The sequence below is a fragment of the Perca flavescens genome, chromosome 6 (genome assembly GCF_004354835.1).
Source record: "Perca flavescens isolate YP-PL-M2 chromosome 6, PFLA_1.0, whole genome shotgun sequence".
NCBI lineage: Eukaryota > Metazoa > Chordata > Actinopteri > Perciformes > Percidae > Perca > Perca flavescens.
Window position 1 is genome coordinate 26273283 of NC_041336.1, and position 71018 is coordinate 26344300.

At 39.5% G+C, this 71018-nt stretch overlaps 8 protein-coding genes across 16 annotated transcripts in view; 2 read left to right on the forward strand and 6 right to left on the reverse strand.

Annotated features, from left to right (window-relative positions):
- LOC114557370 (uncharacterized) overlaps positions 1 to 1222 on the forward strand; it is a 5157-nt gene extending 3935 nt beyond the window's left edge. The window contains exons 5-6 of the mRNA XM_028580801.1: positions 28 to 369; positions 1172 to 1222. Coding sequence (XP_028436602.1) covers positions 28 to 369; positions 1172 to 1222 — 393 coding nt within the window. The remainder of the gene's footprint in view (positions 1 to 27; positions 370 to 1171) is intronic.
- A 5761-nt stretch (positions 1223 to 6983) lies between these two features.
- Positions 6984 to 7923, reverse strand: LOC114557371 (C-C chemokine receptor type 3-like). The gene has a single exon (XM_028580802.1). It carries the CDS (start codon positions 7818 to 7820, stop codon positions 6984 to 6986), a length of 837 nt encoding a protein of 278 aa, XP_028436603.1. The 5' UTR covers positions 7821 to 7923.
- Positions 7924 to 19174: 11251 nt separating this feature from the next.
- On the reverse strand, positions 19175 to 30436 carry LOC114557891 (C-C chemokine receptor type 5-like). 2 transcript variants are annotated; one of them, XM_028581595.1, is made up of 3 exons: positions 30327 to 30436; positions 23280 to 23354; positions 19175 to 22868 (listed from the first exon to the last, which is right to left on the reverse strand). In XM_028581595.1, exons 2-3 carry the CDS (start codon positions 23342 to 23344, stop codon positions 21758 to 21760), a joined length of 1176 nt encoding a protein of 391 aa, XP_028437396.1. In that variant the 5' UTR covers positions 23345 to 23354; positions 30327 to 30436; the 3' UTR covers positions 19175 to 21757. The 2 variants fall into 2 exon arrangements, with proteins under 2 accessions (XP_028437396.1, XP_028437397.1); XM_028581596.1 differs by lacking the exon at positions 30327 to 30436 and adding an exon at positions 23445 to 23497.
- Positions 30437 to 33831: 3395 nt separating this feature from the next.
- LOC114557767 (C-C chemokine receptor type 1-like) lies at positions 33832 to 35774 on the reverse strand. The gene is made up of 3 exons (XM_028581423.1): positions 35709 to 35774; positions 35469 to 35546; positions 33832 to 35016 (listed from the first exon to the last, which is right to left on the reverse strand). The coding sequence occupies exons 2-3, from the start codon at positions 35534 to 35536 to the stop codon at positions 33906 to 33908; spliced, it is 1179 nt and encodes a 392-aa protein (XP_028437224.1). The 5' UTR covers positions 35537 to 35546; positions 35709 to 35774; the 3' UTR covers positions 33832 to 33905.
- An 8971-nt stretch (positions 35775 to 44745) lies between these two features.
- Positions 44746 to 45771, reverse strand: LOC114557790 (C-C chemokine receptor type 3-like). Its single transcript, XM_028581444.1, has one exon. It carries the CDS (start codon positions 45754 to 45756, stop codon positions 44746 to 44748), a length of 1011 nt encoding a protein of 336 aa, XP_028437245.1. The 5' UTR covers positions 45757 to 45771.
- Positions 45772 to 54042: 8271 nt separating this feature from the next.
- Positions 54043 to 57530, reverse strand: si:cabz01093077.1 (C-C chemokine receptor type 2). Of its 3 annotated transcripts, XM_028580408.1 has the most exons (5): positions 57437 to 57530; positions 56608 to 56675; positions 55272 to 55429; positions 54927 to 55099; positions 54043 to 54799 (listed from the first exon to the last, which is right to left on the reverse strand). In XM_028580408.1, the coding sequence occupies exons 2-5, from the start codon at positions 56649 to 56651 to the stop codon at positions 54095 to 54097; spliced, it is 1080 nt and encodes a 359-aa protein (XP_028436209.1). In that variant the 5' UTR covers positions 56652 to 56675; positions 57437 to 57530; the 3' UTR covers positions 54043 to 54094. The 3 variants fall into 3 exon arrangements, with proteins under 3 accessions (XP_028436209.1, XP_028436211.1, XP_028436210.1); XM_028580410.1 differs by lacking the exon at positions 56608 to 56675 and having other exon boundaries at positions 55272 to 55426; XM_028580409.1 differs by lacking the exon at positions 56608 to 56675.
- A 1540-nt stretch (positions 57531 to 59070) lies between these two features.
- Positions 59071 to 62532, reverse strand: LOC114557108 (C-C chemokine receptor type 1). The gene is made up of 3 exons (XM_028580411.1): positions 62413 to 62532; positions 61037 to 61201; positions 59071 to 60912 (listed from the first exon to the last, which is right to left on the reverse strand). Exons 1-3 carry the CDS (start codon positions 62417 to 62419, stop codon positions 60008 to 60010), a joined length of 1077 nt encoding a protein of 358 aa, XP_028436212.1. The 5' UTR covers positions 62420 to 62532; the 3' UTR covers positions 59071 to 60007.
- Positions 62533 to 65567: 3035 nt separating this feature from the next.
- Positions 65568 to 71018, forward strand: part of cobl (cordon-bleu WH2 repeat protein) — a 64642-nt gene continuing 59191 nt past the window's right edge. For 5 of the 6 annotated variants that reach the window (XM_028580260.1, XM_028580265.1, XM_028580264.1 and 2 more), the window contains exons 1-2: positions 65568 to 65659; positions 65910 to 66058. In XM_028580260.1, coding sequence (XP_028436061.1) covers positions 66030 to 66058 — 29 coding nt within the window. In that variant the 5' untranslated portion in view covers positions 65568 to 65659; positions 65910 to 66029. Of the gene's footprint in view, positions 65660 to 65690; positions 65791 to 65909; positions 66059 to 71018 lie in introns of those variants that run through there. The other variant, XM_028580261.1, reaches the window with a different exon arrangement.

Here is a 71018-nt window from a genome sequence, read left to right on the forward strand (position 1 = left end):
ATGTCTTTTTCCCCTCTTAAATCTCAGGAGCATTTCTTCGATCCAGCATCACACTCTGGGTTTTTGGAGATGAGACTTCGCAATATCCGCCGGAAGCTAGAGGAAGGCCAGCGGCGTTACAGTTGGCACAAGAGGTGCCGAGATGTTGAAGAGATGTCAAGTTCTGTGCAGGATGAAGGGGACGGCAGCGAAGTCAGAGAGCTCATCAACCTGATGAAAAGGCTGAGGCCTTCTGCAGAAAACATGTCCTCAATCAAATCAGCGATGCAGAAAACATTCACCTGGCGCAGATCGTGGATATCCAAACATTCCCCCACCATGGAGGAAATCTTGCAAGAGTATCCACGCTTCTTGGATATACCAACACTGGTAGGTGTCTTTTTGTACCCCTTGCTTAAACCGGAATGCAGCAATCAAACTTATGTGTACATGTAGATTAAAAGCAATTATAAACAAGTACCGTGTTTTCCGGACTATAAGTCGCACTTTTTTTCCTACTTTGGCTGGTCCTGCGACTTATAGTCAGGTGCGACTTATATATCAAAATATATATAATTTAACATGTTTTTAAATGTTAATTCATACTGAAAACATTACCTACAGCCGCGAGAGGGCGCTCTAGGCTTGTGACAACTAGAACGCTGCTCCTAAAGACAACTGAGAAAGAAAAGAGACAAACTGCAGGTAGTAAAATATGCAGCCCCGAAAACAGTAATCGAGCAGCAGAAAGAAAGTTTGAGATGAGGGAGAAACTTATGAGGGAGACTGGTGAAAAGGTGACTCTTACTGCAATGAAAAACAAAGAAAGCTAATCGGCTAATCGTGGGCTGAAAGATGGCCAGAGCTGGAGGAAGGAGTCTGGAGGGGCTCGTTCACGGTGCAGCTTCGTCTCCACGCCTTTTAATACCTCCATGCTCCACGCCCTGCTAGCTAGTTGTTCTGGTGCTATTGTATAGTTCAATAACTGTTAATGTGTTACGTTAACATACCGGACACCTACCGTATTCAGCGTATTGTTCTGTGTGCTATTGTGTAGTTGAATAACTCTTGTATTTATAATCTAAATAAATGCGACTTATAGTTCAGTGCGACTTATAGTCCGAAAAAATACGGTAATGATAAATTGAAGAGGCTTATATATTATGTGTCTCTGTCCACTGCAACCACCCAGCTTGATACAGAGTTTGGTAAAATGCATCAAGGAAAGGGGACCTGTTCCTAAGGCGGTGGGAGGCCAGCATCATGCCAAGCTGAAAGCTGTTGCCGCCAGGGAGAAGGGTGATGTTGCATCTCTTGTTGAAGGGATGGAAGACCAAACTGATGGTATTTTTGTTACATTTAATTTCTTCAATTTTTCCACAAAATTATTTAATATGCTTATGTTTACCTCTCTTCTTCCCCAACCACACACCCCCCGATTCTTGTTTGCAGATGAGAAGTGCTACATTATGTTGGTTGTCCTTACTCATCTCCTTCCACCAGTTGCAGCAAGCCGCTGTAGCGTCAAGTCTGCGATTACACAACTCGTTGATTTTGTGCGGTATGTTTGATGGGAATCTTGAGTTAATGTTGATAATCCTCGACAGGGTGTCTGCACATCCTTAAATTGTCTTAAATTCAATTTTATGAATATTAGGCCTTAAAAGTCATTATAGTCCACATTTCTGATTTAAATTTGTTTAAAGGAACACACCGACTTATTGGGATCTTATTCACCGTAACCCAAGTCGATACAGACCCTTCTCATCTCAGTGCGTGCTGTAACGCTGTCGGACGTCTCCAGCGGCATCAGGCCATCACATAACATGCAGGTGAATGGTTCCACCTAACCTACTGCTCCCAATAAGTGACAAAATAACACCAACAAGTTCCTATTTACATGTTGTGATTTATAGAGTCACAGCGTGTACAAAAAACAACGTACCATGAGACACAGCCATCTTCTAACTGTAAACAAACCGGGAACTATATTCATTCTGCTGCTTGGGCGGAGTGATTTGCTTTGCAGCAAGCCTGTCTCACTCCGCCCAAGCAGCAGAATGAATATAGTCTCATGGTACGTTGTTTTTTGTACACGCTGTGACTCTATAAATCACAACATGTAAATAGGAACATGTTGGTGTTATTTTGTCACTTATTGGGAGCAGTAGGTTAGGTGGAACCATTCACCTGCATGTTATGTGATGGCCTGATGCCGCTGGAGACGTCCGACAGCGTTACAGCACGCACTGAGATGAGAAGGGTCTGTATCGACTTGGGTTACGGTGAATAAGATAAAGTCCCAATAAGTCGGTGTGTTCCTTTAAGGAGAGTTATATGCACATTATGTAGGTGCAAGGCTATCAGAAAGCAGTTTGGAAAAAGCCATTTAAGTTTATTGACAACAATGTCATAAAACATATGTGGCTTGGAGTTAAGTGTGCAGGGGTAATCTTTTCTTTAATGTAAAATCTTTAAACTTACCACTGAACCTAATACAGACTTTATACTTGCACTTACCTGTTAGCAAAATTTAGATTAGCCTAACTCACTCTAATAACCATATTCCTACATAAAATCTACCGCTGCACAGGACCACATACTTACTTACTTTATACTTACCTGCTATGCTTAAATAAGAAAAAATGGATTATTCATATTTGGTTATTGAATATCTTGAGTTCTTAAAAGCATTAAATTGAATCAAAACATAGTTGTGAATATTTCCATTTCTGCCAATAGATCATCTATATCTAAACATTGTTCCTTTTAAAGAAGAAATTATTTGCATTAATATTTCCAAGAAAGATGGAAAAAAGCAGAGAGACAGACAATGCTGTGTCAGCATGCACACTAATAAAATATTAACATGTACAAAACTAATTATAAGGAGCTAGTTTGCGACATGTGCTGAACTTAACTTTACTTATTTCTATATTCTAATTTTAGGCAGGAAGTACCATTGCCTCCCTCTACAATACATCCCAGGATCCAGCACAGAGCACACAGCCACAACTAGTCTGCATTGGTCATCTAAGGGGAGGGTCACAGCAGTATGTCATTGTGGGCAAGTCTGACAAGATTGCTATTCCCTTGGATGAAGGCCTGGCATGTGCTGTGGACAAGCTCTTCAAGCTCTACTGGGTATGCAACCTGGCCTACCCAGCCCCGCTCAGCTCTGTGTTCTCATTCGTCGAGTACATTTACGACTTACCCATGTCAACAAACAGGAGAGCAAAGGTATTGGAGCTCATTTCAAAAGTCAAGTCTATTAATTAGATCCCACCAAAATGTACAGTTGTCCAAAATGTCCGTCAAGATTCACACAGATAAAGAAACTGATGTGGCACCTTCGTGAAATACATGCATTGTCAGAGGGATTGGAGTTCACACTTACTTGCAGCCAAGATGGTTGTCCAAGGACATACCACAGCATTAATTCATTTACCAAGCACCTTTCTAGAGAGCACCAGATAGGAAGTACCACAGTTGCTGAACCTTCTCTTCAGACCTTCCCAACATTTACTGACTCCACAGGGACCATCGACACAACAACTCTAGAGGAAAACATAGCTGAGCCTTCTGAGGGGTTTAAACTTCTTTCTTCAAGTGACAGTGCAGCCTCATTTGTGGCAAAAATGTATGCTGGATCAAATGTAACATTAATGGATGTAACAAGAACTGTAACTTGTGTTAAAGAACTTGTGGAAACAACTGTAGCTACATTACAAAATTCGGTTTCATCAGTGTTCAATAATCTGGATGTACCACATGACCATGAACTTGTGCTACCATTAATGGAACAGTTTGAAAGTGCCAAACAAATGTTTGATGACATAGACACTCCTTTTAAAATGAATACACATTTTTCAGAAAAATTTCATCTTGTCAAGCCAAAGGAACTTTTCCTTGGTCACAGGGCAGATACTGTACGGAAACAGGGACAAATGAAGCAGGTTTTGGCACCAGACACTTGTCAGTATGTACCAATACTTGAAACAATCAAATTTCTATTTAGTAATGACAAATTGCAAAATGTCTACTTAAAAAGCAAGAAAAGGAATGACAACATGATGCGAGACTATAGTGACGGGTGTCAATTCTCTACTCATCCACTATTCCAACTTTATCCAGAATCCCTGCAAATTCAGTTGTATTATGATGATGTTGAGACAACAAATCCTCTGGGCTCCAAAACAAAAATCCATAAAGTGGGTGCTGTATACTTCACTCACGGAATTTACCCCCAGAATGCAATTCATCCCTAGCTCACATTCACTTATGTGTGTTATTTAATTCAATCGACAGGAGAAATATGGGCTTGGTAAGATACTAGAGCCACTTCTTGAGGACATCAGAGTCCTTGAAAACTCTGGTATAGAAGTTGAAGTTAATGGACAAACTCAAAAGCTGCATGGAACACTTTCAATTTTGACAGCAGATAATTTGGCAATACATTCATTGTGTGGTTATGTGGAAAGCTTTTCTGCAAACAAATGTTGCCAGTTTTGTTTGATCGATAAGCAGGAAATACAGTCAGTGTTTGATGAAGACAATGTCGAAAAACGTAACAGGGAGAACTATGAGCAACATGTAAGGTTCTGTGATCCAAGCTCAACTGGTGTTAAAGGGAACTCTTGTTTGAACAGTCTGCAATATTTCCATGTAACAGAAAATACATGTGTGGACATAATGCATGATGTACTGGAGGGTGTGGCTCCTTTGGAAGTGAAGCTGTTGTTGCGCCACTTCATTTATGAAGAGAAGCTTTTCACATTAGAGCAACTTAATCACAGGATTGCTGGTTTTGACTATGGTTACATGAATGAGAAAAACAAACCAAGTGCCATTATCAATTTGAGATCTTCTGAAAATGCTGTCAGGCAAACTGCCTCCCAAATGTGGTGTCTCTTGCAAGTTTTACCATTTTTAGTGGGAGATTTCATTAATAGAGAAGACCAGTTTTGGCATCTGTTCATTTTGTTGAGGGAAATCTGCAGCATTATCTTTGCACCTGTTGTCAGTGTTGGGCTTGCTGTGTTTCTTAAGCAGCTCATCATAGATCACCATACGCTTTACAAGAAGTTGTTTTGCGAAATCTAATTCCGAAGCACCATTTTATGATACACTATCCAAGAATGCTGTGTTTGTTTGGACCTCTTTCTCACTTGTGGTGTATGAGATTTGAGTCAAAGCATAATCCAATGAAAAGGCAAGCGCATGTGGTATGCAATTTCAAAAATATTGCCAAAACTCTTGCTTATAAACATCAGGTTCAACAAATGTACAATTTCAAGCTTGGTGACCCATTTTGTAAAAAATACAATGTTGACAATGCCTTTCCTGTGAACATTGGTGCTTTAAAGAAAGCTGCTGTTATACTGGAGGGACTTAAATCAGCCCTGCACACTGATTTCACAATGAGTAGCATCATTTATGTTACACATTCGCTGACTGTAAATGGCCACACGTACAGGACTGGATCGGTGCTGCCATTAAAGACACAGCATCACGGGGAGCACTTATTTGGAGAGATCGTTCATGTTTTACCACAGGGAGGGGTATTCTTCTTCCTCATCAGAGTACTTGAAGTTAAGTACTTTGACGAGCATTTCTATGCATATGTTGTGCAAAAAACAAAAGACTTTGAAATGATCAATGTAGATGATGTTGCAGATGTTAGGCCTCTTGACATTATGTCAAATTTTAGCACTGAAGAGCTCTATCTCAATCCGAGGTATAAGATTTTGTAGGTGCTTCTGTTGATGATGATGTCATGTTCAGAATTTACTTTTAAAAACATGGATTTTTGTACTTGTGTTATATATGTTTTATTACAAATGAATGTAATGCCTGTTTATATTGTATTACAAATGAATGTAATGCCTGGTTCATATTGTATTACAAATGAATGTAATGCCTGGTTTATATTGTATTACAAATGAATGTAATGCCTGGTTCATATTGTATTACAGATTAAGGTAATGCCTGTTAAATTTTGAAAAAAAAATTGCTTTTTTAAAAAGGGTTTAAAATGAAATCTTAAATAAATGACTAATTAATGTATTTTTGCTTAATTATTTTTATATTAAAGGAAACAATAATTAATTTACACACAACTGACACTTTTATGTGTGTATCTGGTGTACACATGATTTACACACAATGTGTAGAACTAACACATTCATGTGTTAAGCTGCATAACACAGCAAATGTGTAAAAGTGGTTTACACATTTGCTGTGTTGAATTTAACACAACATGTGTTGTCCCTGAGCACACTCTGTAGATGTGTTAAAATTCAACACATGTTGTGTCATTTTTAACACATCACTTCTTAGAGTGTAAGGCACCGAAATCCACTGTCCGGTATATAACGGTCGTTAAGGCACCGGTGCCATATTAGCACCGGATCAGTGCAGGTGCGATGGATCGCGTACAAACCAATAGGGTGTCGTAATGGTATATGTTAATACTTCTCATCCAACCACAATCAAATTCACTCTATCTGGATAGCACAATTTATCTGAATAGTTTTTTTTTGTGTGTTTTTTTTTAACAATAACAAGCCGGAATGAAAACAAGCCAAACTGAAATAGCTATTTTTTAAATGTAAGGAGTAGAAAGTACAGATAATTGCGTGAAATGTAAGGAGTAGAAGTAGAAAGTCTGCTGTAAAATAATTACTCCAGTAAAGTATAAATACCTAAACTTTCTACTTAAGTAAGATAATTAAGTATTTGTACTTCGTTACTTGACACCTCTGATTATGAACCTGAAATGAGCATAATATGGGCACTTTAAGCTGAAATCAGATAATTTTTGTGGTAGTCAGCTATTTTTGTTGAATTGTCAAGGTTTTTCTCTTTTTTTGACTAATTCTAGCGAGGCTACACTGAGGAAATCGGTTGTATGATCATAACAGGCTGCAAATCTCCAAGCAATATTACCAGTGAGTCACTCCAAATAGATTCATAATCTGCTCAATTAATTGTTGGATTTCTTATCATGACGAACACATCCTCATGACATCCATCTGACACAGCCTGCAGGGAGCCCTGTTTATCAACCTTAGCAGGTGCCTCCTGAACTTCTCCCCAACAAACACATACAGGATGGGGTTGAGGCAGCTGTGAGAATAGGCAATGGCCTCAGTGACTTGTAAAGCCAATCTGATGGCTTTGCTGCTTTCACATTCTGTATAGATGTGCAATAGCTCCAGTGCTTTGAAGAAGGATGCAATGTTGTAGGGGATCCAGCAGCAGAAGAAAACTACTACCACTATGAGCACTAAACGGATGGCTTGTTTCTTGGATGACGGGCTGTATAGCAGCCTCCAGACAATCTGTGAGTAGCAGAAACCCATGATGACTATCGGGACAAATAGACCCAAAAAGTTCATTTTAAAAAGGCTGAAGATGCTCCAGATGTGAGGGTTGGATGAAGTGGTGTCGTCATTCGAAGTTGCTGTGGGATATACAGGGTAGCAGAAAAACTGAGTCCCATTAATATTCACAACAGGCTGCTCTTTGAGGAAGATCATTTCAGGGAAAGAAGCCAAAAATCCAGCCACCCATGTAACAGCCGCTGCAATCATTCCAAAGGACCTTGTCTGTACTCTCATAGCGTAAATGGCCTGTACTATAGCCAAGTACCGGTCAATGCTCATTAGAGTGATGAAAAAGATCCCACTGTAAAAACCAATATTATAAATACCAAGGACCGCTTTGCACATAGTATCCCCAAACAGCCACTGGTCCCGGGCTTGGTGGGCTAGGAAGGGAAGGGTACACACCAAGAGAAGGTCAGCAACAGCCAAGTTTAGGAGGCACACGTCGGTCATGCTGCGGAGACGCACGCCACAAGCAATGACCCAGATGACCAAAGAGTTACCCAGAAGGCCCAGGAGGAAGAAACTGGCGTATAGGGTGGGAATAAAATGGGCCCCATAACGCTCATATACACACCTCCCGAAGTTATCCTCAGGGTAGTCATAGTAACTGTAGTATTCTGGGAGGCTTACAGTGATGCTACTGGTGAAGGGTGCTGTAATAGATCTGGTAAGAAACAGACAGAGGAACAAAACCAGCAAGGGGAAATGAATCATTAGGATGTTCCAGTTATTTCAGGTCAGCTACCACAATCTTGCTTAACATAGCTGTTGGGAGTACAATACAAATTGAAACCTTTTAAGTAAGATAAGTTGCAATGTTAAACAAAAGCAACACAAATAATGTAGTTTTGTTCTTGCAGCCCAATTCAGAAATGCATGTCAGTAAAATAGATGGTAGGGCAAAATACATATTGGAAGTAAACTACTAGATTGAAACTGAAATGCTTAGCTAGCTGCTTATAAAAGGTCTTATACTAGGCTTGAAGGAAAGTGCAACAGTGGAAGCTAAGGAGGCACAGACTGAAAAAGAAGCCTCATACAGTTTATGACAAGTGATTTAAGCATTAAAAAACAAAATATAGTGGTATGTGTGTAAACTGTAGGTTTAATCTTACCTTGGTAAGTCTTTTGGATTTGTTTTTATTCCACTGAAAGCAACAACAGCAGGGTGGTTGTAGCCATGGTGAGCTTCCTGGAAAAAAAAAAAAAAACATGACCTACTTTCTGAAGAAATAAACACTAGAGCCACACAGATCAGATTTATTTTTACAATTTAAACACAGTTCAAATGTTTTTGAGTTTTATTGCAATGTTGATATGGTAAATCCACATTCAATAATTGGTTTGTTACCCATTGATGGTAAAAAAAAACCAATATCTAATCCAGTGAATTTCTGTGATTTATTTAAATCCTTTTTTATGCATAGATTTGTTTTAGATACATTTTTTATTGATAATAAACCGGTAAACTGTCGATAATAGTACAGGTTTAGACTTTTAAAAACATCACAAAACCGTATACCTCACAAATAGAGAACAAACATCCCCACCCTCCCCCATCCCATGGAGTTATGCATAGGGTTTTTGAGTATATCTTATTCAAAAGTTGATGCAATAGTCGTACCAGAGCTGAAAGTCCAGTGCCACATACATGCAAACCAGTTCTACAGAAATCAAGTATATTATGAGTTACTAGATGCTAGAAAAATTCTCCTTCCTAGTGAGGTGCCCAGGGGTAATCTTTACCAGATGCCTCAACTGGCTCCTTTCGACACAAAGGAGCAGCGGCTGTAGTCCGAGTTCCTCACGGATGACTGAGCTTCTGACCCTATGTCACAGGAAGACACCAGCCACCCTCTTGAGAAAACCCATTTTGGGCACTTGTACCTGCAATCTACGGTAGTTATTTCGGTCATGACCAGTAGATCGAGAGTTGTGCCTTCCAGCTCAGCTCTCTTTTCGTCACAATGGTGCGATAAAGCGAATGCAAACTTGACATCTGAAGCGTTTAAAGACTTTTTTTGTCCATTGTTTATTTCTAAAGAAACACAACAATGTATAAAAGGCTCCATTACCTTGTATCTCACGTTACGGCTCCGTAGCAGATGTTTTTATAAAAATAGGCTAATGATTGTGTCATAACCACGCAACCTACTGTCGCATAGTAGAGGAATTACCGTACAGTACAGGAGAAGCTCGCAGGCTGTTTCGACTTACATTAGCTGTTTAAGTTTAATAACTAATGGTAACTAGCATTTTAGTTAGCAATAATTAGCCTGTGCCCATGTTATCTCCTTAGGACATTCTACCAGAAACATACATTATCTGTCCTGGAATTGTTACAGTGAATAAAACTTGTATAATCCAAAACTGCCCAAAAAATTACTAAATGGGTGATTTCTCTGAGTTGCGCTTTAAAGGAATATGTAATTTATTAGGTCCTTGGATGTTTTATTTTTAATTAAAAATAGTTTATCTGTGTTTTTTGCCCCCAACGGTGCCTTCCAGGCAGCACTGTCTGGAAGGCACCGTTGGGAGGCACTGGTTATGGTTATGGTTAGGGTTAGGGTTATGGTTATGGTTAGGGTTAGGGTTAGGTGCCTTGAAGGCAGCGGTTGCAGCGCTGCCTGAAAGAAGCAGTTGGGGGCAAAAAACACTGTCGAGGTTAAAAACACTTTTGAAAATTACAAATCCTGAAATTTTAAATACCTCGTCCGTAATTTTGTTATTCTGAAAACTGTTATTTAGAAAAAAAATCAGTATTCATTAAAAGTTTAAGTTGTTATCATTTACATTAATTGATAAAAAACATGAAAATGTTTTCGGTCAGCCCTGTCACGTTACATAAAAAACAACATAAAAAGTGTGTAATACACCTTTAAGGTTATGACTCAGAGGACGTGACATCATTTTACTGAGTTGATGCTGACACTGATAAAGGGTGAGTTTTTCTCAATCACTTTTATGATTTAAAGCTTGTTTTTGCATTTATTTTGAGGAGGACGAGCTAAAGGGTAATGCGCTGTCACACTAAAATATCCTAGAAAACAATGAAAGTTTTGGAAAACCAAAACATGTCTAAAAATGTTACTGAAACGCCTTGCTTACAAGCTAACAGTTTTGATGCTAGGAAGCTAGCATGCTGAGTAATGGCAGTGAAAATGGCCTACTGTCAGGTCCTGTCACAGCTGGTAACGGCCCTGTGTGACACTATTTTATATATATTATTATATTGGCTGAACATGACCATGTTAGTCTCATAACATTTACATTAAAATAATAATAATTCCAAATAGGAATACTTACTAAAACTTAATTAAAGAACATAAAACATAGATTTTTCTGCATCAACAAAATCCATAAAGTCTATCCTGTCATGTCACGGTCAGTCCTGTCACGGTCAGTCCTGTCACACATCACATTATGATATAAAATTGGACTATTTAAGAAATTATTCATGAATTAATCTCTTTAAATGTGTACATGAAGGCGGTTGTATGTATCTACTACTGCATATTTGTAAAAATCTGGGATGTAAAGGAAGATTTTTTACAATCGTATGAGTAGCTGGCGGTTATTCTGTGCTTACCATCCACTAAATTTAACCACAAAGTCACATATTTCTTATATGAGTTACAAAACCATGTCAGATACAATCAGGGGAATGTGATCAATAAGAAAATGCGTTTTGTATCAAAGAAGGTCATTAGGAAACCTGTCTGTGACAGGGCCTGACATTTTACGGGGTGAAAAATGTCTTTTATTCAGGCAGACAAACATGCTGAGATGGCACGATATGTGTTTCTCATAGCTTAACATGTCCTTCATATGGCTTAATGTTCAGATTAAAAAAAAAAAAATCTTTTTCCTTCAACGATTTTTAGAAGTGGAAATGTACCTTTGGAGTATAAAGACATTCTCCGTCTCTGCAAGATTGGGAATGATTGAGATTTCTCTTGGCACAGCTACCAGAAGACTTCCAACTTTCAGACAGGTTGCTCACGTCACATTTACATCCTCTCTCTCAGTTGGAGGCTGCGCAGTAACGCTCAGCCCTCACCAGAAAAGTCCTTCTCATCCTTCATTGGTCTCCGTCCAGAGCAACGGGATCTGTTGGTCCATTATATACTGTCTATGGTCCATGGACAGGAGGGGAGGATTGACTCCTTCCCCTTCCCCCTGAACTCTCAAATCCCTGTGATTGGCCAGGATGAACCTTCTGGGTGGGCAGACTGAAACTTTAAAATAATCTCTTATCTGAGAAACTATGCTTTCTAGCCTTGGTTTTTTCGCTTGCTGCTCTTTGTTCTGCTTTTTTCTTTATTTTTTCTTTATTCATGCTTCCTTCCCTTTTGCTATTTTGGGTGGAAGCTTGCTCTTTTCTAGTTTGAAGTTGTATTTCTACAAAACCCTAACAGGAAGTGACTTGCTATCCATTTCTAAACACAACCAATCAAAATGCTACACTTATTTACCAGGGCACACACACACTCCTCACATTTGCAAACACATTATGTCATAACTGAACACTAACCAACATTGCTTTAGTATAGGCCTATACAAAGGTCAAAGGTCAGATTACCTGTTTTGAACAATGGATGCCAACAATAGAAAGAGAGTAAGAAGAGTAGGAGGAAGAGACAGGAGATAACAACGAGGAGGAGAAGGAGGGAAGAAGAGTAAGAAGGAGAGCCATTTCTGATGAGATCAGGGAGAGAAGCCCATCTTGAGTAGTTTTATGGTGGCGTCCATACTGCATGCAACTATCTAATGACTATTATTATACATTACTAATCAATCAGACTTTGTTCTGCATAAAGTGCATACAATTCTGTCACCCCCCCCCACACACACCCCCCTGCCCCGACACACAAGCACGGACAAACACTCACAACACACACACACACACACACACACACACACACACACACACACACACACACACACACACACACACACACACACACACATATTCTTTATTCTAAAAATGATATCTTTGGTTTACATATGTTTATACTTTTGTTTTCTTGTTTCATGCAACATTGTGCCATCTTACAAACGTAACGTTTTGCCCAATAAATATTTTCTGTTTTACAGTTTTTCTCAATTGTTTACACACAATTACTGGTACTTGAGACACAATGAGCACAACATGTAACTCATGCACCAACCCCCTTAACCAATTCTGCTAAACTACAAGCACAATTTCTGCTTTACACTCAAATTGCAGTTCTAAAACACACGTTTTTCAAAACACTACACACAATTTCTCTGCATTTGGCACAATTTTCATGCAGAAAATCTCTTGTTTTCACAAGAAACACACTGACATTCAAATATGACCACTGACTCATCACATGGGCAAACACACATCACACAGTTTTACAATTAGCAATCAGAGCTTTAGCATAAAAGGGCAACAGGTGAGCACTTCTGTTTTGGAGCAATGGATGCCAACATTGGAAACCGAGGCAGAGCCAGAGGAGTGAGAGTAAGAGGAGGACGACGGGGAGGACGAGGACGACGAAGGCCAAGGACCGTAATCTCTGATGAGATCCGAGCCACTTTGGTTGATCATGTGGTCACCCATGGTCTAACAATGAGGGAAGCTGGGCAAAGAGTACAGCCAAATTTGAGCAGGTACACTGTAGCATCCATCATCCGGACTTTCCGAAATGAGAATAGGTAAGAAATACTGTCACTAGAAAATTGCAGTACTACATATCAAAACAGTACTTAGTGAGTACAGTAGTACAGTATTGCCTGTGGACTGTTCTGTAGGACTGTAAAAATAAAGTATGTTTCAAGTATTTGGGAAATGTATTCCTACTTTGTATTTACAGTATTTTACTATTTGTTTGACAGAACTGAAAGATTACCAACACAAGGTGGTCGGGAACGTCTTCTGTCTCCTGAACAGGAAACTGAAATAATCAACATGATCCTAGAAAATAACGCCATAACATTACGGCAAATAAAAAGAAAAATACTAGAAAACAATGAGATGTTTCAAAATATTGATAGGGGCTTATCAACACTGGACCGTGTCTAGCGCAGAAATAATCTGAGGATGAAGCAGGTCTACAGGGTGCCATTTGAACGCAATTCAGAAAGAGTCAAAGAATTGCAACATAACTATGTGCAAGTGAGTCCTATACAATCCCACAATTGATGCATACTCTCAACACTGTATAGATTATACATATTTCAGTATTGTAATCATAATGATTGTGCTCCACAATAGTGACCACTCATGTCTATTTCTGATCTTGTTGTGTGTTTCAGAGAGTCCTCGAGCTAGAGGTGGCTGCAGTGGAGCACCAGTTCATCTTCATTGATGAGGTTGGATTCAAGGGAACATTACAATGTGTGCAGCGATTACCCGATTTTTTTTTATTACGGTATTATTTTATGTAACTGTATACAGTAAATTCTTCTGTTGTTTTGTATGTAGACCACTGTATGTGCAACTTTGTGTTGGTTTGGAATGGGATGTACATTGTTTTTGTGGGAAAAATAAAATATATTTGTTACCGTGTATTTGTGTTTTCTGAGTATAAGAACAATATTCTCAAAATTTTACAACACACTTATGTACTGTAATGTCTGTAGTAAGTGTAACACTGAACCAAAAAAAAGGCCTAAGTCATTATGATGAATGGAGAAGTGTTTTCAGTGTTTTAAATTGAGCACATCAGTGTTCAACTGGTTCTTATAAATGTCTGTTCATATGATGGTTTGTGTGTGTCATTTGAAAACAAAATACCCTTTTGAGAAGAAATAATATTATTTTGAATGTAAAGTTTAATTTTGCAAGAGCATTGAGGAGTTTTGCCCATTGTGTGTGTGTTCTTTGGAATTGTGTGTAGAGTTCTGAGAATATGAGGCATGCTTTCAGAAAATGTGTGTAAACAATCGATAAAAACTGTACTGTAAAATTACATTGGTTTTTACAGGTGCACTTTTCAACCACTTTCAGCATATTTACTTTCACTCTAGAACATTGTAAATGTAGATATAAGTCTATGATAGACAAAAGAGCCTTAGATTTAGAACAACAGTGTGTACATGGTATATCCAAATTTACTATTATGAAAAAAGTGTTTGCCATTTGATGCAAATGCTTCATTTTGAGATGTGTTTATGGTATTTTGAATGCAGTGTTTCATTTTGAAGGAGATGTGAGGCATTTAGCATTTTGTGTGTGCAGTTTTAGGAATTGTGTGTAGAGTTTTGAAAAAAGGAGACATAGTTTTGAAAATGTGTGTAAGCAGTTGGAAAAAACTGTAAACCCTGTACTGAAGAGTTACCGAGGCCAAAACAGGGCCCGTGTTTTCAAAACACTACACACAATTAGCACAACCACACACCCAATTAGCAAAACACTACAGATCGTTTGCATAATTAAACACTCTTGTAAAAACTACACACTTCTGTTTAAAAACCACACTTTGTTACCATATGAAACACGCACGTTTCACATTACTATACTCTGTTTGCACGAGTTACACTCTGCTGTGATAAATCTAAAACACTTTTAGCACTTCTACTTCCCTATGATTAGAGTAGGCTACCATCAACAAAGTACAAATATAATGTAAATTCACCAAACACTACACAAGACCAATGTTGACATGGAGATTCATAATACTGTAACAAAATGTCACTTTACGTATTGTACTGTAAGTTTACTGTAAAAAAAAAAAAAAAAAAAAAAAAAAACTAGACATTGTCTCTTTGCCTAGCTGGATCTGGCCAGAGAATTTCATCAACATCGCAGGCAATGTTGTTATTAGCAAGACACCTTGGAAAGAAACATCTTGAATGACGAATCCATCCTTGCATTGCTGCTACCTCCATCTGGTCACAGCCTCCTCCATGGCTTGGATGAGGGGTACCTCAGCCTGGAGACGGAGATCATATACCTTCCACCGCCATGCCGAGAAAAACTCTTCTATAGGGTTGAGGAATGGAGAGTATGGTGGAAGATATAGGTGAAATGTGGATGTTGCTGAAACCAGTTCTGAACCAGAGCAGAGTGGTGGAAAGACACAGTGTCCCAGACAACAATGTATTGCATATGATCGATTTGATTTGCTGCTGTTATGTTGTGCAATTGGTCCAAGAATGTAAGTATGAGTGCTGTGTTGTAAGGGCCCATATGGGCATGGTGGTGGAGGACCCCATTCTGTGTAATGGCTGCACAGAGTGTTATACACCTGATTGGTGTGTCTACAATTAGGCAAACAAGTGTTTGCACACCTGATGACTGTGTTGAACCAATTGGTTGGACGGTGCGGTAATTTTGGCAGTCAGTGCTTTGGTATTGCAAGGAAGTGACTTCATGATAGATTTTTGTTTGTAATGTATGTTAAGTGTGTTTAGTGTTTTGCAAATCACGGTGTAGAGTTTTGCAACAAGTGTGAGGTAGACATTGTCTCTTCGCCTAGCTGGATCTGGCCAGAGAATTTCATCAACATCGCAGGCAATGTTGTCATTAGCAATCCCCCGTTCCTTTTATACTACTCGCTACAGCGGAAATTGACTCGCAATGTAGGTCAATGGCAGCCGATTTGCGTTGATATACACGCAAAAATGCGATTATGCGTCTTGATAACACGCAAAAACGGAATACAAATTGGCGTGTCATACATACGCCAATTCCTGAGATCAGTCTGAAAAAGTTACACAAGTTGGACTACATTAGGCCTACAGTTACAAAATGCAACATGTGTCATGCGCCACCCGTTTCGCACGCATCACACCGGTGCTGTGTATTGTGAAGCTTAAGTGCAACATGGAGCTTGAGGATTTAAAGAAAAAAGAAAAACAGGAGAATTACCTTTGAGTAAGTTTGGAGGAAAGTCGGAGGTATGGAACCATTTTAAACAAGTCGTGGGCAGTGACAACATATGTGTCGGCTTTATCGAGTGCATTAAGTGTGGCACGCTGCTCGCCTATGACAGCAAATAAAATGGGGACTTGGATGATGAACAGACACATGAAGCAGGCTCGCCGTGGCAGAAAAGATGATAGTCAGCCTTCAATGTCCTCTTTTGTTACTTCTCCAAGCATCGGCTCCCCCTGAGGGCAAGGCAAGCCCTCACAGAGAAATACGTTCAGGTTTCTTCATTCAGATCCATTTGTGATCTGTTCCATTCTGAATAAACAGCGCAGTTTACATGTTTTGCTCTTGCTGCATTATTCATTAAGATAATTCTAAACAGATTTCTGTAGTTCAAACAACTCTGAATTGTAGTTGAGAATGTCAGTTATAACGGCCCACGTATTAAAAAAGGGTTGAAATCGGGCTCGGCTCATAATTCCAGGTAATGTGTCGGGCCGGGCCGGGCTCGGACACAACGTGCACGGGCTCGGGCTGGGTCGGGCTTGCTTTTTTGGGCCCGATCTAAGCTCTACCTCGTTCAACCGTACCTTTTATATTTTGTAACTTCAATTTGGCAATTCAGAACTAAGCTGTTGTACCTGTTGATTTGACTTGCTGCTTCTCAGGTAACAGTCATCTCATCTGTTTGTTTATCAGGTCTCACATACCAACCTACCAATAGATAGCTGAAACATTCCTAGTCATTTATAGCCATAGCTTTGTGTATCAGTTTTCCCTTTTCCTCTTGTTTTGTTTGTAAAATGTTGTTATTGTAGTGTTTAATACTTGTAACTGTAGTAGTATATTTAATAAATGTGTTTGTAAGCAGAGAAGTAAACGTGTTGGTGTTTTTGCATGCTTGCATCTCAGTCATTAAAGACCTATACTAGACTATTACTAATTCTAGCGAGGCTACGCTCAGGAAATCAGTTGTATAATTCATCATAACAGGCTGCAAATCCCCAAGCAATATTACCAGTGAGTCACTCCAAATAGATTCATAATCTGCTCAATTAATTGTTAGATTTCTTTTCATGACAAGTGCATGATGTCACAAGACTGCAGTAGAAAAATTAAATCTTGTGGATAAAGTTTAAAGGTCCCATGACATGGTGTTCTTTGGATGCTTTTATATAGACCTTATTAGTGGTCCCCTAATATTGTATCTGAAGTTTCTTTCCCAAAATTCAGCCTTAGTGCAAAATTACAGCCACTAGAGCCAGTCCCACAATGAGCTTTCCTTAGTATGTGCCATTTCTGTGTTTGTAGCTATTGAGGAGGAGAGAGGGGGGGGCAAGGGGAGGGTGGGGGTGTGGCCTTGACCAACTGCGCCTTTGCTCGTTTGAAAGCCATGATGTCTCTCTCTCTCATGGGTGGGCCAAATTCTCTGGGCGGGCAAAGCAGAGAAAGGGGAGGTAACCTTGCTCCTTATGACCTCATAAGGAGGAAGATTCCAGATCGGTCCAACTGAGCTTTCATTTTCTCAAAGGCAGAGCAGGATACCCAGGGCAAGGCAAGGCAGCTTTATTTGTATAGCACATTTCAGCAGGGCAATTCAAAGTGCTTTACATAAAAAATGATAAAAAAAAAAAAAAAAAATGTAAAACAGATAAAATACGAGACTAAAAGTTACAGTGCAGTATAAGAAATTAAACATTAAACAGAAGTTTAAACAGTTAAACATATAAAAGCAGATAAAATAGGAAATTTCTCTTTATATTCTTATATAGATTGTCATACAGTTTCAACAATGTAACTTCAGTATAACAAATGAACAGTTAAGGGCCAGGCCAGGTTAAGTTACCCAGGGCTCAGTTTACACCTATCGCCATTTCTAGCCACTGGGGGACCATAGGCAGGCTGGGGGAATGCATATTAATGTTAAAAAACTTCATAAAGTGAAATTTTCATTCCATGGGACCTTTAAAAAAGGGCCAAAATATAATCCTCAAATGGAGATTCATGCAAAAAAAAGCAACGTATCAGTGTTAAGAATAAGAATATTTATTTGTTTTTTTATAACAATATTTTGTTAAAAATAATATGAAACATTAAACATAACTTCAAAAAACAACAACAGATGCTACAATATGATGCTTCTCTTTAGAACAGAATAGAGACATAAACATTTAAACAAATAATTACACACAACAAATAAGTTACACCTTCAACTAATTAGCCTCAATCAGCCACAGACTTTATTAGACAGCACCTGTGCACACAGCCCTTCCCTTTGTTCAAACCACATGGAGGAATCTTTGCTGCTGAAAATGCTGTGTCTCCTGCCTTGTGTGCATTATTGAGCTATGTAAGTTTCATACGTTTTTACTTTGATGAAATGAAAGTGCTAATGTAATTATAAGGCAAGTGCCAATCTTGCATTCCTTTCTGTTTGTGCCGTTAAGGTGCTTTTATATTGCTTCCTTTCTGTATGTGTGCTGTTTAAAGGTGCGGTTATATTGAACAGTTGAAATTGGTTTGCATTGCTCATTTGAGTTACCTGTGTAAGAAATGTTACCTTGATATTACTTGGAATAAAAAATTGTGGAATTAAAAGTGACTGAACTGTCCAGTTAACGACACCTCCACTGGTCTCAAGCCAGCCATCTACACATCTCTCTCAAACGTCCTTCTCAGTAACCGTTGACAACAAATCGATTGATTTTTGCAGTTCTAAATTTAGCCAATGATAATTTTGAAACTGCCCCGCCTGGAAATTATGGTTTGCCTTACTGACTGCGCTAGCATTTAGGGGCCACTCCGTAAATTCAGGTGGATTTTCGACCAGTATACTACTGTCATTAATGAGACTGTGTACTTTTAAAGGGGCACTTCACCAATTTTACATGTCAAAGTCAGTTTATTACTGAAGGTTAGACCTTGGGGTGTGAAAACAGTTGCATGTCTTGGCTCTGAGTTTTTTTTTGTTTTTTTTTTCACCAAATAATTTTTTGGCATTTTGTCATTATCTGGGCTACGGTAAGGAAATGCCTTGAGAGGGGTGGGGGGGGAGAATGACGTGCAACAAAGGTAGCCAACTTCAATCAAACAAAGGATGTGGTAGTTAGGATATGGTATGCATAATATCCACTTGGCTAGTCAGTCTGCATGATAGAATATAGAGTATAATGATTTGAAAATGACTTGTTTTGGTGAAATGCTGATTAATCTCATTAGAAATTTTGCAGAGATATTTCCAAAATTTGATAGCAAAATGCAAATTTGTTCACAGAGAATGCAAATGTTAAACTGACAACATATACTTCTGCTTTCTAACATGTTGTGGCTTTCTCTAGGTTGAGGTGAGGTGCACATCTGCTGTTATCGATGCTTTGAAACTTGCAATACTTGGAAACGGGCGGATCTAGAAAAATATTCATGGGGTGGCGAGAGGGGGGCAGGAATTTTTGAGGGGTGGCAACATATGTCAGACGTATATGTACTGAATTTAATCAGTTATCACAGTTTGATGAGAAATAGTATGTACACACTACAAAAGGGCACAGGCTGCCATTTACAAACTCATACAGACACACTTTATCTCATGCAATCAGTGTCCTGCATTTGAGGTTTCATTTGAAACTGTTCTTATTAGGAATAAGTGACCGTACAATGTGATCTCACTTAATGGGAGATAAAGAAGTATGATAGTGTGAAAGTAAAGGGCATTATCACAGGAAAGGCATTGAGTTAAGACCCAGGTGATGAGATGATGTGGCAGATGTGTGACAGGGCAAGCAAACTGTTTTTGACTGTCAGAGAGGCAGCGATGCAGGCAGCATTTGTACAAGATTAGGAACTGTCATTGATTAGTTATAACCATCAGACTGTGTTAACACACACTAACATTTTAGCCTGGGAGAGGATTTTTAGGTTCATTTGTTTATTTTTTGTTTTTATATTTATTTTTTATATTTAATCTGAGCAATAGATCTAAAATACATTCTACACAAAATATAAAAACTCATCTCCCCATCTCATCACACTTTCACACTGACAACTTTCCCTAAATATTCATATTTAAGCTTTGTCATTTGTTGTTCTTATTCATATCTAACTTGGTATACTATGCATCAACAATTTCCATACCGTGTGGACCAGCTTGACAGGAGATGGCTGGCGATGGCCCAGGCACTCTGCTTTCCCTTTCACTGTCTGAGCCCTGCACGTTCTCTTGTCTCTCGCTTTCTCCCTCCTCATCTTGGCGATGCTCTCCCTCCATATCTTCACCGCTGTGGTGTTCTCCACCTCCTCCTGGCCCTGGTCGCCTTGGCCTTGTATTCTGTCTCGGTCACGTTTCTGTTGCCGTTTTCTCTCTCCTTCCACCTCTTCTCTCTCTCCTGCCACCTCTTTTCTCTCTCCTTCCACCTCATCTTCTCCGTCTACCTTGCTCACTTGTTCATTTTCTATTTCTCTCGCCTTTCTCTTTAGAGACAAAAACTGAATATGCTACCTTTCCTCTTCATTTCTGTAAGATTAAAAGTAACAATGTTTTCCTTGATAGACGTTGAATCAATATTAGCTTTTGTAGCCTACTTTACACAGAACAAACGTCAGACCCTAAGTAACATTGTAGCCTATAGTTGGCGAAATAACGTTCTTCAACCTGATTTTTATCATCTCAAAATCAGCATCGCAACTATGCTAGCACTGTGCTTTCGTTATAATTTCATTTCTTGATAGATGGTTAATCCGTTTTGACCTCTTTCCTCCTGTGTCTCCATTCATCGCGACTCCTGGCTCCCTCGCTTTGCACCACTCCGTTTTCCAAACAAAACAGTCTCTCTCCACTCTGGCGTCATCTTATGCTGCATTCACCGCAGTCGGACATTGGAGACGCACGCTCGTAAATTGTCAAATTGGCCATAACTTTTACTGTAATTCTTTGCTGCCAACTAGGGTGGCAGCAGGGATGGCAAGGCTTTCTTTTAGGGTGGCATTTAGCCATTCTATTCCATTCTATTAGCCATGTTTCGCTATTTGTTTTACTTCTCTTACTGGTGTTTGACCTGCAAGGAACTGGTCAGCATCTGAGTTTGTCTCTCTAAAAAAAGAGAAGACAAAATTTATTCCAAGGCTATTTCTGACCTACTTTAAAATTGCAGGTACAATCTGCTTCATCAACTCTTTTAAAGATCTGGTCTATCGGAACCATATTTACAGTACATTTCCATTGTACATTATTATGTAGTCTATAGAACTTATAAAAGTATAAAGATATATATATACCTTTACTTTTATATACGGTTTGTATTACTCTATTACATAATCATACCATGTATTTTGTCATATTCTTACATTTTTCAAAACTCAAAATCAACCTAAAGCCAATTGTGAGTGAAAAATGAACTGAAGTCCTAAAATAGCCCATAAGAATTCAGAATTAGCAAGAATTGTTTCTCAACTTCACTATTTGACTTCACAAGAAATTCCCTCATTGTGGAGATGACCACACAGACAGAAATAACAACCCACCTTTATACAGTCTATGGAACACACTTTACACAGCAGTGCTCCTCTCGTCCAGGCTGGTGGTCTGTGAGTAGACTGACCAATTGATTCTGTCCTGGGGTATGCAGACTTTGACCATCTGACACAGCCTGCAGGGAGCCCTGTTTATCAACCTTAGCAGGTGCCTCCTGAACTTCTCCCCAACAAACACATACAGGATGGGGTTGAGGCAGCTGTGAGAATAGGCAATGGCCTCAGTGACTTGTAAAGCCAATCTGATGGCTTTGCTGCTTTCACATTCTGTATAGATGTGCAATAGCTCCAGTGCTTTGAAGAAGGATGCAATGTTGTAGGGGATCCAGCAGCAGAAGAAAACTACTACCACTATGAGCACTAAACGGATGGCTTGTTTCTTGGATGACGGGCTGTATAGCAGCCTCCAGACAATCTGTGAGTAGCAGAAACCCATGATGACTACCGGGACAAATAGACCCAAAAAGTTCATTTTAAAAAGGCTGAAGATGCTCCAGATGTGAGGGTTGGATGAAGTGGTGTCGTCATTCGAAGTTGCTGTGGGATATACAGGGTAGCAGAAAAACTGAGTCCCATTAATATTCACAACAGGCTGCTCTTTGAGGAAGATCATTTCAGGGAAAGAAGCCAAAAATCCAGCCACCCATGTAACAGCTGCTGCAATCATTCCAAAGGACCTTGTCCGTACTCTCATAGCGTAAATGGCCTGTACTATAGCCAAGTACCGGTCAATGCTCATTAGAGTGATGAAAAAGATCCCACTGTAAAAAACAATATTATAAATACCAAGGACCGCTTTGCACATAGTATCCCCAAACAGCCACTGGTCCCGGGCTTGGTGGGCTAGGAAGGGAAGGGTACACACCAAGAGAAGGTCAGCAACAGCCAAGTTTAGGAGGCACACGTCGGTCATGCTGCGGAGACGCACGCCACAAGCAATGACCCAGATGACCAAAGAGTTACCCAGAAGGCCCAGGAGGAAGAAACTGGCGTATAGGGTGGGAATAAAATGGGCCCCATAACGCTCATACACACACCTCCCAAAGTCCTCCTCAGGGTAGTCATAGTAACTGTAGTATTCTGGGAGGCTTACAGTGATGCTACTGGTGAAGGGTGCTGTAGTAGATCTGGTAAGAAACAGACAGAGGAACAAAACCAGCAAGGGGCAATGAATCATTAGGATGTTCCAGTTATTTCAGGTCAGTTTATTGGATCTTTCAAGTAAGATAAGCTGTACTGTTAAACAAAACCAACACAAATAATGTAGTTTTGCAGCCCAATTCTTAAATGCATGTCAGTAAAATAGATGGTAGGGCAAAATGCATATTAGAAATAAACTAGCCTACTAGATTGAAACTGAATTCTTAGCTAGCTGCTTATAAAAAGTATTCTACTAGGCTTGAAGTAAATGCAACAGTGGAAGCTATGGAGGCACAGACTGAAAATGAAGCCACATAGAGTTTATGACAAAGTGATTTAAGCATTAAAGAGAAAAATATAGTGGTATGTGTGTGTGTAAACTGTAGGTTCAATCTTACCTTGGTAAGTCCTCTGGATACCTACTTGTTCCACTGAAAGCAACAGTAGGGATTGTTGTAGACATGGTGAGCTGCCTGGAAAAATAAAAAAACAAACATGAATAGACTGATCTCCGCTAAAAAAAATCTAGTTGGGGTGGCGGATGGGTAGAATAGATGACTTACCCCAGCAGAGCGGGGTTCACGTCCCGTATGTGGTGTTTGTTTACTATTTTTTTTTTTTTAAATAAAGCCTTCCCCAATGTTCTTTTCCTAAACCCAACAGTTTATTGTTTTCTTAAGCGTGTGACGCTGGTCACCTCCGTGTTTTGTCGTTTTTTTGTGTTACTAAAGCCTTTCCCAACGTTCTTTTCTGAAACTGAAACTTTAAAATAATCTGAGAAAACATGCTTTCTAGCATTTTCGCTTGTCTTCCTGCCCTTTTGCCATTCTGGGTGGAAGCTTGCTCTCTGCTAGTTTGAAGATGTGATTTGGAAATTAGTAGGTGAATCATGAGTTAAGAAACTAGGAGAGATTAAACCAGGAGCTCTCTTCCAATTGGAACTTTTAAAATCCGGACCGACCGCTTTACTAATCAGATCCAGATCCACACTCCAGCTTCTCACCCCAGCACAGGGGCGCCAAGGGGGAAAAGTCATAAAGTTAGGACAATTCCAAGGGCCCATGACTGACAGGGGCCCCAAAAAATGGGTAAAAACTAATATAAAATGATTAAGTAGTAGTATGTATTTCAAATATAATAATAAAATTAATGATCGCTTTGTTTTTACTTGTTTTGGGCAGTAAAAGTTAAATATCCCCATTGACCAAAAAGTAAACATCCATATTGACCGACCACCCCCTGTATCTGCATTAAATGGTTTGGTCCTGCCTTAGCGCACTCAGTGACGGTGTTTAGTTGCAGTGCAGCCAGTAAGTAGATGCGCCAGCACTACCTACAGTGACCACAACGTTGCCAAGTAACGTTAAATTAAAATCTGGTTTTCAAAAAAGGAAAGAGAAAAGAGAAAGGAAAGACAAAGGAAAGGGTGTCAAACTGTAACCCCGTTTTTCACCAAGAAAGGTGGGTAGCCTATAGCCTGTGAGTGGTATTAACCTGTTGGCTTAATGTCTCTAGCAGTGAACGTCAACTGGCCAAAGCTTTTAGTCTGGCCCGCAGAATAATCATGAATTCACAAAATGTAAAAAGGAAAAAATGCGTTCTGTTTATCATTTCAAGCATTTAGAGCAAAAACCCAGCCCCCTGTATTTGCATCTCTATTCACATGCCGGGATTCTACAGCGATGCCCGAGCTCCACACACACTGCTGAGCCGAGATGTGTGTGCGTTAAAACACACACACACAGCTGAGCCGAGATGTGTGTGCGTTAAAACACACACACACACACAGCTGAGCCGAGATGTGTGTGCGTTAAAACACACACACACAGCTGAGCCGAGATGTGTGTGCGTTAAAACACACACAGCTGAGCCGAGATGTGTGTGCGTTAAAGGAACACGCCCATTTATTGGGAATTTAGCCATCTTCTAACAGTAAACAAACCGGGAACTGTAGTTCCCGGTTTGTTTACTGTTAGAAGATGGCTGTGTCTCATGTTACGTCATTTTTTGTACACGCTGTGACTATACAAATCACAACATGTAAATAGGAACATGTTGGCGTTATTTTGTCACTTTTGTCACAATTCGGAGCAGTAGGCTAGTTGGAACCAGTTACCTGCAGGATCTGTGCTAGGCTAAGCTAATGCTGGAACCGTCAGACAGCGTTACAGCACGCACGGAGATGAGAAGGGTATGTATGGACTTGTCTTACTCTGGGGGTTACGGTGAATAAGCTAAAGTCCCAGTAAGTTGGCGTGTTCCTTTAAAACACGCAGCACCTGACTGGGAACGATACAGAGAGGATTAGCTACCAACGGCCGCTGGGGCAGATGAACTCACGCTAGTTTCTGTAAATAGGCTACAATTAAACCTTCGTGAGTAAAAAGTCAATACTTATCAATGCACTCACCTGTGTAGACCGGCATCAACATGTAGAAAGCGATATTTCAATCTGCTCGGTCTGCTCAGTCCACTCTTGTCCACCACGCTGTTTTACGCAAACGCAGCTCTATTCTGCAAATAGTGAATTTTTACAAACGAGCTAAAACAAAAGCTGTCGCTTTTTAGTCTGACTGTTTATCTTAGTTTACCGGGAATCTGTAAATTTGGACAAATTCTTGTGAACCTCGCTGCTGGCTGAACAAACCACTCTTCGCTGGAGCGGTAAATCTATGGAGGTATTATAAGTGGCTACTTAATATGCACGTGAATGACGCGATCGTTATGGTCGAGTTCTTCATTCTTGATGATGATGATGATTCTGGTTGTATTATTTTGCAACAGCATCTTTCATTGCAAATGAGGCTTACATGACGAGTGCATAGCCTGCTTATCAGTCCATTCATCATTAAAGCTGGGTTTTTGGCTTTTCCACATCAACTTTTCCCTTCAACCTCTTTGACAGTGACATGTTTACCTGACAACAGCCATTTCTTTCTGCAAGCATTTTCCACCAATCAGGACGCTGCATACTACAATAATGTTTCCATAATCAGACTCCTCAGTGAACTGCCTACTAGTCTGAGATCATTTTCTAGTTAAAGAGTCAGTTATCATTATGGAGTTTCCATGTTTTTTAGGAGTTTGCTCACACTAATATATGTAAAAAAAAAAAAAAAAAAGAAATGTATATAGCATTAATTCCGTAAGAGGGAAAATTTCAAACAAGAATAGGCGTATTAGGTATAAATTCATTTTATTTCAAAGTCCGGCCCCCAGAGTGTCTGCTTGGAAAAATTCTGGCCCTTGAAAAAGTGTAGTTGATGACCCCTGGTCTATAGTGAAATAAGATAGCTAGCTACAGACTAGTGTTGGCCTACATTTAATCACCATTTAATCAGTGCAGGGAAATGTTTAGCAAGATATTCATATTAAATCATTGTCCCTGCCCCTTTTAGCAGACTTAACAGATGAGTCAGCAGCACCCCAGTCTTCCCCTAACTGTGCCCCTCCATGTCCCAGTGAAGAAGGTGAGCAACATTGTGTTCAATGACATGCCAGTTAGCATCATTGCAGGGAGTCTGTGAGGATTTCTCTGTCTCTCTCTTTTTAACATTACAAAAATGAAATATGTTTTAATGACAGAAATTCAAACACATTAATAACAATTTTTTTTCTCACATAATGATCATTATGAAATAAAAAAATAAATTAAAAAAACCTACTGGATGCTGGACAGTTGGAAACAGTGAGTAGCTTACCTGAGCCTGCATGTAAGATACAGACAATATTAAAATAATCCAGTTTAATACGTTCATTTAGATTGAATTATGGAATGAAATCTATAGATAGACTTTATTATTCCCATCATGAAGGGCAATTTATTTGATCAGATTTGCATCAAATAGTGAACTGCATACTAGACTTGCATACATGTCCAAATCACCAGCAGTAAATATTGTGCTAGTACTAGTATTGAACTACAAGAAGCAAGACAGTTGCAATCCTTTAATTAGAGTTATGTAAAGCTTTTGATGGGACAGTTAAAGGCCGGTTACACACTGCCGGCGTGGCGTGAGCGTGGCGTTTCTGTTGCGTGTCAGCTGCATGGATGTTTTGATGTCTTTACACACCAGAAACGTGTTTGACGTGGCATTGCTGTTGCTAGCCTTGTCTGGACACATGTAGGTTTCCCGTTGATAAAATGAAATACCATGTAAAACATAAATATATACTGATTTGATTACAGCAAAGACAACGTCTGCAGTATTGACAGCAAAATAGGCTAGCCTACAGAATATTTTGTTCTGTATTGACAGGTGTTTTTTTATTACATTCATAGATCTGCATTTATATCAAAACCTAGAGGCTTTCAAACATGTCATTTATTAATATGCATTTGTGTCTAAATGACATATAAACATATTTTCCTATTCTATTTTGCCTGGAAACGCTTCCAACACGCTCGTGTCTCGTGTGAAAAATAGACGTCGATCCTATTTTCAGCAGGCACGCATCTCGCAGGCAGTGTGTAAGCTCTGTGTGCGCGGCTGACACGCTCGTGCGACGCTTCCAGTGTTTAACCGGCCTTAGGTCCTAGAGATGTGGTGACAACAGCTGCACAGAGGGGGCCCAATTTGATTTTTTTTGTCGTGGGGCCCAAAATTCTTGGCGGCGCCCCTCCCCGAGCCCAGCACATCTAACTCCATTGTCCATTGTGAGAAGCCACCCCAAGGAGAAGCCTGTATTTCTACAAAACCCTCATCAACTTGCTTAAACCCTGGTACCTTTTTATATTTGTAACTTCAATTTGGCAATTCAGAACTAAGCTGTTGTAGGCTACCTTGTTGATTTGACTTGCTGCTTCTCAGGTAACAGTTATCTCATCTGTTTATCAGGTCTCACATACCAACCTACCAATAGATAGCTGCAACATTCCTAGTCATTCATAGCCATAAGCTTTGTGTATCAGTTTTCCCTTTTCTCGTCTTGTTTGTAAAATGTTGTTGTTGTAGTGTTTAATACTTGTAATTGTAGTAGTATATTTAATAAATGTGTTTGTAAGCAGAGAAGTAAACGTGTTGTTTTTGCATGCTTGCATCTCAGTCATTAAAGACCTATATGCCACTAAATCATAAGCTTTATAACAATCATAATTCTTGATAATGTCAGTTCTCTTTGTCACAACTTAATGATTCTGCAAAGGCGTGGTCACCTGTAGATTATGTTTTGTAACGGCATAGTCCATCGTTTGTGCACATATAACAGTTTTAGTTTTTTTTTTTGTTTTGCCAACAACAACCAAACCACACAGACATTTCAGTCCATATACATGTGTGATAGTACAGCATATCAAGGGATTTTATGGTGTATCTTTTACCAGTACATGGGTGTGTATTAAGTGTCTGAAGAGTCAAAACATTGGGCAGATAGTGTTAATTTTGTCACTTATTTAAATTATTTTTTAATTTAGTTGTAGTGTTAGTCTTGTGCCAAATGTCCTTGTTAGTTTTAGTCATATTTAGTCATTCACGTATCTTTTTTTTTTTTTTTTTTTTTTAGTCAAGTTTTAGTCGACTAAAAGTCGTGATTTTAGTCAAGTTTTAGTCTTTTTTTTTTTTTTTTTTTTAAATTTATTTCTGAGATTATTTCTGATAACCATTTCAGTCAAATAGTTATGACACATTCTGATTTTTTTTTTTTTTTTTTTTTTTTTTTTTGTACATAAAATGCGACCAAATATCGAGCCTCTTCCTTATTTCACCAGTAAATTCCTGTTAAACGACAAAAACAACCATTGGATGGGAAAAAGGTATTTTACAATAACATCTAACAACTGAATATTCAATCTCATAATGAAAAAGTAGAGACGATTGAAGACGAAAATTAAGTGAGATTTTATCTTTTTATTTTATGCAAAACATTTTAGTCTGGTCTTTTTTCGTCAACAATGCATCTTAATTTAGTCTTAGTCAGCGTTTTTGGACATTGGTGCAGTCCCGTCATCGTCTCGTCTTGGTTATAGAAACAAAGGTCGTTGACGAACATTTAGTCTCGTCTCGTCTGACAAAATTAATACTAGGGCAGAATGTGCAAAAGTTATCAAGTGATGCATGGGGAAGATATTGTCCTGGCTATGCCTGCTAAATGTGATTCGAACGAAAATATTATTCTGGATAAAAGTCTCTCTGATAGACCAAGAAAATAATAATAATAATAATAATAATAATAATAATACATTTTATTTATAGGTGCCTTTCAAAGCACTCAAGGTCACCTTACAAGAAAAATCAATGTACTAAGTTAAAAACACAGTACAGGGCATATTTACAAAGCAAAAAAAAAAAATCAGAACAACAATTGATATATGTATGTGTATATATATATGTATGACATATGTACAGTGATCAAAGAGAATCAGCCAGTTTAAAAAGGTGTGTTTTAGATGAGTTTAAAACACACCTGGAAAGAGAGTCAGTGTTGCGGATATTCGGGGGAAGGGAGTTCCAGATGCAGGGGGCTGTATAGTAAGGTTTAAGTTCTTTCTGATTTCTAGCTTTAGTTAGAAACTTGATGACAGTAGTGCTGTTCCTGCACAGTTTCTGGTTCGCGATTTTGTAGGATTCCAATAAATGGTTGTCTCCGTACTGTGCTGTCCATTAAATGCTGTTTCATTGGTTGTAGAATTGACTGACGACCATCAATGCATCTTTTTTACATAGCAATTTTGAACAGATCAAAGAAGCAGTGGGATGAGAATTCCTGTAACACTTTCTATGATGCCCATATCTATAATGCATTATAAACATGGCTACTGAGAGTAACTTATAATCACATTATTATGCATTATAACAGTAATCATGTTTTATAAAAGATTAGTACAGGTATAGTATAGTAAGTATAGCACACTATGACCCTTGCAAGAATCATGCTGATCATGATCTTTATAATGTATTATAAAACGATCAAGGAATATTTATGAGTTTTTAAAAAAAAAACTATTATACAGTGCTATAAGCAGATTATAATGCATTATAAGTATTTTTACAATGCATTATAGACACGGGTGTCATAGGAAATGACTAAAATACTAAATTTCCTCTCCCAGGGACCCACACAACTTACCTACCCTATGTCCTATAGGGTAGGTAAGTTGTAGTTATATGGAAACTTAACTGAAAGTAGTTCTTTTCTCTTATTGAGTTCCTTTTTAAAATGCAGACTCAGTATAACCATCACTGTGTCTTTAAAAGCCATTAGTAAGATAAAGTGCATTGCACATTGAATTCAAATACTTGAAATATATTGTGTTAATAATAAACCTAATTACTTATTGTAATAGCTGGAGTAATAATGACCTCATGTCTAGAATGACTCAGAGCTACAGTTAAGTTAGGTTCAGTGGTAGTCAATTCATTTCAACACCTGTTGAGCTTTTTATCCAATAAACAATTGTACAGATATGTCACATAATGCATGTTAATGTAAAAACAGACAAACTTTACCTGCCAGCACTGATAACAAGATAGCTGATCGTTGTAGTTCTTCTGGATCACAAGATGCTTATGTAGACGGCCAGATCAAATCAATTATCAGCAATGCACCCAAGCTCATTATGCATTGTGTACGAGAAATGACAATTGGTTTACACACCACGGAAGATAAGGTGTAAGGCGTGCAAAATACACCTTCCCCTACCCAAGCTTTAGGTGGGCTTGTGGGCTTGCATGTGAAATGGCTTGTTACTTCCTGTGAATGCTTTCGAAACGTTCATGTTAAAGACCACAGTGACTGCGGATTATATACCCAGAACCACAAGTCCACATTTGCAAGCTTCAAAAGATGCAATATGACTCGGACCGGGCCTGTAGGCACACACAAATTGCAGTTTGCAGAGCTCTGCGTGCATGTTTGTGCGTTTATGCATTGCAGAAGTGATACCAACCATCACTGCAGTCTATCTAGTTATATCAAAACAGCACAGTGTATAAGAAGCAAATTACTTTCTTTGTAGGATAAAGTTCTGACTAATATCTAAAGTGCAAATTGAGATGTGACATCACGTTTTTCAGATCTTAAAATGTTTATGTATTTTGATTCAGTCAGTAGCTAAATTGTAGGCCCCGATGACCATACACCGGCTCCTTAGTCAAATATGTTTTTGTTATGACACAGGGACTCTGCTCTGCACACTCAAATACTTACAAGCTGCCAAGAATGACTGCGTAAAAAAGATTCATAGTGATGCAATGCTGTGTCAAGATGTCACGATTGTAAGATTACACGCGCATGCCAGAATGGTTTAAACTTACAGATCAATGGCCTGTTTTTCTCACTTACTATGAAAAAGGCAATCAAGTTTACTTTCTTTATTTTACTAAAACAATATATTTACACGCACACGCGCGCACGCACGCGCACAAACACGCACACACACAGCAATCTTTGTAGCAAGATGTGTTTATCATACTTAATAATCTGATTTTACGGGTGTGTTGGAAGTGTCTGTGGTGTCTCTGTGGCTGAAATTCCCTCTGCTCTGGCCGAAGTACCTAGTCAGCACATAGCCCAGGCTCTTCCTAAACTTTTCCCTTGCGATTGAGTAGATGAGTGGATTTACACAGCAGTGAGACAGTGCAACGATCTCTGCAAAAGCAGGCACGACATTATGGGTGGAAGTCGAAATGTTTATTTTTCAAAACTATTTTAAAAAGCTGGTTATGTCTGTTTTGATGTTTCTGCGCAAGTTCAGCAGACAGTGAGGTTCTGGATCGGATGTGTCATTATGACAGGTATTCTAGGCTAGCTCCAAGCGATCAGGTGTGAAAATAATCTTAAAGGACAATGTTGCAACAGTCGTTGTTTAGATACCTGAAACGTTCACGAACGGTCTCTGAGCCAGGAGATGAAGGAGAGCTGAGATCCACAACACCCAGCACATTTTTGTCTCTGCCAGCCCCAGATGCTAGCGCGGCCAGCGCCGGTGCTAGTGCCTCTGCCTCGCAAGTGGATGATAGCAGCCCTGTGGATCTGTCTTCCGTGGATGAGCCCGCAACTCAACCAGTGCTAAAGCAAGCACGGCGCCAGGATTTCAGTTTTGGATGGGCAGACCAATTGTGGGTGGGCCTTAGGCCTAAATTAAAAATGTTATCAAATCACTGTAACGTAATACAAATGACTGACTAATATACTGTTATATTATCTGTGCTTACATAATAGAGATTGTAATAGCTTTATGCTCTTTCAATATGTTGCATTGTAAAAAGTTTCGGTGCATAGGACGGACCTATCCGCAATCACTGTCCATGGTTCCAAAGAAGAGCGCTTTGGAATCTCCATAACGCACCATACCTGGCTGTGCTACAGCGCATCGCATCTCTCTATAGACTGCAAAAATGGTCAGGAATCTAATATGTCCCCAAAACATAGTTTAGTTCTGCTCGTATAACATGAGGCAGAACATTTTACAATTCTGTTTAATTGTTTTAAGTTTTCAACAATACAGATCAGCAACACTGCCCAACAGTTTCAATCAATAGCCTACTCGGGCACAGTTCATTGACAATGTCATCTGTCATGTAAAACAACAAGACTCAAGTTATTTCCTACTGAGACAAACTTTAGTGGGATTCATTGTATAAACATTAACAAGCCCTAAAGCATCATTGGCCATAACAAGAGAAAACCATAAGGGGAAAAGTAACAAGCTGTTAGAAATAGAAATGCGCCTGTGGCTCTGTAGCGAGTTATGAATCGATTATTTGTATCCATATATCTCATATAATCACATAATACAATACAGCAGAGTATAGCTTCACATACATTACTGTTATCCTCTGGCGGTCCTACACAATTAAACTCGCTAAAGCAGAAGAAGCGACCAAGGAAAGAGTAATTTACTCTTTTTCTCTCCGTTATATTAGCCTACTAAATTTCAACATGTACCGAAATCATCTCTAGTGTTTTTAGGTCGCCTTGCAGTCACACACACACTGACGCTATTTTGGTGTTTTAAACAACCGTGATTGAGGTGCTTCCAGTCCCATTATCCAGTCTGGCTAAACTTCTCCTCCCTGCCCCACTCACCATATTACAAAGACTGCATCCTTCCTAATGGGCTACAGTGAGGAAATGCCTTGAGAGGGGGGGAGGGATGACGTGCAACAAAGGTGGTCAACTTGAATCAAACAGAGGATGTTGCAGTTACGTTATGGTATGCATAATACCCACTTGGCTAGTCAGTCTGCATGAAAGAATATAGAGTATGATTTGAAAATGACTTGTTTTGGTGAAATGCTGATTAATCTCATTAGACATTTTGCAGAGATATTTCCAAAATTTGACAGCTAAATGCTAATTTGTGCACAGAGACTGCAAAGGTTAAACTGACAACATATTCTTCCGCTTTCTATCATGTTGTGGTTTTCTCTAGGTTGAGGTGCACATCTGCTGTTACAGATGCTTTGAAACTTGCAATACTTAGGTTTCCAGCTGCACATTTATTTTTATTTTTTTTAGCTTTTAGCTATTTCTTTCTCTTCTCTTAATGGTGTTTGGCCTGACTGAATGCAAGGAACTGGTCAGCATCTGAGTTTGTCTCTCTAAAAAAGAAGACAACATTTATTTCAGGACTATTTCTGACCTTTTTAAAATTGCAGATACAATCTGCTTCATCTACTCTGTTAAAGATCTTGTCTATCCGGAACCATATTTACAGTACATTTCCATTGTACATTCTTATGTAGTCTATAGAACTTATAAAAGTATAAAGATATAGACCTTTACATTTATACACGGGTACACTGTGTTTGCATGTTATTATTAGAAAATCATAACATAGGATTTAAGATTCAGGCTTGTGTCTTGTATGTATTTTGTCATATTCTTTAATTTCCAAAACTCAAAATCAACCTAAAGCCAATTGTGAATGAAAAATGATCTGAAGTCCTAAAATAGCCCATAAGAAGTCAGCAATAATTGTTTCTCAACTTCACTATTTGACTTCACAAGAAATTCCCTCATTGTGGAGATGACCACACAGACAGAAATAACAACCCACCTTTATACAGTCTATGGAACACACTTTACACAGCAGTGCTCCTCTCGTCCAGGCTGGTGGTCTGTGAGTAGACTGACCAATTGATTCTGTCCTGGGGTATGCAGACTTTGACCATCTGACACAGCCTGCAGGGAGCCCTGTTTATCAACCTTAGCAGGTGCCTCTTGAACTTCTCCCTAACAAACACATACAGGATGGGGTTGAGGCAGCTGTGAGAATAGGCAATGACCTCAGTGACTTGTAAAGCCAATCTGATGGCTTTGCTGCTTTCACATTCTGTATAGATGTGCAATAGCTCCAGTGCTTTGAAGAAGGATGCAATGTTGTAGGGGATCCAGCAGCAGAAGAAAACTACTACCACTATGAGCACTAAACGGATGGCTTGTTTCTTGGATGATGGGCTGTATAGCAGCCTCCAGACAATCTGTGAGTAGCAGAAACCCATGATGACTATCGGGACAAATAGACCCAAAAAGTTCATTTTAAAAAGGCTGAAGATGCTCCAGATGTGAGGGTTGGATGAAATGGTGTCGTCATTCGAAGTTGCTGTGGGATATACAGGGTAGCAGAAAAACTGAGTCCCATTAATATTCACAACAGGCTGCTCTTTGAGGAAGATCATTTCAGGGAAAGAAGCCAAAAATCCAGCCACCCATGTAACAGCCGCTGCGATCATTCCAAAGGACCTTGTCTGTACTCTCATAGCGTAAATGGCCTGTACTATAGCCAAGTACCGGTCAATGCTCATTAGAGTGATGAAAAAGATCCCACTGTAAAAACCAATATTATGAATACCAAGGACCGCTTTGCACATAGCATCCCCAAACAGCCACTGGTCCCGGGCTTGGTGGGCTAGGAAGGGAAGGGTACACACCAAGAGAAGGTCAGCAACAGCCAAGTTTAGGAGGCACACGTCGGTCATGCTGCGGAGACGCACGCCACAAGCAATGACCCAGATGACCAAAGAGTTACCCAGAAGGCCCAGGAGGAAGAAACTGGCGTAGAGGGTGGGAATAAAATGGGCCCCATAACGCTCATACACACACCTCCCGAAGTCATCCTCAGGGTAGTCATAGTAACTGTAGTATTCTGGGAGGCTTACAGTGATGCTACTGGTGAAGGGTGCTGTAGTAGATCTGGTAAGAAACAGACAGAGGAACAAAACCAGCAAGGGGCAATGAATCATTAGGATGTTCCAGTTATTTCAGGTCAGCTACCACAATCTTGCTTAACATAGCTGTTGGGAGTACAATACAAATTGAAACATGTTAAGTAAGATAAGCTGCACTGTTAAACAAAAGCAACACAAATAATGTAGTTTTGTTCTTGCAGCCCAATTCAGAAATGCATGTCAGTAAAATAGATGGTAGGTCAAAATACATATTGGAAGTAAACTACTAGATTGAAACTGAAATGCTTAGCTAGCTGCTTATAAAAGGTCTTATACTAGGCTTGAAGGAAAGTGCAACAGTGGAAGCTAAGGAGGCACAGACTGAAAATAAAGCCTCATACAGTTTATGACAAAGTGATTTAAGCATTAAAGAACAAAATATAGTGGTATGTGTGGAAAACTGTAGTTCAAGCTTACCTTGGTAAGTCTTTTGGATTCTCACTTATTCCACTGAAAGCAACAACAGCAGGGATGGTTGTAGCCATGGCGAGCTTCCTGAAAAGAAAAAAAAAAAAAACATGACCTACTTTCTGAAGAAATAAACACTATAGCCACACAGATCCGGGGCCTGTTGCACAAAAGTAGAATAAAGAAATCAAGGATAACTGAAAAAGCGCAGCTTGACTTAGTCTAAGACTAAGTCTTTTGGATTCTTACTTATTCCACTGAAAGCAACAACAGCAGGGATGTATGTAGCCATGGCGAGCTTCCTGGAAAAATAAAAAAACCTTTTTGAGTATATCTTAAATTAAAAAGTCGAGAGCTGAAAGTCCAGTGCCACATACATGTAAACCAGTTATACAGCAATCCAGTATATTATGAGTTCCTAGATGCCAGAAAAATTCTCCTTCCTAGTGAGGTGCCCAGGGGTAATCTTTACCAGATGCCTCAACTGTAGTGATGGGCATTCCGGCTCTTTTTCATGAGCCGGCTCGTTTGACTCAGCTCACTGAAAGGAGCTCACTAACGGCTCTTTAAAAAAATTTATGTTTTGACTATGATAGGTGTTCTAATAGATTCTAATTAAATTATTAAATGAAGTCATACTCACAATATCTCACAATTTCTTTAAAAATGCATTTATTGCATATGCCGGTGTAGGTTGTGCGTAGAACCGGCTTTATATGAGATTTTGTTTTGGCAAATTCTATGATTCCAAATGCTGCTGTGCTTCCGACCCATTTTCCTGCTTTTGTTTTGTTTTCAGAGCTGTTTTTCCTCTCCTCTGTCCTCTCGTGTGTGTGTGTGGCCCCTCCCTCAATGCCGTATAATTGGTTGACACCTTGTGTATGATTGACAGGAACAGAATGTGAGGCTGATCAGACAGTCAAAACTAATGTGTGCCTATATAATTATTTTTTTGTTCTTTGAATTAGTCAATTATTTTAAATAAAATTAAATTCACTCATTATTTCATTATTACATAATGATTTAATTTCTATAGGCTATTTTTAAAAATAGAGTCTACTCTTCGGATATGCGAGCCAGCTCCCGTCGTTCACCTACAAGAGCCGGCTCTTAGAGCCGACTCATCCGCAAACGACCCATCACTACTCAACTGGCTCCTTTCGACACAAAGGAACAGCGGCTGTAGTCCGAGTTCCTCACAGATGACTGAGCTTCTCACCCTGTCTCAGGAAGACGGCAGTCACCCTCTTGAGAAAACCCATTTTGGGCACTTGTACCTGCAATCTAGTTATTTCGGTCATGACCAATAGATTGAGAGTTGTGCCTTCCAGCTCAGCTCTCTTTTCGTCACAACTGTGCGGTGAAGCGTGCTGAGAACCATGGCCTCAGATTTAGAGGTGCTAACTAGAGTAACTTCAGGACTTAAACCTGCCTGTCCATGGACAGGAGGGGAGGATTGACTCCCACCCTTCCCCTACACTCTCAAATCCCTGTGATTGGCCAGGATGAACCTTCTGGGTGGGCAGACTGAAATTTTAAAATAATCTCTTATCTGAGAAACTATGCTTTCTAGCCTTGGTTTTTCGCTTGCTGCTCTTTTGTTTTGGTTTTTGCCTTATGTTTTGTCTTCCTGCCCTTTTGCCACTCTGGGTGGAAGCTTGCTCTTTGCTAGTTTGAAGTTGTGATTTGGAAATTAGGAGATGAATGAGTCATGAGTTAAGAAACTAGGAGAGATTAAACCAGGAGCTCTCTTCCAATGGGAATTTTTAAAATCCGGACCAACCGATTTACTAATCAGATCAACACTCCAGCTTCTCACCCCAGCACATCTAACTTCATTGTCAATGAGAAGCCACCCCAAGGAGAAGCCTGTATTTCTACAAAAACCTCATCAACTTGCTTAAACCCTGGTGCCTTTTATATTTTGTTTCTTCAATTTGGCAATTCAGAACTAAGCTGTTGTAGCTGTTGATTTGACTTGCTGCTTCTCAGGTAATGGTGCGTGGTTTTTGTCTTGTAATCACGATTAGTAGCTTGTGTGTGATGTCACATCCATGTCGAAAAACTAATAACCGCGGGTTGTTGCGTTCTTTTTGTCACACAATACGAACAGATGGATTTTTGTAATATTTTTAGTAACATTTAGGATTCTTTTCACCCAGTTATTGACATATTACACAAATATATTTCCCAGTTTGATACATGAAAATTACGTTACTGCTCTGCTTTCTGCTCAAGACTCGGCTTAAATCCATTGTTGTCATATAGCAACCGAGCGTCTCTAGCCAATTTCAGCTGCACAGGCTACAAAATAACTAATTAGGTGGTATTTAACTCATAAGACTGTAGCGACATACCTATAGGTAGCAGTATACAGTGCTATGTGTACGACTTCTTCATTTGGTTACGACAAAAGTGCTTAAAATTGTCGAAAACCACAATGTTTACTACGTGTGATGCACGACGTATCCATCTTTGAAAGTGAGCTCGGGGTCCTCTGAGTTCAGACGACTTGACGAGTCGTATATATGACCTCGGGGACGTTCTTTTTGCAACTTCCGGTTCGTAACTCCAGAAAACGACTCGTAGATCGACTTCGGTGGACAAAAAGAACGCACCACGCAACAGTCATTTCATCTGTTTATCAGGTCTCTCATACCAACCTACCAATAGATAGCTGTAACATTCCTAGTCATTCATAGCCATAGCTTGGTGTATCAGTTTTCCCTTTTCCTCCTTTTCCTTGTCTTGTTTGTAAAATGTTGTTATTGTAGTGTTTAATACTTGTAACTGTAGCACATTTAATAAATGTCTTTGTAAGCAGAGAAGTAAACATGTTGGTGTTTTTGCATGCTTGCATCTCCGTCATTAAAGACCTATGCCTCTAAATCATAAGCTTTATAATTCAATTCAATTGTATTTATACTATCAATTAATAACAAGAGTTATCTCATTTACAGATAGAGTAGGTCTAGACCACACTCTATAATTTATTTACAATTCCAGTAATTCCCCCCAAGAGCAAGCATTCAGTGCGACAGTGGCGAGGAAAAACTCCCTCTCAAGAAGAAACCTCGGACAGACCCAGGCTCTTGGTAGGCGGTGTCTGACGGTCCCGGTTGGGGGTGTGATGAACAGTGGCAATAATAGTCATAATAAAGATAATGGATTAGTGACTAGAAATAGTTGTTGTAGTAGTTCATGGCGTAGCAGGGCACTGCAGGGTGTCACAGGATGTAGCAGGGTATAGCAGGGCGTCACAGGACATAGCAGAGCACAGCAGGGCGTAGCCGAGCACTGCAGGGCGTAGTAGGACGCAGCAGGACGTAGTAGGGCACTGCAGAGCGTAGCGGGTATAACGGGGCATAGCAGGGCGCGTAGCAGGACCACGGCAACAGGCTGCAGTTAGTAACTAGGTTAGTAACAAGCATTTCTGGAACATGGAAGCACACAGATGGAAAGAGAGAGGAGATAGAAGCTCAGTGTGTCAAAGGAAGTCCCCCGGCAGTCTAAAACTAGAACAGCATAATTAAGGGAGACAGGTTAAGGAGAGGAGCCTGGTCGGGCTAGAACTCTCCCCAACCGGATTGGGCTGTACCGGCCTGTCTCCCTAACAATCATAATTCTTGATAATGTCATTTCCCATTGTTACAACTTAATGATTCTGTAAAGGCGTGGTCACCTGTAGATTGTTTTTCAACGGCATAGTCCATCGTTTGTGCACATATAACAGTTTTGTAGTCAAATTTACAAATCTTTAGTTTTTTTTGTTTGGCCGACAAAAAACAAACCAGACATTTCATATACATGTGTGATAGTACAGCATATCAAGGGGTTTTATGGTATATCTTTTACCAGTACATGGGTGTGTATTATTGATAAAAGTGATGCAATGCTGTGTCAAGATGTCACATTTGTAAGATTACACACTCATGCCAGAATGGTTTAAACTTACAGATCAATTTTTCTCACTTACTATAAAAAAGAAAAAGGCAATCAAGTTTACTTTCTTTATTTTACAAAAACAATATATTTTCACAAGTTTTAAATATACTTTGAATTACATGATTTGAAGTAATGTGTTCATAAGATTCTATAGACTAAACATTCACTTGTTCAAACCAATCCATAGTACACTTTTACAGCTTTTAGAAAACACACACACACACACACACACACACACTTTTCCATCTTTGTAGCAAGATGTGTTTATCATTCTTTATAATCTGATTTTACGGGTGTGTTGGAAGTGTCTGTGGTGTCTCTTTGGCTGAAAGTCCCTCTGCTCTGGCAGAAGTACCTAGTCAGCACATAGCCCAGTTTTCTTTTTTTTTTTTTTTTTTTTTTTTTTAATAAGCCTTACCCAATGTTTCTTTCCTAAACCCAAACATTTATTGTTTTCCTAAGCGTGTTTTTGTCGTTATTTTCCGTGTTTTTGTCACTGTTTTGTTACTAAAGCCTTTCCCTGTGTTCTTTTCCTAAACCCAACCATTTTTTTTTTTTTAACAGGCGTGTGACGTTGTTCTCGCAATAGTACAGATAGTAACACGCAACGTGGCGAGGCCACGTGGTGGGTATGTTTACATCAGCTGTATACAGCGTAGGCATACACGTGGATAGCTGAAAATGCGTACAATAACACATCTGCCTCAAGCAACTTGAATCTATGAAGCCCCTCACATCAACACATGCAAACATGACACTTGTTGCTGCTGCTAACCCAACCCCAAGCCCAAATGTAGCTAGCGTGAGCTCCAGCGAAGGAGACAGAGCCACTCTGTTAAAACAAGCAATGCTCGATTTTTCGGTTCAGCAACAGGTGACCAAGGCCGAGCTGAACACATAAATCAGTTAATATAAATATCTTTGACGTTAAAGATGTTATAGAACGTAATATCGTTATAGAACATAAAAAATAACGTCACAGTTACTTTGCTGAGTAACTAATTACTTTTACAATGTGAAACTGAGTTACTAACTCAATTACTTTTTGGGAGAAGTAATTTGTAACTGTAACTAATTACTTTTTTAAAGTAAGATGACCAACACTGCTCATTAGGGTGACAAACAATGTCCCACTGTAGAAACCCAACTGTTCAGAGGAGCAGAGAGGGAAGCAATCATACCAAAATAATTCATTTTTGTTCTGCATTCAGGTGGTGCACTCACGTTATCATAACGTTAAAGTACGAACGCGCAAAGCATGGGCTGATAATCACGGTTCATTGAAGCGGAGACGAGACTAGCTAGCACGCAATGCTGAGAGTTCTAGCCACAACCACTGCTGCGTCCTTCAAGACATGCCCTTCGGGTGAAATACCAAGTTTTTAGGGAGTCACCTATAGGCCGGAGCAGTTTGTGAACAGTAGGCTACAAAAATGCACTAAACAATTGCATCATAGGTCAAGGTTAGCATTATTGTACCTCGGCAAAGGTAGGTTAGAAATAAAAAGTTGCATGTGACAGCAACCTTAATAACAGTAAACACCAGTTTAATGCACGCTAAGTTTAGCGAATCAAAAACACACCCTGAAATGCTGAAGTTTGTAAGTAAGAAGGTAGAGCAGCTTGAGGAGGACTTTGCGGTGCAGACCCACAGAATGACATTCAGACAGATGGGTAACAGGCAAACTTACTGTGATAGTTGTGGTTGTAACCACTTTTAAATATCTATGGTTGTAAATCTCTGCAGAGGAGAACGTTAATGTTGCTAAGCTGTGTGTGTGTGTGTGTGTGTGTCTACAGCTGAGGAGTGTATTGTTTGTATTGAAGCAATCATACCAAAATAATTCAGGACTTTTGTTCTGCATTCAGGGGGTGCACTCACGTTGTCATATAACCAGTCTTGTATAAAGTACTCAAAAGCAATACTTGAGTAAGAGTACAAGTATCTTACCAGAAAATGACTTTGGTAGAAGTTAAAGTTTCCTTTTAGAATATTACTTGAGTAAAAGTCTTAAAGTATCTGATATTAACAGTACTTAAGTATCCATAGCAATGTTCTGATATTAAATGTACTTAAGTATTAGAAGTAAAAGTAAAAAAAAACTTAAAAACTTTGATTATGAACTTTATGGCCAAAGGTGTGTAACATTATCTTCATCACCACTGTCGTCGGGATGGTCATCGTCTGTTACCATGGCGTCGGAGCCTGCACCAGGTGCTTCCATGACACTATCAGTCATTATGCTTCCTCCTCTTCTTCTTTAGTTTTTGCCTATGTTTTTTTTTTTTTTTGCCGCTTGGCCACAAACAGGCATCACATCACCAACTGGAATGGAGCGTGCATTATCTTGGCAATTTAGGAGCAATGATTCGCCAAACTTCCTTTTTTTCAGTGTAATAAATTTCTTCTGATTTTATTTTGGAGTAACGAGTAACTAAGATGCTTAGGGGAAATGTAGTGAAGTAAAAGTTTCCAGAAATATAAATAATGAAGTAAAGTACAGATACGTAAAAATTCTACTTAAGTACAGTAAACATTACAACACTGCATATAACCTTAAAGTACAAACTCACAAAGCGTGGGCTGATCGTCACGGCTCATTGAAGCGGAGACGAGACTAGCTAGCATGCAATGCTGCGAGTTCTAACAACAACGGCTGTGTCCTTCAAGACATGCCTTTCGGGTGAAATGCCAAGTTTTTTGGGAGTCACATATAGGCCGGAGCAGTTTGGAAACAGTAGGCTACAAAAATTCTCTAAACAACTGCATCATTATGTTAAATATCTATGGTTGTAAATCTCTGCAGAGGAGAACGTTAATGTTGCTAAGCTGTGTGTGTGTGTGTGTGTGTGTGTGTGTGTGTGTGTGTGTGTGTGTGTGTGTGTGTGTGTGTGTGTGTGTGTGTGTGTGTGTGTGAGTGAAACTGCAGTTTGTATTGTACTTTATTCTACTGTTGATTTATCATGTGGCTTAATATTGCTTGTTTACGCAATTCGGTATTGTCTGCTATTTTTTTGAATTGTCGAGGTTTTTCTCTTTTTTGACTAATTCTTGCGAGGCTACATTGAGGAAATCGGTTGTATAATTGATCATAACAGGCTGCAAATCCCCAAGCAATATTACCAGTGAGTCACTCCAAATAGATTCATAATCTGCTCAATTAATTGTTAGATTTCTTATCATTACAAGTGCATCCTCATGAATGAGACTAGAGTCCAGAGAACTGATGTCACAAGCCTGCAGTAGTTAGAAAGAAAATCTTGTGGATAAAGTTTAAAAAAGGGTCAAAATATAATCCTCAAATGGAGATTCATGTAAAAAAAAAAAATACAATAGCAACATCTCAGAATATTTATTTGTTTTTTTTATAATATTTTATTTAAAATAATATGACACATTAAACATAACTTCAACATTACAAAAATATATGCATGTGTTGGCACATGCATATATATATCAGCATGATTGCTGTGACAAAAAAAACAGATGCTACAATATGATGCTTCTCTTTAGAATAGAATATATACATAAACATTTAAACAAATAATAATCAGTTAAGATACCGTTTTAGCCTTGATAATAAACAGTAAGTCACCGGTTCAATCCCCAGAACGGCAGGATAAAATCTGGGAGGGGAAAGTGAAAATCCACACTCATCACCACCACTACGGTGCCCTTGAGCAAGTCCCTTAACCCCAACTGCTCCAGTGGAGCTGCTCAGTGGCCAGCAGATCAGACTGTGGTTGTACTGGGCAGCTTCCAGGTATGAATGTGTAACTGTGTGAATGTGATTAGGAGAGCATTGCTCTCAGTGTACTCCCCCTGAATAAATAAATAAAGGTGAAAAATACTGGAAATATTGTATGATGTAATTCAGCAATGGCTGCAATTAACGATTATTTTCATTGTCGATTAATCTGTTGATTATTTACTCTATTAATCGATTAGTTGTTTGGTCTATAAAATGACAGAAATGGTCAAAAATGTTGACCACTTTCTTCCAAAAAGCTCAAGGTGACGGCCTCAAATGTCTTGTTTTGTCAACAACTCAAAGAAATTCAGTTTACCGTCATATAGGAGTGAAGAAACTATAGATAATATTCACATTTAAGTTAATCAGATAATTTTTTAAAAAGATTGACAAAGATTTGACTCCAACCAATTACTCCATTATCAAAATAGGTGGTTATTACTGTAACAGTTGACAACAAATCGATTCATTTTTGTAGTTCTAAATTCAGCCAATGAAAATTTTGAAAGTGCCCCATCTGGAAATTATGGTTTGCTTTACTGACGTAAGGAAAGTAAGGAAATGCCTTGAGAGTGTGGGGGAGGGGGGATGTCATGCAACAAAGGTGGCCAACTTGAATCAAACCAAGGATGTGGTAGTTAGGATATGGTATGCATAATATCCACTTGGCTAGTCAGTCTGCATGATAGAATATAGAGTATAATGATTTGAAAATGACTTGTTTTCGTGAAATGCTGATTAATCTCATTAGAAATTTTGCAGAGATAGTTCCAAAATTTGACAGCAAAATGCAAATTCGTGCACAGAGACTGCAAAGATTAAACTGATAACATATACTTCCGCTTTCTATCATGTTGTGGTTTTCTCTAGGTTGAGGTGAGGTGCAAATCTGCTATTACAGATGCTTTGAAACTTGCAATACTTGCAAAAGCTTTGCTTTTTTTGTTGTTGCAATTAGCCATGTTTAGCTATGTGTTTCACTTCTCTTACTGGTGTTTGTCTTGCAAGGAACTAGTCAGCATCTGAGTTTGTCCCCCCCAAAAAAAGAGAAGACAAAATTTATTTCAGGACTATTTCTGATCTTTAAAATTGTAGATACAATCTCCGTTGAGTAGTCCTTATCGGGGTCCTTCTCAGATACAATCTGCTTCATCAACTCTGTTAAAGATCTTGTCTATCCGGAACCATATTTACAGTACATTTCCATTGTACATTCTTATGTAGTCTACTGACTTTATATATATACAGTATATATATATATATATATATATATATACCTTTTATACACGGCTACACTGTGTTTGCATGATACTCTATTACAAAATCATACCATAGGATTTAAGATTCAGGCTTGTGTCTTGTATGTATTTTGTCATATTCTTACATTTCCAAAACTCAAAATCAACCTAAAGCCAATTGTGAGTGAAAAATGAACTGAAGTCCTAAAATAACCCATAAGAAGTCAGAATTAGCAATAATTGCTTCTCAACTGTACTTTTTGACTTCACAAGAAATTTCCTCATTGTGAAGATGACCACACAGACGGACAGAAATAACAACCCACCTTTACACAGTCTATGGAACACACTTTACACAGCAGTGCTCCTCTCGCCCAGGTTGGTGGTCGGTGAGTAGACTGACCCATTGATTCTGTCCTGGGGTATGCAGACCATCTGACACAGCCTGCAGGGAGCCCTGTTTATCAACCTTAGCAGGTGCCTCCTGAACTTCTCCCCAACAAACACATACAGGATGGGGTTGAGGCAGCTGTGAGAATAGGCAATGGCCTCAGTGACTTGTAAAGCCAATCTGATGGCTTTGCTGCTTTCACATTCTGTATAGATGTGCAATAGCTCCAGTGCTTTGAAGAAGGATGCAATGTTGTAGGGGATCCAGCAGCAGAAGAAAACTACTACCACTATGAGCACTAAACGGATGGCTTGTTTCTTGGATGACGGGCTGTATAGCAGCCTCCAGACAATCTGTGAGTAGCAGAAACCCATGATGACTATCGGGACAAATAGACCCAAAAAGTTCATTTTAAAAAGGCTGAAGATGCTCCAGATGTGAGGGTTGGATGAAGTGGTGTTGTCATTCGAAGTTGCTGTGGGATATACAGGGTAGCAGAAAAACTGAGTCCCATTAATATTCACAACAGGCTGCTCTTTGAGGAAGATCATTTCAGGGAAAGAAGCCAAAAATCCAGCCACCCATGTAACAGCCGCTGCGATCATTCCAAAGGACCTTGTCCGTACTCTCATAGCGTAAATGGCCTGTACTATAGCCAAGTACCGGTCAATGCTCATTAGAGTGATGAAAAAGATCCCACTGTAAAAACCAATATTATAAATACCAAGGACCGCTTTGCACATAGCATCCCCAAACAGCCACTGGTCCCGGGCTTGGTGGGCTAGGAAGGGAAGGGTACACACCAAGAGAAGGTCAGCAACAGCCAAGTTTAGGAGGCACACGTCGGTCATGCTGCGGAGACACACGCCACAAGCAATGACCCAGATGACCAAAGAGTTACCCAGAAGGCCCAGGAGGAAGAAACTGGCGTAGAGGGTGGGAATAAAATGGGCCCCATAACGCTCATACATACACCTCCCGAAGTTATCCTCAGGGTAGTCAGTGCTGTATTCTGTGAGGCTTACAGTGATGCTACTGGTGAAGGGTGCTGTAGTAGATCTGGTAAGAAACAGACAGAGGAACAAAACCAGCAAGGGGAAATGAATCATTAGGATGTTCCAGTTATTTCAGGTCAGTTTACTGGATCTACCACAATCTTGCTTAACATAGCTGTTCTGTTGGGAGTACAATACAAATTGAAACCTTTTAAGTAAGATAAGCTGCACTGTTAAACAAAAGCAACAACAATGATGTAGTTTTGTTCTTGCCGCCCAATTCAGAAATGCATGTCAGTAAAATAGATGGTAGGGCAAAACACATTTTGGAAGTAAACCACTAGATGGAAAATGAAATGCTTAGCTAGCTGCTTATAAAAGGTCTTATAATAGGCTTGAAGGTAAGTGCAACAGTGGAAGCTAAGGAGGCACAGACTGAAAAAGAAGCCTCATAGAATTTATCAGTCCCTGCAGGATTTCACATTGTTTTGAGATTGTTGAGAGCTTTTGTAAAAATAAAACATCTTTTGGGGAGAATAAAACAACTCTAGGCTGAGCTTTCTTAGTAACCTTACCAAGAAGGCTCATGATGCTGCAAATGTTGGTATAATATGAAAATGGCTAGTGGATTTAAGACAAATTATTTATTGAATGAATCAAATTTGAACTTATGTGTCAGTGGCTTGTTGATCTTTAAATTGTTAGCTAATTTAAAAATAAAAAAATATAGTGGTATGTGTGTAAACAGTATGTTTAATCTTACTTTGGTAAGTATTCTGGATTCTCACTTATTCCACTGATGACCACCATGGTGAGCTTCCTGGAAAAAAAAAACAAAAAAAACATGACCTACTTTCTGAAGAAATAAACAATAGAGCCACACAGTGTCAGGAAGACACCAGCCACCCTCTTGAGAAAACCCATTTTGGGCGCTTGTACCTGCAATCTAGTTATTTCCGTCATGACCAATAGATTGAGAGTTGTGCCTTCCAGCACAGCTCTCTTTTTCTCACAACGGTGCGGTAAAGCGAATGCAATAGCCAATAGTCTCCTGCTCCATTGTCCCCTCACTTGCAAATAAGACCATGAGGTACTTGAACTCCTTCACTTGGGGTAAGGACTCATTCCCTACCCAAAGTAAGCCTGCTGAGAACCATGGCCTCAGATTTAGAGGTGCTAACCCCAGCACATCTAACTCCATTGTCCATGAGAAGCCACCCCAAGGAGAAGCCCATATTTCTACAAAACCCTCATCAACTTGCTTAAATCCTGGTGCCTTTTTATATTTTGTTACTTCAATTTGGCAATTCAGAACTAAGCTGTTGTACCTGTTGATTTGACTTGCTGCTTCTCAGGTAACAGTCATCTCATCTGTTTATCAGGTCTCACATACCAACCTACCAATAGATAGCTGCAACATTCCTAGTCATTCATAGCCATAGCTTTTATATGTATGACTTTTCCCTTTTCCTCTTGTTTTGTTTGTAAAATGTTTTTTATAGTAGTGTTTAATACTTGTAACTGTAGTATATTTAAAGGTCCAATATGTAATATTTGTACTGTAATAAATCCAAAAATGACACATGCCTCATCAGATATTAAGGAAACATGTTAAACTGAAATACTATCTTTTCTGACAACAATGCTAATGTCAGTACTTTTTCTTTTTGAAATTTACATTCCGTGACGGAGTTTATGTTTTGATCTGTGTGTTGTTATCAACGGCCCAGTTTGACAGGCAGGCCGGGTTGCCAGATATACCTGTAAAAACGTAAACCCAGCGCGCTACAGCTGTAACATTAGTACAGCCATGAAAGCAGCAAACAAACGAACAGGATCAACAGAGATAGATTCTACATGACATAAAAAAAGAAAACCGCATGTTTCTAACAGTTGCGTGACCAGAGACGTAACAACCCCCTGGTAAATATTGGAGATCTATTTGAAAGATGGAGACAGCTTAGATCCCAAAAGGACGCAGAGTTGGCTTATTTTCTCCTGAACAGGTAAGCATTAGCTTCAGGCTAATTTATCACAGCTACTAGGGATGGGCATTTTTTGTCATTTCAACATTTGTGTACTCACATTGAATTATATAGCTAGAGTACCCGAGTTGGTTACTCGCAAAAACAATTGAGACAGCCAGTAAAGTGATCCCGACTGGTCCTGGCTAACGCCGCCATGCTAACCCTGCTAACTGTTAACGTTACCGGGAGGACCAGGCATGCAGCCCATGGCTGTTTACAACGTGTAGTTTAGCGGCTGGAGCCGACAACGGTGAGTTATTTTAAGCCACGAGAGGGGGGGCTGTAAATCGGAAAGAGAGGACTGTGAGTTTGCAGTGTGTTTAGCGATTGTTGCCGTAATTCTAAGCCAATGAAGTGTGTTCCGTCTGCAAGGTAGTGGTATTTTTAGCGTTTCGTATTGTAATTCTAAGCCAATGAAGTGTGCCTGACTGGCGTGTGGAGAGGACAGTGAGGTTGTTGTGTTTTTAGCGGTTCATACTGTCATTTTAAGCCAAAAAAGTGTCTGTCAGTTGGTTACAGAGCTCAGCGTGAGCACAGGCTTTTATGACTGTCAATATAGCCAGCATCTAACGTTAGCTACTCGGCTGTGCTGTGGAGTAATGTCTGGCTATGTGAGACTAGCATCTAACGTTAGCTACTGTGCTGTGGAGTAATGTCTGGCTATGTGAGAAAAGCGTCTAGCGACATTGTTGTGAATGCTGCGGTCTCAGCCTGGCAACCCCCGTGAACTTCGAGTCTGGGCAGGAGGGGGCGGGGGAGACGACTCTCCAGTATTTTGAATTGTCAGTGCAGTAACAATTTTAACCGCTAGCTGCCAGCATTACATACAATATTACATATTGCACCTTTAATAAATGTGTTTGTAAGCAGAGAAGTAAATGTGTTGGTGTTTTTGCATGCTTGCATCTCAGTCATTAAAGACCTATATGCCACTAAATAAGCTTTATAACAATCATAATTCTTGATAATGTCATTTCCCTTTGTCACAACTTAATGATTCTGCAAAGGCGTGGTCACCTGTAGATTATGTTTTGCAACGGCATAGTCCATCGTTTGTGAACATACAGTATAACAGTTTTGTAGCCAAATTTACAAATCTTTAGTTTTTTTTTTTTGTTTGGCCAACAAAAACCAAACCACAGACATTTCAGTCCATATACATGTGTGATAGCACAGCATATCAAGGGGTTTTATGGTGTATCTTTTACCAGTACATGTTAAGTGTCTGAAGAGTCAAAATATTGGGCAGAATAGTGTTAATTTTGTCATCTATTCTTAATTTAGTCGTAGTCTTAGTCTTTTGCCAAATGTTCTTGTTAGTTTTAGTCATATTTAGTCATTCACATATCTTTTTTTGTTAGTCAAGTTTAAGTCGACTAAAAGTCTCGTCATTTTAGTCTAGTTTTAGTCAAAAGAAAACGCAGTATATCTTAGTCAAGTTTTAGTCAAAACATCTCCTTTGAAAATTTTTTTTTTTATTTCTGAGTAGTATAATAGTAGTATATAATTGTTTTAATGACCCATTCAGATTTTTTGTACATAAAATGCGACCGAATATCGAGCCTCTTCCTTATTTCACCAGTAAATTACTGTTAAATGACAAAAACAACCACTGGATGGGGAAGGGGTATTTTACAATAACTTTGAATGCTGCACGATGCTGATGAAGCGAGTTTCAAGTGAACGCAACATCTGTTGTTTTTCAGACAACGGCAGCTACAGGAATCCACTGCAGTGAAATACAGACAAACTTCTACACCGTTTAGCTTTCAGCATTTTAACCGTGTTTACTCCAGCTGCTAGCTAACGGTAGGCTAACGTTACCTGCTGCAAAGTGTAGTGTTAACTAGTGTGACATGCGGCGATGTTTAGGAGCATCAGAGTGCAGCCGGAATCTGCGTTGCCCCTCTGGTAGATAACAGTCATCAAAGCACCGGTGCTGTAAGAGCTGAATATTCTAGCTCATGATGAAAAACTAGAGACGATTGTAGACGAAAATGAAGTGAGATTTTATCTTAGTTTTTATTTTATGCAAAACATTTTAGTGTCGTATTTTTTTGTCAACAATAATGCATGTTAATTTAGTCTTAGTCAGCGTTTTTGGACATCAGTGCAGTCTCTCATTGTCTCGTCTTAGTTATAGAAAAAAAGGTCGTTGACGAACATATTTAGTCTCGTCTTGTCTGACGAAATTAATACTAGGGCAGAATGTGCAAAAGTTATCAAATGATGCGTGGGGAAGATAATGTCCTGGCTATGCCTGCTAAATGTGATTCAGACGAAAAGATTATTATGGATAAAAGTCTCTCTGATAGACCAAGGAAATATAAAAATATATATATATATATATATATATATATATATATATATATATATATATATATATATATTAATAATAGATTTCATTTATAGGCGCCTTTCAAAGCACTCAAGGTCACCTTACAAGAAAAATCTATGTACTACAACAATTGATGTGAACATATGTACAGTGATCAAAGAGAATCAGCCAGTTTAAAAAGGTGTGTTTTAGATGAGTTTTGAAACTGGAAAGAGAGTCAGTGTTGCGGATATTCGGGGGAAGGGAGTTCCAGATGCAGGGGGCTGTATAGTAAGGTTTAAGTTCTTTCTGATTTCTAGCTTTAGTTAGAAACTTGATGACAGTAGTGCTGTTCCTGCACAGTTTCTGGTTCGCGATTTTGTAGGATTCCAATAAATGGTTGTCTCCGTACTGTGCTGTCCATTAAATGCGGTTTCATTGGTTGTAGAATTGACCGACGACCATCAATGCATCTTTTTTTACATAGCAATTTTGAACAGATCAAAGAAGCAGTGGGATGAGAATTCCTGTAATACTTTCTATGATGCCCATTTCTATAATGCATTACATGGCTATTGAGAGTAACTTATAATCACATTATGCATTATAACAGTGATCATGTTTTATAAAAGGTTAGTACAGGTATAGTATAGTAAGTATAGTACACTATGACGCTTGTGAGAATCCTACTTGACCTTACAAATCACTATGGAAAACTTTATAATGTATTATACAATGATCAAGGAATATTTATGAGTTCTTACAAAAACTATAATTATACAGTGCTAAAAGCAGATTATAATGCATTATAAGTATTTTTACAATGCATTATAGACACGGGCGTCATAGGAAATTATACTAAATTTCCCTTCCCAGGGACCCATACAGGACATAGGGTAGGGAAATGTGCTGAGACTGTAAGTTATATGGAAACTTATGTGAAAGTACTTATTCATCTTCTTCTTTTCTCTTAGGTTCCTTTTTAAAATGCAGACTCAATATAGCCATCACTGTGTCTTTAAAAGCAATTAGTAAGATAAAGTGCATTGCACATTGAATTCAAATACTTGAAATGTATTGTTATAAACCTAATAGCCACATCTAAACCTATTGTAATAGCTGGAATACTAATGACCTGACCTCATGTCTAGAATGAAAAACTAAACAATTGTACAGATATGTCACATAAAGCATGTTAATGTAAAAACAGACAAACTTTACCTGCCAGCGCTGATGACAAGATAGCTGATCGTTGTAGTTCTTCTGGATCACAAGATGCTTATGTAGACGGACAGATAAAATCAATTATCAGCAATGCACCCAAGCTCATTATGTACGAGAAATGACAATTGGTTTGCACACCACGGAAGACAAGGTGTAAGGCGTGCTAAATACACTTACCCCTACCCAAGCTTTAGGTGGGCTGGTGGGCTTGCATGTGTGTGACTGTGGATTATATAGAACCACAAGTCCACATATGAAAGCTTCAAAAGATGCATTATGACTCGGACCAGGCCTGTAGGCACACACAGATTGCAGCTTGCAGAGCTCTACGTGCATGTTTGTGCTTTTATGCATTGCATAAGTGATACCAACCATCACTGCGGTCTATCTAGTTCAGTGGTTCTCAACCTTTTTTGGGCCAGCACCCCCCTATCCATAATCCAGGTCCCTAACGCCCCCCATCAAATAAGATGTAGGCTAGTTGCCCCGAATATTAATGATTACGCCCTAATATAAGGCCTCTTATTGTTCTTACTATTGTTATCACAAATAATCAAAAAAGTCATATCATTGAATGACAAACAACACATTTATTAGGTATCATAAAGCCATGTGAATATAGAAATTATATTTACAGGTGTTTAAAAAAAAGAAACCATTTTACATTCAATTTAAATATAAGCCCATCAGATCGACTAGATATGTAAAATTCAAACTTTAATTAGGTATTACAAACACTAACAGTAGCCAATCAGAAACAGCTAGCAATTTAACATTCAAATCTATTTTTCATTCAGATCTAAATGTATAATCAACTTGTTCCAATGGAAAACAAGCTGGCACTTATCAAGGGGTAAAAGCAGAAGGATTTCCTTCCGAATGGAAATAAGTTTACAACCTTTGAAAGTTGGTGAGAGCCCTTTTTTGATGCTTAGAAGAGTATGTTTGGTATCGCCTGTCTTGCGAGTAAATAGCTGTAAAAACGTTTGGAGAAACGGAGTTTGTGGAACAGCTAAATGTTTGCCAAACAAAGCACAGTCGATGTATCTCGCTCGTCTTTTTTCTTTCTCTATTTCTCCATTAAATTAAGCTGTATTCAGGTACAGTAGGAAACGTTGTTTTATATAAAAGATCTGACAAAAAACTGTTACTGTGAAATATAAAGTACTTGTGCATTGGGGGGGTTAAAGAACACAACAGGACGTCGCACCACCCTGCGACGATTGCTTTTGTTTTTCTGAAGGCAGCTTCACGCTGAAGTACGGAGCTCATTTAAGACGATACTCTGACTTCCCGTTTCCATGAAAGCAGCACGGAGCTGCGCCAAACAAAGCTGACAGAAGCACAGAAGAGAAGAGCTATGATACACCGTCTCGTTCAGTCGCAGTGCTGTAAACTGGCTGGTTTTAATGTTGCAGTGCAGACCACTGTTTTTTTGCAAGTAGTTTAAAGTATAAACATGTATTGTTATTGTGAATCTTTGGTTTAAAGGTCCCATGACATTGTGCTCTTTGGATGCTTTTATTAGTGGTCCCCTAATACTGTATCTGAAATTCAGCCTTGGTGTAGAATTACAGCCACTAGAGCCAGTCCCACAATGAGCTTTCCTTAGTATGTGCCATTTCTGTGTCTGTTGCTATTGAGGAGGAGGGAGGTGAATGGGTGTGGCCTTGACCAACTGCCACTTTGCTCGTTTGAAAGCCATGATGTCTCTCTCTCTCATGGGTGGGCCAAATTCTCTGGGCGGGCAAAGCAGAGAAAGGGGAGGTAACCTTGCTCCTTATGACCTCAGGATCGGCCCATCTGAGCTTTCATTTTCTCAAAGGCAGAGCTGGATACCCAGGGCTCCGTTTACACCTATCACCATTTCTATATCACTGGGGGACCATAGGCAGGTTGGGGGAAGGCATAATAATGTTAAAAAACCTCAAAGTGAAATTTTCATGTCATGGGACCTTGAAACTGTCTTTCAAACAAACGCCCCCCCAAAGGCACCTCAACGCCCCCTTCCCCCCCCGTCATCTTCTGAACAACGCCTGGGGGGCGGTACCACCCCCGTTGAGAAACACTGATCTAGTTATATCAAAACAGCACAGCGTATTGGGAGCAAATTACTTTCTCTTTATAGGAAAAAGTTCTGACTAATATCTAAAGTGCAAATTGAGATGTGACATCACGTTTTCCAGATCTTAAAATGTTTATGTATTATTTTGATACCATACACCGGCTCCTTAGTCAAATATGTTTTTGTTATGACACAGGGACTCTGCTCTGCACACTTCTTCTCAAATATTTACAAGCTGCCAAGAATGACTGCGTCAAAAAGATTCATAGTGATGCAATGCTGTGTCAAGATGTCACATTTGTAAGATTACACACGCATGCCAGAATGGTTTAAACTTACCGATCAATGGCCTGAAACAGTTTTTCTCACTTACTATAAAAAAGAAAAAGGCAATCAAGTTTACTTTCTTTATTTTACAAAAACAATATTTTCACAGGTTTTGAATATACTTTGAATTACATGATTTTAAGTAATCTGTTCATAAGATTCTATAGACTAAACATTCTTTTGTTCAAACCAATCCATAGTACCATTTTACAGCTTTTAGAACACACACACACACACACACACACACACACACACACACACACACACACACACACACACACACACACACACACACACACACACACACACACACACTTACTTTGCCATCTTTGTAGCAAGATGTGTTTATCATTCTTAATAATCTGATTTCACAGGTGTGTTGGAAGTGTCTGTGGTGTCTCTTTGGCTGAAAGTCCCTCTGCTCTGGCAGAAGTACCTAGTCAGCACATAGCCCAGTTTCTTCCTAAACTTTTCCCCTGCGAGTGCATAGATGAGTGGATTTACACAGCAGTGAGACAGTGCAATGATCTCAGCAAAGCCTATGGCAGAGTGGATATATTTTGAAGCCTGGCAGTTGTTTAGGGTGTCCACGAACGGCTGCAGTGTCTGAAAGAAAACTGTGACGTTGTAGGGGACCCAGCACACCACAAACACACACACTATGATGAATATCAGCTTTACAGCTCTGTTCTTTTTGGAGTTCCTGGACCTTGACAGCACAAAAAGGATTTTCACATAGCAGAAAATCATGATAGGGAGACCCACGAAAAGGCCCACGGTGTTCTCGTTCAAGTTTCGCAGCATCTTCCAAAACTGCTGCCGGTCCTCTGGATACAGTGGCTGGCACTCGTAGCTGTTGTCATCTGCATCTACCAACTCCAAGGAGGCAAAGATCACCCCAGGGATTGCCATGACGACCGATATAGCCCATATGGTGATGCTGGCTATGATTCCATAGCAAAGTGTCCGGGCTCGCATAGCTGCAACAGCGTGGACGATGGCCAGGTAGCGGTCCACACTCATTAGGGTCACAAACAACGTCCCACTGTAGAAACCCAACTGTTCAGAGGAGCAGAGGGGGAAACAAAGTCAGAATCAGGCTTTTTCTTACATCAATGAGGTTTGGCTGACAAGACAAGGCAAGCAGACAGACCACAAATTATAAAGAAAAGATAAAAAGCCCCACCTGATAGACTCCTGTCATCAGTTTGCATGATGCAAGGTTCTGGGAATTGTAGGCCCAGAGGGGCAGTGATACGGCCAGTATGAGGTCTGACAGGGCGAGGTTGAGGAGGCATATGTCCGCCATAGTCTTCAGCTTTATGTACCGGAGGAGAACCCAGAGAACGGTGGCGTTGCCTGTGAAATCAATTCAAATAATTAGTTGTTACTTATTATTTCTGGTGACAAATTGTAGAACAGAACTGTTGCACATATCTTACTTTTGCTTGCATCAGTTTCAACTATATGCCTTGAATGCAAATGTGCATTAAAATGTATAAATAGAGCAATAAAAACTTTTTGAACATACCTAGCAGACTTAGGCAAAACAGTATGTAGTAAAGAACGGACAAGAGCGTGGATCCATTGGGCAACCCTGGACCGGGATCCTGATCGCAGGTGTCATTATAATCAAAGTCGTACATGTCCGAGTACATTAATGTCTCGTTCTCGGATATGTTCATACTGCTGTATAAAGAGGAACAGAACATGCAGAGATTACTTAACTTAATAACTTAATATCTAGAATCACCCAATAAAGACAAAAACCTTTGTGGTCCTTCATGTAAAGAGAGAATAGATGTAAACAATTAGTGTGACTAGATGGCATCATAATCTCAACAAAATAATTCAATGATTACTCTAATTAACATTAATAAAATCACAGTCAAGCTGCAAAAAATAAATCATATAAATGACATACAAGTTACAATAAGAATGATAATATTAAACTTCAAAGTTTCCAATGGGCTACAATTTAACCTTTTTTAACGTGTGTGTGTGTGTGTGTGTGTGTGTGTGTGTGTGTGTGTGTGTGTGTGTGTAAAAGTATGTTATTCCAGTTTATCGACCAACCTAAATGAAAAAATACTCATGTTGGTATTAAACCAAGGCAATCACAAGTCTACACTAGCTCAAGTCTGGTGGGCATTAGTTCCCCCAAAATGACTAAAGTGGCACAAGGGGCTCTTTTGTTTTAAACTTTATGTCAGGCATTGAGTTGATCTGTCCTTCCAAAGTAACAAGCCCAAGCTGTTGTTCAAACCTTACACAACTCTGATTTGTTCAGGAATATGTGGAATTTGCTGCAACAACTGAATTTCCCCGCTGGGGCTCAATAAAGGTGTATCTTATCTTATCTTATCTTAATTTTAACTTAGTGTTTCTCCCAGACCTTCAATCCATCAACAAATTAAACGTGAAAACAACACAAAACAAGAGAATCACCCAACAATCTCAAACTTCCTTTATCAGTTAATGCAGCTTTTCTCGCCAAAAAAACCCTAATACTGTGGTTCACTTTACTTAGGGCCTTTGCTCTCTCCACTCAGACTAATGTCTACCAAACATCATAGATAACTAACAGAGTGTTTGGCAGAAAACAGAGACTGAACAATTTCAACCAAGACCAAGCATTTGGGTGTGACGGCTTGAGAAACAACTTCCTTATGGGCATCTAGAGCAGGTATTCATCAAAATAAAATGAATTCAGCTTTTGCAATAGGAAGAGACACCTTGTTGTTTTTGAGGCAATTCCTGATCTTACTGGATTTCTCACTTAAGATTGACTTTAATGTCTTCTGATTCTAATGTGAAGCCAAAGTGGCTGAATCTTTCAAATATAAAATAAATGTACAACTACTTACGATTTCAACAAGATCTTTTGACTCCTGATTCTATTTTCTTCCATTCATGTGCTCCTCCACTCACAAATCTTCAAGAAATAGAAATAGCAGATGTTTTTTCCTCTTTATTCTGATAGATACAATGTCCTCCCATCATGATGACTGAATTCTATATGTTTCACACTGAACATTTTGTACAGATAAAAGCTTCAAAGTATTAAAAGAAAAAAAAAAATTCACATGTGAATGTTAGGGAATTTAGAAATGTTACTGGACTTTCCTGCCCTTTAAGTCCAACCTTTCACATTATCATCATTTAGTGAGTCATGTCTGAAAGGCTTCTGAAAACAAAGTTCAACTGCTAAGTTGAAACCTAAGAAACAATTTTCCAAATCTGAAAGAAAGCCATAGCAATAAGAAGAATGTTGGTGTTTACTAGAGCATGTGTTAACTTCCCATTATTGACTTTCTCCTTCTGAATGCAATAATGTCAGAGGTACTGTACAAGCAACATTATCAACAACCATCACCAGTCTAGATGTAGCATTAATACGCATCTGTCTATGAATATCACAAACTTCCTCCTACTCCAACCATAATCAAATTCATGTCATCTCTTTTAAACCACATCTCAAGCCTATTTCTTTCACTATCAACATATGCAGAACCACGTGCTTTGACACCCATGCCGACCCTCACTTCCTGTGGCTGACGTTTACACACACACACACACACACACACGTGCATACACAATCCTCAACTACCCACTGTGTTTATAAGTGTAGGAGGTGAGAGAGGTGAAGAAGGTCTAGTAAATAGCAGCTAAACATTTAAAAAATGTTGTGCTTACCGTAATGTCTGCCCAAATCACTGCTCTTGAGTTTGTGTGCTCTTTTGCTGTGCATCAAGCTTACATATCATCCTGTCAACGTGCATTGCTCGCTTTTTGTGTCAAATCCTGCTGCAGAGCTCGTTTCTGGTAAGGAGAACTCTTGGTTTTGTTGTTTCCTCCGCATCGTGTTAAAACTGCACAGAGGTGTCATTGTGGTTTTCCGAGAATTGTATGTTAATATGTGGCAAGAAAAGAGTAGGGGGAAAATTCTAATGAGGAGCTTTTCTCTGCTTCTTTGTTCTTCTCATACAAACTTTTTAGCAGTTTTTTTAAATTTAAATTTCAAAATTGTGTACTTTAAATTTAAAATAGAATCTTTAAATTAATTATTTATTTAACTAAATACACAAGAATGGATCAACTGTTTTTTTCGATTGTTAAACGACAGGAGGCAAAGCTGGAGCCACATGTGCAAAAACTCTAACCACAGTCTGCACAGCAGCAGTTCATGTGGACCGAACTCTAGTTTGTTTTTCATTGCTTGAACACAGTTTACAAAAGTCTACACACCTATCTCATGGCTTTAACCACAACCCCCACAACCTGCACAACACTGTGGATTTACAGTAACACATTGCTGTCAAAATTGTTAACCACACATGCCCTCTCTTGACATGCACCTGGGGAAAAACCTTCTGAAATGCCTGATCCATCCCTGGCAGTCCTTTTGGACTTGTGTCCCCACATCCACATAGCTATCACTAGCGACATTTGGTCATGTGGGTAGTGATCAAACACTTTCCTCCTCCAAGCAGAGAAAACCTGATCTATTGGTTTGAGGAGGGGGGAATATGGAGGCAGTTACCACACCATATAACTGATGTGCTGCAAATCACTCTGTAACACCTGCAGAGTGGTGAAAAGCCACATTATCACCAAAACCTAGGGGGTTCTTACTGGTTTCCCCTGTTCTGCCGGCACTAGCTCAGCGTAAAGCTGTTGTATGGACCAATAAGGGGTGTGTTGAGAAGCAAACCATCATTGGCCCTTGCGGCACACATTGTGATATCCCCCCCCTCCACACACACACACACACACACACACACACACACACCCCCCTCCCCAGGTGCATAGCAAGAGAGGACATCCAATGTGATGTTGATAAAACTTGATGGCGTGATGCTGGAGAGAGGCAGCATTAGTCCCCCAATCCTTGTTACTATTATGTACCTTGAGTTTGTAACTTTTTTATTTTTTATTTTTGTGTTAAAATATATATCTATTGAAGCAAACTTCTGATTTTCATTCCGTCTTGTTTACCTAAAAAAACTTGTGTTATAAAATAAAGAAAATCTTGTGAAAGAATTTTACTCTTAAAATATTGATTTGCTTAAATCACTCAAATTATTTAAATTGTAAAGATTAAAGGTTTCTAATTTCTGTATTCTCAGTGTGTTCTGAGTGACAGTGTGTGTTGTCCCGATGAGGATTGTTCTGAGTGTGTCGCTGCACTGAGTCACTGAGTCACTGAGTTTTGAGATGGGTGAGAGTGGTGTTGTTTGGAATGAGTAGCAGGTGATGTTTAGCTCAGGGGGCTGCTGTAAGTAATGGTGTATGACTTTAATCTCAAATGAGCACAATATAACATTATCATTGTTTGGTACTCTTCTTGGATATGAGAAGAGATGTAAAACTTTAATAACCTTCACTGGCAAACTAAATCACTACAGCCAATCATAACATGAACAAAAAAGCTTAAAGGGCATTAAGCGTAAATCTGACATGTGAATACATGTACTGTATTTTCTGCAAATAACATCTGAAATGGCAGTAAAATAACCAAGACAAAAGAACGTATTACTGTAAACATTAGATGCATCTTTGCAAAATACTGTATTGAGAAAATATAAAAAATTACAGCTGTGTATGACGAGCCAAACTTTGTTCCACATCAACAGATTTAAATCCATCATAAATGATGACGTTTGAATGTGTGAAAGGTGCTACATAACACTGTTATTTTCACTTTGTGGCTTTGATTCATCATCAAAAATTTGAATGAAAAACTTTTTCCACAAGGAATGTGAAAACAAAATAATTCCATGTTGTAAAAGACTACATTGTGTCTCTAGAAATGGTATACCATATATCATATCAAAAGCTATTGTTTTCCCATACCGTATGAATGTTTTTCTTTATCTCGCAGGCTCATCAACTAAAGTGTGAACGTTTTAAGCACATCTGGTACAGATAAACAAACTTTGTGGTTACAAGCTGTCACAAACAAGAGGCTCATGGTTTCAGTCAATGTTCAGCAGGAAAAGGAGGCACACTGCATAGCTTTTGTAAAATAAAATCAAAAAGGTCTAAAGATAATATGTACAGGGACAGGCACTTTAAGACAATGCTGATGAATAACGATGTCACAGGTGGAAACTGGAAGTGACAAAACAAATCACGCAACATATATAAGGATAACATGCGCGGCAGTAGTAGCCTTAATAACAAGGCTACCCGGATCAAAGATGTCAACTCTGCAGGTGATCTCCATAAAGCATAATATATACAACATAATCTGCCCTCCACCTCCTACATGATGGGATTGGAGGTGACATCAGAGGACCTGGACACGTTTGAGCTTTTTCTGTATGAGCTATCTAACAGATCTCTGTTGGAGGGAAGGAGAATCCAAGGCACACATTTCTTCAAAAGCTGCAAGGCTCGTTTCATGAACTTTTGTCCCACAAAGGCGTATATGATGGGGTTCAGGCAGCAGTGGGTGTAAGCAAAGGTCTCAGTCACTGTTACTGACAGCCCTAAATTTGATTCCATGTTGCAATCGCTTGGCAATACACCTTCAGATTTCAGAAATACCAAGAAAATGGAAATGTTATATGGGGCCCAGAATATGAAAAAGGCAATCACTATAGAGACGATCAGCTTGACGACGCGGTACTTCTTTGCACTCCTCATTTTCACCAGTATGGGGATGATCCTGGAGTAGCAAACTATCATCACCAGCAAGGGAATCATGAGACCCAATACATTAATTGTCAAGGTGTGATAACTCCTCCAGGCGTCGTTTGGGACATGGCTACAAGTCGGCCTTTGAGAATCATTTGTCACCTTTGTGAAGATAATAACCGGTAGAGAGACACACAAGCTCAGCAACCAGACGGACACGGTCATAACGATGCCTAACCTCACAGTACGATACCGGGCCATCTTTTGAGTGTGCATGATGACCACGTAGCGGTCCAGCGTCATGACAACCATGAAGAAGATGCTGCTGAAGAACCCAGTGTTATGGGAGCCAGAGGTGAAACGGCACATAAAGTCTCCAAAAGTCCATTGACGGACCACAGAGTAGTGAGAGTAGAAAGGCAGCGTGAGGACAAAGAGGAGGTCGGAGAGAGCCAGGTTGAAGAGGCAGATGTCTGTCAAGTTGGTCTGGTTGCGATGCTTCACCAGGACACACACCACTAGGACATTGCCTTGAGAGATGGAGGAAATGACATGTTAAATATGTAATATTACTGAGCATCATATGTAAAGTAATGGTCTCCTTTAGCCTACTGACTCTCTCTCACACACACATACACACACACACACACATACCTAGGAAGCCGAGGATGAAAACCAAGCTGTAGAGAGTGGGCAGAAACACCTTGCCAAAATCCATCAAACCAGCGTTGCTGCAAGGAGCATAGTCCGACATTTCATTATAATATGATGAATAATCTATAGAATATTCTGTAGGTGTGGTTCCATTTTCTCCATCATCTGTGGACAGAAAATATTTATTTCAACATTTACAGCATCTAACCTTATTTTAGATGTAATTCCTGCACATTAGGAAATACTATAGCCTACTGTACATTAAAAGGACCAGGTTGCACGTAAAGACATGCCGTTAGTGGCGGTAAATGGAATTGAGTTTTTTGGTGTGCCCAGCACTGAAAAATGTCATTAACAATTTTTAACTTGTCTGCATCCTCTCAACAATTTTCATAGGGATTTATTTTTTTTTTGTCAGGAAGTAGTTCCAATAAAAGCTGTTCACAGTGGGGTCCGTGATAATTCACTGGGGCCACTGTTTAGTTACTGCTAATTGTCGTTTTAAAATGCTGTGAGCACCACAAACTAAATTCCATTTAACTCTACTGTGCTGGTGTAAAGGCAGAAATCTTACAGATGGATATCTCAAAACCATATGAGTTGCATGAATTGACCTGCCTGCAAATAAAACCAAAACTATCTGCACAGATAGAAAGTACGATCATTTGTCATTTGGGTGAATAAACCATCAAAGTCAATTGATAATGGAGGTTAGTATGCCCCCTGCTGGTCTTCACACCTCATGCACTCCCTTGTTGGAAATATTTATCAAGATGATGTATTAATCTACAAGGGGTGGACAAAATAATATAAACACTGTGTGAAAAAGAACTTAAATTCACAAAACACTGGTGTCCAGTTGCTCATATGAGGTTGCATGATCATCATCATCATCTTAGTTGTGTTCCCCATATACAATTATTTTAGATATTAGATATTTTTGATATTTTTAAGTTTTGAAATGGTAATCAAGTTACTTAAGATTTTATATACTGTGAACTGTTGTTATTCTGTCTACTTTAGCCAATAAGTGTTTGACGAATACAAATAGTATAAAGATCAATTTTTAAAGACACTTTGATAACTTCCCAATATTTTATATTTCTTAGTTTTTACAGGCAATTTCAACATAATAAAATAAAAAAAAATAATCTCAGGACTGTTTACTAAAAATCCAAATGGGAACCTAAAGAAATTATGAAGCTGCATTACAGCGTTCACATTTAAGTGGAAAAAAAAAAACAACATAAAACTGACAGCAATGTATTACAGCATACAGCATTACAAATGATCCTGAACAAATATTTCTTCAACAAGTCAATAATACATTAACTACACATTATGCAAAACATGTACATTTGTTAAATTGCATTCACCTGACATGGTGATAGGTGTCTTAGAGATGCCTTTTTCTCTCAGGTAGTCTGTGGCTGCACTTCAGGGCTTTTTAATTCTCTGTCCGGATCTTTATGAATGCAGTGTCCTCAAATGTACAGTGATGAACTAACTGAACTAACTGAACTAAAAGTCAGCAGTCCCCTATTAATAAGCAGCACAGAAACAGAAGTGCCGCTTTCATTTCCTGTAAGTCCCTAAGTGTGAAAAGATCCTTATCAAGGGTACACAGTTCACAATACATGCTTTATCTTCACACAGACAAAATACCACACTGGCAACTAAAAAAAGTACTCAAAATACTCATGTGGCCCCAAGCATGTCAGACTTTCACATCAAATATTTTTTTCTTAAGGGTTCAAATATTTTTGACTACATGAAATAGTAGTCTAAAAAAAGTGAAAAGTTGGAGTAGTCCTTTTTGAAGAAATGTAGCCTACGCGTCAATGGATTTACCAACTAATTATAGTCAGAAGTATGGCTCTTTTTACCGCTTTGTAATGTAGTCATCTTTAATTCAATCAGAGCAATAATAATTAAGATTTAGTCATAGTTCAGTATACAATAATAAAAGCACCTGGCCATTAATCAGGGAGTGATTGCATGTTCCAGTTAATTTAAGTGACAGGGCTACCCTTTCTTGATGATGTGTGACTGTGTCCTGTTTTGGGCTACATATTGCAATTTGATCTTGGTTTTTTTTGTTGAGAGACACTCTTCTTCTTTGTCTTCTTCTTTTTGTTATTATTATCATTATAGTAATGCTTTGTCTCCGCTGACTATCCAATATCCAACCCCATGTAGGGCACCCTGGCAGATTGAAGTAAGGTCGTGGAGTGGTCTATGAGCGACCTCTTGTGGTGGAGAATCATACCTTAGTTGTGCAGGGAGGTGTTATGTTGCATGGGCAAGATAGCACAAAGCATGCCGGGAGAAACCTGCCGGGAGAATGATTTGAATTCTCCTTTTTCTTTTTTTTTGGATTTGAATTCTCATCATTGAATTACAATGAGATATTATGCATAGGCCTAGAAGTTTTTTCAAATTACCACTCAAACTTATAGTTATAAACATCCCGACGTGCAACAACCACCACCAATAATAATAATAATAATAATAATAATAATAATAATAATAATAATAATAATAATAATAATAATTAATAATTAACAACAACAATGTCTCTTAACTTAGACATATTTAACTATTTTTTTCAGCTCTGAAGCATATCTCTGTATATTCATGCCGTCGCTTCCCAGCTGGCGCTTGATTGACGTGAGTAATGCTGACGAAGGCGGGCTAGAGAGCTGCGTCAAGGTAGACAAACGCAGCTGCAAAAAGACCGGAAATCATGTAGCATTTCTTTCTAAATAAAAGATTGGACGCTCTCAGGAGGCGTGGCCCTTGTCTATCTATCTATAAATTGCAGGAACGTCTGTCTGTCAGTGTGTGTGTGTGTGTGTGTGTGTGTGTGTGTGTGTGTGTGTGTGTGTGTGTGTGTGTGTGTGTGTGTGTGTGTGTGTGTGTGTGTGTGTGTGTTATGCGCATATCTCTCGAACCGTTAGTCTGATGGATTTCAAACTTGACGGGCGTCTTGCTACGGGCCCGAGTAAGTGCAGTGCCAAGTTTGATGTTGTTTGGATTAGAAATGCAAAATATATCGTAAAAGAAGTACACATTGGCTTTTGCCAAGGACCAGAGACAAAGAGCAGCGGAGCTTTGGCAGCTAAAATCTGGCATACACCTCAGACCCACAACAATTTGCAAAGTTGCACTACTTTGGACTGTCTTTGACTTTGAATAAACAAACGACAATTCCTGAATTTAAGGACGTTTCAGAATCCCACACATGTAAAGCACAGCCAGCTACAGACAAGTTGCAGCGAGATGTATCTGTACGTGTCCATGTTTGGGGGGAAGGTAACCTGCACATCACACGCAGACGCCACATGCAGAATGCTTTACAACAGCAGGGGGCACTCTTTTCCTGCTATTGTATTAAATTGGTGTGAGCTGGCAGAACATAACATAATCTCGGAGATTATTCCTTCAGAGCGCTGTGCAATGCGAGAAAATCTCAGTGTTGAACCAGGCAGACACAGCAGTTTTCATCAGACTCAACCTGGGTCGGGTTAGTTAAGTCTACTGCTAACTTAACATTACTGTCGCTAAAATACCCAGTTTTGCCAATTTAGCGACTTTTCAGACCCCCTTAGCGACAAGGTATTTCTCTCCTGTAACTGCCAAAACAGTCTTCTGTTCTGTGACTGAGGAGAGAGGAGCAGCCACTCCCCTCTCTCCTCATGTGCAGCAGCACTGCGCACAGTGCACAGGCAGTTAGAAGGGGAGGGGGGACAGGGTGTGTGGGGGCCGGTGTAGGTAGAAGAGACAGCAGGACGCGACGGGAGAAAGACGCCGCTGAGCTGGCCTGGCCCTGGGCAAGCCAGCCTTCTTTGAGAATTCTTTATCGATCTTTTTCCCTCTCTTTGTAGAATTTCGGTTTTTTTTACTTTAAAGATAGGCTACCTAAGTAATAATTATAAGGTAAAATAAAGTCCTGTATTGAATTTGTGATTATTTGGCTAAAGAGTTCTATTTCTTTCTTTTACTTTGCTGACACAACCACTAAGCTTTATACAAATGATTGCGTAATGACGTCACAAACATGCAAATGGGCGTATGACGTCATCTAGCGACTTTTAGCGACTTTTGGAGCTGGTGCTAGCGACTTTCATTGGAAAAGAGTTGGCAACACTGAAAATACCCCCGCGAATCAAATCCATACTTCACTGTTAACTGTCAAGCCACTAAACCTGTATGGAAATGTAGGCTATACAGTGACTACAGTGGAGTTGCATATTAAGTGGTTTGGGGTCCTTCCGTAAGTAATTTTGAGGTACAATTCTCTTAATTCATCCATGGTACAATTTGGTTTCGAAAGAATTCTACAAGCAGCAATACCATAGGCCAAGCAATCTCCCATTCAACAGGCACATTTTCAACGGGCTCATGCACTAGTTACTATAAACTAGGGGGGTCCTCGTTAAATGAGATTTAGTTTACGATCTCTTATTTTGAAACGCCATACCGGATGTTTAATTTGCTAATTCAGTTGTCTTGACAATGCTCGAGGGAAAATCAGCCGGGGAGACTACGAAAATTATATCAAGTGGATTTGACAAGTAACTCAGTCCATGATAATAAGGCAAAGCGGCCGTTTTGACTAAAGTAAGTTGGACTTAGCTAAAATACTGAACATGTATCCATTTTTGTGTCGTAGTTAGCATTGACTTTGCGGTATTTGTGCTTCAGGTCACACTGGACTGTCATCACTGCGCACTGTGTCACTTGCTGGACCTGTAATAGAAAATACAAAGTTGTTCTTTTCTAACCAAAATACAAACTGTTTGAATGGTTGAGATGTGTTAGGAAACCCCACGACAGCAAATTAATTTAAATGTAATCTGCTAACTCGCAGGTGATAGCTCAATGGATATCCACCGAGTTTAAGACCAACAGCGGTTTGGAAGCCCAGCTCGAGTGCCGCCGCCGCCACCGCCACCTATATCATCCGAAGTTGGATATTGTAATCACTGCAATGCCTGAGTCCTCAAAACCGCCTTTAGGGTAAGTCCTTCAGAAATAAGTTGCCTAATGAAATGACTTTAGACGTTTAAATTCTTCATCTGACGGTTTGCGTAATTTAACGAACTTTCTAGATAATTAATCTAATTTAAGCTCGGAACAAAAAACTAACGGGCTTGACCAAATTTAACGGTGCATTAGCTAGCTAGTCCTTGGCATTAATCATGCAGTTTATCGCGTCAGTCCAAAAAACAGTATCACTAGTCTGGGGTTCTCGTGACATACATGCTATTTTACAAAATAATATTTCTAGGAAACGTATACTTATAGCCTGTACGCTTATTCCTGAGTTACTATAACTGTTTTTCTTGATAACAGTAATTTCAGTGCTCAATAAAGGTGGAATTATTTGAGTTGCAGCCCCATGACCAACACTTAAAAAGCATTTGGAGCTAGTCAGTGTTCTGACAACACCGAGAGTGTTCTAGCAGCCAGACCAACCTGCTGTGTTTACTGTAGCTACTGTGTCTCTCTGCGACTCACAGACAAAAAAAGTATGAACAGCTTCGGAGCGAAGCCCACAGTGTTGGTTGCTAGTGGAGAGAAACTGGCATGGCTTGTTGCTGGTGGTGGAACAACAACAGTAACTGCAGGTGCTGTTTACCTTGTGCTTTTAATTGTGTTGTTTGGGGTGTGGCTGGAGCTTGTGTCTCTGGTCTAGTGTTGAGAACAATGTCTATACAGTGTAGCCTACATTCATTGCAGTTTTATGTCTGAGGTAAACAGCTCCTGGCCTTTCAGATGTCATTTATGATACATAGATGTAAGCTTTAAAAAAATAAAAAAATCTTAAATCGCAGCTCCAAAACTGCTTTTGATTAAAAGGGCTACAAAAATAATTGGCCAGCTCTTCTAGATCTTCGAGGAGGCGGTGAGGAGACAGGGTCTTAAAATCCCCCACGACCCATATCACGTCTTGAATAGTGAGTATGAGCTGATATGCTGTCAGGCAGGAGTTACAGGTTACCAAACTGCAAGGTGAACAGATATAAATTGTCGTGTGTGCTGCTTTCAGTCAAATTACTGAATAATAAGAGATAAGATGTGTGTGTGCTGAGTTGTAGCATAGGTAACATTTGTGGTACTCACCATTATGGCTGTACGATGTGCAATGATCTGGTAGGGCATTGGTGCAATATTTTTTAATATTTGATACGGCATTGTGCATTTGGGCATTGTGCAATACATAAGTTATTGATCACAGCATGATTTAATGGGAAATGTGCAATCTGGGTAGAATTAAGTGCAATATGGGGGGATGTGCTGTGGGTTCTTTCACTTTCTTCTATGAGTGTGAGGGAAGGTAGGGGGGTATTGTATGAGGTTTATCCAATGTTTATTGAACGCATTTGGATGAGATAATGTATGCTTATGTTTTATGCATGTTTACTGTATGTTTATTGTGTGTTTACGTGCGATGCGTCGCCATTTTTGTTCTCTCGACTGCCCAAAACAAATTTCTCCTATAGGAGACAATAAAGGCTTATCTTAAATGAAGTGTGCCTAATACAGTCAATGCCTGATTTGTGCAAGTTTTTTATGAAATAGGAGTAAACTTGTGTTAACTTATCTGGTAATTCTTAAGAATGTCTCATAGATAGAATTGTAAGAGATAAAAGACGGCACTATAGCCTTCTGTGACCTCAATCTTTAACAATTTGTTATTACTATGGACATAGTTGAACTTATTTTCCAAACAATTTTAACTGGTTTGTCTGTAACTTTTAACAGCAAGTTCGAGTTTTGATGTTTATGTGTTGTGAGTAACTCACTGACCACTCATGATCCTGCCTTAGCATAATTATGAGCTACATGGGTGCTACGTACACTATGTGTGCTATACTGTAGAACCAAATGTTGCTGACTTCATCACTTCATAAAACAGCCTTGTAATAATGGTTTAAAGATGGGATTTCTGTGTGTCCTGTTGACATTTTAAAGTACGCACACCTTTTTTATTTATCATGAATTAACTCTTCTGGACCCTCCTAACTACTCCATCTATACTGTAGGTGTGTGGTGAGAAGGCTCAACAGCAGTGCAGCGCAGACATACAGCAAAACATGGGTGTTCTTTAGTGGCAACACGAGTAGGGTGTGATCCTGTTAGAAAGAGTGTTGATGAGTTGAATTAAGGATCGGTCTATTTCTCCTCTGATCCTTCAAGTAAAGGTCACTTTAACCAGATACTCTTAAAAACAGTGATTACGGACACTCAAGAGCTTTTTGGCCAAATTACAAAGCAGACTGGTCACAGGGAGTCAGCTGGCAGTGGACCCAAAATGCCTTTTATATCCGGTCAGCGTGTGACATTTCTGTCCATATAAATTACCATGACAACTCCCTTTGTGTTGTGATCTCTCTTTCGTCATTACACAGGGAGTAGCTACTTTACTACATAGCCCGGTCCCAAAGAAACGCAGCTCATAAAAACTACATGAACACACTCTAGCTCATACACACACACACACACACACACACACACACACACACACACACACACACACACACACACACACACACACACACAGCATGGCCACTAAGCAGACAAATGAGTTAGAAAGGGACAGCTCTTTTGAGGGAAGTGAAATCCATTTGTACCTGGCCATTGAAATCTGAGCAGCGCGTGCGAGAATGTGTGCCAGGGTTTAGGAAGCGTGTGTGTGTTCTTCAGGAGTGGTGGAAAGGTAGCCTACGTCGTAGTTCTGAGCTTTATAAACCTGTTGTTAAAGGTCCCATGGCCTGGACATTTCACTTTATGAGGTTTTTTAACATTAATATGTGTTCCCCCAGCCTGCCTATGGTCCCCCAGTGGCTAGAAATGGTGATAGGTGTAAACCGAACCCTGGGTATCCTGCTCTGCCTTTGAGAAAATGAAAGCTCAGATGGGCTGATCTGGAATCTGCTCCTTATGAGGTCATAAGGACCTCATAAGGATTTCTCTGCTTTTGCCCGCCCAAAGAATTTGGCCCACCCATGAGAGAGAGACATCATGGCTTTCAAACGAGCAAAGTGGCAGTTGGTCAAGGCCACACCCCCACTCCTCCTGCTCAATAGCTACAGACACAGAAATGGCACATACTAAGGAAAGCTCATTGTGGGACTGGCTGTAGTGGCTGTAATTCTGCACCAAGGCTGAATTTCAAGAGACTTCAGATACAATATTAGGGGACCACTAAGGTCTATATAAAAGCATCCAAAGAGCACAATGTCATGGGACCTTTTAAGCATGGAAAACAAAAGGCAACTTCCACCCCTCCCAGGGACTAAATGAGTACTGATTTCTCACAGCGCACTGAGATCAAGATTATCCAAAATCTGGCCCAAGATCCAGCAGCTTGCTTCCACACCTGAGGCAAAATGAATTTCATTAAAAACACTTTTAAAGGCGCTGAAACACCAACCCGATTATCGGCCGTCGGACGGTCTGGCGAGGTCGGTGACTCGAGTCTGTTCGGTGTTTTCCGTGCCGTCGTCAGTCGGAGGAGCCGTCGACGTTCATTTTGGCCGATTTGACACGTTGAATCAGCCGGTTGGCAGTCGGACTCAATGACCAATCTGATTGGTGGAGTGCTAGCCCTTGACTAGCGAATCGGTGCACGAGAAAACCGGAGCTGACAATGCCAGTGTCTTCTTATTACTAGCCATCGTATTTTCTTCCGTTCAGCAAGTAATGGCAACAACGATCCTTCTTGACTACTATCAACACGACAGTGTACTCTGTGTTTACGAGGTCTAGAGAGTTGTTCCGTCATATCCGGTTTTCCTTTTTTGGGGCGACGATACAGATTAGAGATGTTCCGATACCGATACCAGTATCGGTATCGGCTCCGATACTGCCTAAAACGCTGGTATCGGTATCGGGAAGTACTGGAGTTTATGCACTGATCCGATACCACGTAATAAAGCCCTGAAAAAAATCTACGTTAAATTAGTTTTTTTATGTTCTTTTTCCGTTATAACTGACTGTCAAACTGGAGAATAAAAGAAAGTTCTGGGGCATTCATTGTTTGTGTTTGTTCATGTTTCACAAAGAGTTTAACCTGAGCCAGACCGACAACAAAGCTAGAAATCATATCACATCCATACAGGGATAGTAGTATACAGCTGTTAAAACATAATGAAATATATGACACTCTGGTATCGGATCGGTACTCGGTATCGGCCAATACGCAAGTTCAGGTATCGGAATCGGTATTGGAATCGGTATCGGGAAGCAAAAAAGTGGTATCGGGCCATCTCTAATACAGATTAGCGGCGCCTGCTGTTATGGAGACGTATTACGTCTCGCGCACGCACAGAACATACGCTCAAATCGGCGTAGCTTCGTTGTGTCCCGAGTTCCACTTTTTTTGACCTCGAGGAGCCGACTGATCAGTCCGACTGCCTTTTCTGCCGACGGTCAGCCGTAGGTTGGTGTGTCAGAGCCTTGACACTTTACTAGAACTCCTTTTTTTAATACAGTATATTATTTGCGGCACATGAAAAGCATCTAACTTGAACCTGCTCCTCATTAAATGTTTGGTCTGAGTTGGAGCATATTGTATGGTAGTTGCATTTAGACTAGTGTAGTTATAGTCCTCTCTAAAGTCTGCACCATACACAAAAGTCTTAATTAGCACACTGGCGTTTTCCTCTACCTACACGTCTGGGCCTGGTGTTCATGTGTGTGTCTCCCTATATGCTTGTTTGTGTGTTGAGTGAATTTTAATCGAGAAGCCTCTGATTAATGTGGTTTTGGTACATGCTCTTAATTATCCACTCCCACAGAAGTAATAAGGAAGCAACAACAAAAAACAATAAGTGGAGGAACAATTAAGAGGGAACTGAACTGCTCCAATAAACTCTAAATTCACAGCATCCCTCACTTGTGTTTTTTACTGTATCTTTAAAGTGTTTTACTAAGCCTAATTCAGAACTTTTCGGTCTTTTCTGGAGACACA

What these genes read in the sequence shown, in the direction of transcription:
- LOC114557371 (XM_028580802.1), bottom strand. Translation starts at nt 7,820, where the DNA reads ATGACCGACGTGTGCCTCCTAAACTTGGCTGTTGCTGACCTTCTCTTG.
- LOC114557891 (XM_028581595.1), bottom strand. Translation starts at nt 23,344, where the DNA reads ATGTCTACAACAATCCCTACTGTTGCTTTCAGTGGAACAAGTAGGTAT. An exon ending in TATCCAGAGGACTTACCAAG is followed by an intron (nt 22,869 to 23,279) that starts GTAAGATTGAAC and finishes GTTTCTTACCAG; the next exon opens with ATCTACTACAGCACCCTTCA.
- LOC114557767 (XM_028581423.1), bottom strand. Translation starts at nt 35,536, where the DNA reads ATGGCTACAACCATCCCTGCTGTTGTTGCTTTCAGTGGAATAAGTGAG. An exon ending in AATCCAAAAGACTTACCAAG is followed by an intron (nt 35,017 to 35,468) that starts GTAAGCTTGAAC and finishes GTTTCTTACCAG; the next exon opens with ATCTACTACAGCACCCTTCA.
- LOC114557790 (XM_028581444.1), bottom strand. Translation starts at nt 45,756, where the DNA reads ATGTATGAGCGTTATGGGGCCCATTTTATTCCCACCCTCTACGCCAGT.
- si:cabz01093077.1 (XM_028580408.1), bottom strand. Translation starts at nt 56,651, where the DNA reads ATGGAAGAAAATAGAATCAGGAGTCAAAAGATCTTGTTGAAATC. An exon ending in CAAAAGATCTTGTTGAAATC is followed by an intron (nt 55,430 to 56,607) that starts GTAAGTAGTTGT and finishes CTCTTTATACAG; the next exon opens with CAGTATGAACATATCCGAGA. An exon ending in GTTTTGCCTAAGTCTGCTAG is followed by an intron (nt 55,100 to 55,271) that starts GTATGTTCAAAA and finishes TTGATTTCACAG; the next exon opens with GCAACGCCACCGTTCTCTGG.
- LOC114557108 (XM_028580411.1), bottom strand. An exon ending in TTTCATCCTCGGCTTCCTAG is followed by an intron (nt 60,913 to 61,036) that starts GTATGTGTGTGT and finishes CCATCTCTCAAG; the next exon opens with GCAATGTCCTAGTGGTGTGT.